The sequence below is a fragment of the Zosterops lateralis genome (assembly GCF_965231275.1).
Source record: "Zosterops lateralis genome assembly, chromosome: W".
In the NCBI taxonomy this organism is placed as follows: Eukaryota; Metazoa; Chordata; class Aves; order Passeriformes; family Zosteropidae; genus Zosterops; species Zosterops lateralis.
Window position 1 is genome coordinate 6272555 of NC_139801.1, and position 59236 is coordinate 6331790.

The window sequence follows — 59236 nt, forward strand, 5'->3', positions numbered from 1 at the left end:
AACACCCTATGAGATAATGTTTAAATTATGAAATAAAGAGAAATTAATGTTAAAAGGGTATTGTTACCCCGTGTCTTTAGAGGGGCAACACGTTGTGACGTGGGAGTGGAGCCTCACAGAGGACAGCAGGCAGCAGCTTGGTGAAACATGGAAAGCTCTTTATTATCTGACTCCAATAGGCTTATATACATTTTGTACAGAGGGCCAAGATTGGCCCAAGGAGGTTACAACCTCCTGACTCCATTGGTCAATATGACCATCAGTCAAGTTCTCCCTCAGAGAACAAGAATGCAAAACATACAGATAATTTCTAAGAATACTTATTGTTTACATGAAGCAGCGTGAGAAAGCTGCTGCAAAGACTCAAACACTTGAAAGCAAGAAATTCAGGGACGACATCTCACCCTTTTTACCTTAAAAAAAAGAAAAAAGGAAAAAAGAAAATGAACTACAGTTCAATTTCTGTTCCCATGGGAGGACCAGTGGTTCCTCCTCTGTTGACCTTCATTCGGTCACGGTTTCTTGCTTTTCACATTGCAGGGTTAGTGAAATTCTGTGGCACCTGTAAGGTGCTCCATGGCATGCAAAGCCTTTGCCAGTTGAATTTGCGGGGTTTCACCCTGCGTTCCCTGTTTTTGTTTTTGAAGAACCAGGCCTTTGTGGCACAACAAAAGGTGCCTCAGCAAATGGAACAAGCAACATTGCTGACTCCCTTTAAATTGAACAACCCATCTGTGTGCCATGTCGACCACAGAAGTTAAATCCGTGACTAAATGAAAAAGTTTCTGGGAAAACTGTGGAAATGCCATGACAGCAGCCCCAAACAACCAAATGGGCTGCCCATCCTCAGGGGCTTCCAAAACTTGCCCTCAAAATCATCCTTCCAAGGAACACTGGCCTACTTCATCCTCCCAAATCGTCTGTAAAGACAGTGGGCCCTTGCACTAAATTTCTGAATATTTTTGGGCCGCAAAAAGAAATCCAAAGGATTCTTGCCACTTGCAACAGCTCATGACTCCAGAGCATTTGGCAGAAAAACACTGCTTGCAAAGCTCCAATCAAATTCCTCCCATAATACTGAGAGTATGAATTTTACAAAAATCTGCACCCATCAAATTCACAAGCATTGTTGCCTGCATTATCAATCGAGCAATGAGCTCATACAAAAATGATTGATTGCCATTTTTGCGGCTGAAATCGAGCAATAGTTAGCTCAAACAAAAAAAAAAATTGATTGTTTGTTTGTTTTTTCAAACGATATTTTGCCACCTTGTGGCAGATGGGGCAAAAGTGACCCATTCCAGAACGTGCAAGGAATTGGACATTCATCAGCCAGTGATACCTGCAGGATACAAATGAATCACAGAAAACAATCATTCAGATTCAGAATTGAGGATTGGCTTTTTTGGAGGACTTATAAAAACCTCCAGTCCTCAGAGTTCTGTTTCGATGCAGAACACAGGAACGTCCCAGGACTGGTTGAAATTTCCAGATGATCCTGGTCCATCAGCTCCCAAACAAGTCACGAAGGGCGATGAATGGATCTTGAAAGACAGTCCATTCCAGCTGCCAAACAACAAAGGAAAAAATCGCAATGTCCGTTCCAAATTGTTCCAGGACGGTCTCTGATCAGAGCAACAGTCCAGTGAAATCCAGGCAGCTCAATACTTCAGAGCAACTGCCTTCTCACCACCGACTCTTTGTCCTGTGAACAGAAAACTCAAACACAAATTAAACAATTTTGGTCCCTTCAGGGACACTGACAGGGAGAGGTGGGTATGGGATTAAACCTTCCCATCAGACCTCCATCGGCTGTGGGGACTGGGAAGACTCTTCTGTCCGAGCACACTTCCTCTTTGCACCCCACTGCCCTTTTGACAGAGGTTGGCCTTTCACATGGCTTGCCTTGCAAACATCTGCCATGTAATTCAGCCGTCCACACCTTCCACAAAGAAACAAAGGAGTGATTCCTCTTTTTTACACTCTCTTTCTTTGTTCCTTGTTGGCCTTAGCATTAGTCTTGCCGGCCTGAGCATTAGATGAGGCATCATCCACCTCTGATTCCTGTCCTGTGTGCTTCACAGGGACAGGGGTGAGAGCTTTTCTCACCGCACCTGCAAAGCTGGGGAATCCATCCCTGCCCTGCAGGGGGCGCCGTGCTGACCCACGGCCGCCCACAGCATCAGCCTCGGCTGGGACGTGATCCGAGACTGAGGGAGATGCGGCATCCCGGGACCCTCTGCAACGGGGAAACATCCGCTTGTGGCCGCGCTGTTCCTTTAAAATTGACAGATCGGCTGCAGCTGCCTCCGCCGCGCTGCTCCTGCTCGGCGCGGGGGGAGACCGCAGCACTGGGAGGGGCATGTCCCTCGGCGCCGCTTTGGGACTGGCGGCCGCTGCCCGCCCCGCGCGGCCGTGACCCGGCACGGGAGGAGATCGCAGCGTTGGGAGGGGCGTGTCCCGCCTGCCAAGCGCTGCCCCCACAGGCGCGGGGGGAGTGCCCCGATCGGCACGGGGAGGAGGGGGGGGGCTGGGAGGGTGTCCCGGCCCTGCTTTCCCAAGCGGAGCCGCGGCTGTGGCTCCGATGCTGGCCGGCTTCGCTGCCGCTCGGCGCGGGGCTGGCCCGCCCTTTCTCAGGGGCAGCGCCGGCCCCTGCGGAGGGGTTTCTTCTCGCTCCGGGGCCGCTCCCCCCCGCGGAGGTTGGGCAGGCACTGTTGCCCGCTCCGGGCCGGCCCCGCCACTTCTCTGGGGCCGCCCCGTCCCCCGTGGGCTCGGCAGGCCCCCCCGCACAGACCGGGCGGGCTTTACAGCCTGCCGCGGGCTGGCCCCTTCACTCCTTGGGGCCGCTCCGCCCTGCATGGAATACCTTATTGACATTCCACAGTGCGGACAGTCCGCAAAAACCACCCCTCCCCCCCGATCCAAGAGCGCTCTCGGCGCTTCCAAGGCCAGGAAGGCACGGAGGGGGAGGGAAGTGGGGGAGGCCCTCCGCCGCCGCTTTTTCAGCTGCGGCTCTGGACTGGGAGGGGGGGCCGATCCCGAGGGGCTTTCACAAGCCCCGAGTTTTTCCACACTCCATCGCCGATGAGGCGTGGGTGCGAAAGGGGTCTGCTCTGCAGAAGACCCCGTGCCCGCCTCAGCTGGTGCGCTGAGTGCAGGCAGGCTTCCCGCCATGCTGCTGCGTTTCCGAGGAAGGGGGGTCGGCTGTCCCGCCCGTCTCCGAGGGGCAGGGACAGGAGGAATGACTCCATCGTCTTCCCTGGAACCCAGCCTGATGGGGCTGGAGCTGTCCTCAGAGCTGGAAGGCTGCAATTTCGGCAGCACCTTCTCCAGCCTGCTCCAGGTGGCTATCAGTTTCAAAAGTTTCACACTGCGATTTGCAAAGAAAACCTGGAGCAGATAGTCGCCCAAAGACTTCCACTCTGCTGTAGAAAAAACTTCTTCAAGGCTGCAAAAAAACCCATGAGTTCTAGCATAACAATTTCTGGAGAGCATCTCCAGGAAAGGAGACTTCTTCTCTCCTCAGGACCTCAAGGCAAAGGTCCACCATGAGGGTTTCCTCATCTGAGGAGGGTTTAGAGATCATTATCTCTTACCACGATTGCCTCAGGCAGAGCAGCTCAGTCTCTCACTGGGCAGACAGGTCCACCGACGTGCAGTTCTCTCGCAGTTGGAGGTCACCGGTGTGACCTGTTCTCCCACGTCAGGAGTCCGTTCAGACACGGACAGTGTCCAGATGTGCCGTTCAGACACAAAGGGTCAGCAGATGCGACAGGAGACCCTCTTCCCACACGTTCGGGGTCACCAGATGTTACCCCGTGTCTTTAGAGGGGCAACACGTTGTGACGTGGGAGGGGAGCCTCACAGAGGACAGCAGGCAGCAGCTTGGTGAAACATGGAAAGCTCTTTATTATCTGACTCCAATAGGCTTATATACATTTTGTACAGAGGGCCAAGATTGGCCCAAGGAGGTTACAACCTCCTGACTCCATTGGTCAATATGACCATCAGTCAAGTTCTCTCTCAGAGAACAAGAATGCAAAACATACAGATAATTTCTAAGAATACTTATTGTTTACATGAAGCAGCGTGAGAAAGCTGCTGCAAAGACTCAAACACTTGAAAGCAAGAAATTCAGGGACGACAGGGTATAGCTTTACAATTGCAAAAATGGGAGAGGAAGTTCTTTAACCCCGCAGTGGGAAGATGCTTTTTCAGGTATTGCAGGCAACTGAAGCTGCGGTATGGCTGAAAAACTAAAGCTGCAAGTTTTGAATCAACGCCAGCAAAATCAAGAGACCGGTGTGAGAACCCAAGAATGAACTGTAGCATCTAAACCAGGTGATACAAAGTTGAATTTTAAACAGAGCTGAGTGGTCATGAACTGGAAAAGAATCAAGTAAATTTGGAAGTTATGGACAAAGGACTTTCTCTGTTTTACTTCTCTGCATAACACCTAAAAATCAGTCCGGTCTGTCAAATGCTACCTCTGTTTCTTCACAGCTACAAAGGAAATGGACTTTCAAGTAATTCTAGTGTGGGGAATTGAAATTGAAATACGTAATATTGTTTTTTGAAAGTGTTTATGTCACTCCACTGTATAATATTGCAGGTACATGAAAATCACAAGAAGAAGACGGGCTCCATATCCCTAACATTTTGGCTAATTTATTTTAGGTTTTATATCTTACAGAACAAACAATATGTTTTTTGCCTCTTTTATTTTCCCTATTTTTTGTGTGTGTTTAAGGTACTTCTTTCATACTAACTTAAAGACATTTTATTACTTATTAATCTGTTTTGTTTAAAGAAGGAGGGCAGAGAAGAGCGCCTATGTAAAATACCAAGAGGATATGTTAGTGCTCACAAAATATAGGGTGAACTACTACCCGGCAGAGTGGGAATTAAGGAAAGAGTTTTCAACTAAACTGGTACTGTGTCAAAGTTAATACAGTAGCTGTGATTCCTTTGTGTACACACACAAACATGCAGATATTTGTAACCAATGCAGGACATTCTTCAGTTATGCTGGCAGTGTTGTCCCCACAACAAGGTACAGATAATTACTGATAGAAATCTAGTTCTGTCAGGTTTATTCTCAAGAACAAATTTTTCTTCTACTATTTAGAAGTCATGAGAAGGGATATAAAGATTTGCTCTTCAAGTGGGTGGATCAAAAATAATTTAAGGTACTAATTATATAACTTTATAAGGTGGAAAAACTTTGTCATTTGCCTCTTAGACAGAGGTTGAGATGTAGGTATTGGTTGAGAGAGGTTTTTTTGGGTTTTTGTTTTTTTTTCCTTTTTGGGCAGTTCTTTGTGTGTCTTTGTTAAGAGACTTTTGAAGATGTTTTTGTTTTCTTTTTTATATAAGAAGATGTCAGATTTTCTTGTGGAGTATAAAGAGAGATAGTATGAATGACAAGATACTTGCTGCTTGGAAATACGGAAATACTATTGTGGTATATGCAAAAATTTTCTAGTAGTTTCATTTATTTCCCTGCTTGATAAGTTATTATAAATTTTGCAGAAACTGTTTTGGAAGTTTTTACTTAGTTTTCCATCTGGTTGCAGATGAGACCTATCTCACAAAACTGGTGGTGTTAATTGTCAAAGGGGGTTCTCATCAAAGTTTCTAAGGAGTATCTAATCTCTCAAATCAATGCATGTCAAATTGAGTGAGTGTTTTTGCCTTAGATAGAAATAAATCCTATAGTGTATGTATCTTTCTGAGTTCTCCTAAATAGTGAAGGAAAATCTTCTAGAATAGCAAGAATTCATTGTCTTCTTGCCCTAAGAATAGGCTGAGCAGAGGATCTGCCCACCAGAAACCTTCAATATGATAAAACTCTAACATCGGAATATATATTAAGTTAACGAGTTAAGACTAGTCCATAAATTCTTTAATAGAAAAGAAAGACGTATAGGGATAAATGCAGTTTCTGAGGTTTTTTTCACTATGTAGTTTAAGTTATTTTGTTGTTGAGTAATTTTTTTCTTTTTCTTTAAATTTCCTTTTAATCCTGGTTACAGTTAAATAGGTGGAAGCTTTCAAAAATTAAATGGTATCAGAAGTGATTCCCTAGAGAGGAAGATGACACCCTAATTTCAGTAAAATGATCATGTAGAAGAATCGCAGTACATTGAATAGCTGAAGATGCAGTTATTTTAGTTTTACTCAAAGTGCAGCTCTGGCCAGCACAATTAATTGTCAGTTCTAAAAAGGCTTTGCAGCTGGCCTTTGGATTAAAAGACTTTACTGCCTTTTTAGTGATGCATGTATACATATATTCTGGTAAATGGAGATTACCAGTGCCTGTTGAGTGGAAGAAAAAACCTGAGGAACGGTGGGAAAATTACAGTTAAGAAGTGTCAAAGACAATTTGTCTGGAAACTAACAAAAAAGAAAGTGACAAGGAAATAGAGGGCAAGACTGGGTTGGCGGCTGTACTTGCCACCAAGAAGATCATATACTCCTGCTGTGGATAGCAACCCCATAGGCATGGAGGGTGGAGGTATAAGCCATACCAGACCTCTGTTATTCCTTTTTCTGTCACTTCACTCATTCTTTGTCTTTTCCCTTATGGGATATCGGCAAAATCATGCTACAGATACTATGGAAAATTGCATATGTAAAAAAAACCAACAACAACAACAACAAAAACCCAAAAAACCAAACAAACACCGAGGTTCCTTTATTATACATACCCATATCAACAGTCACTGTTATAATCCATCCAAATTAGATAATTGTATTCATAATGGGAAAAAAAAATTAGATTGCAGAAAACTTGAGGACCAGCGGTGACAGGTTGGAAAGTAAATGTCCATAAGAGGAAATAATGGAGGTTAGAAAACAAGGAATATGGCTCAAAGCCAAATAAATTATAAAAGGAGTGGGGAAATCTTATAAATGTGTATTATAAAATTGGCTTTTCGCAAGATGTGTGCTATATGATTAATAACGTGGTAAAGATATGAGATATAAGTTTTTTATTTCTGCTATTAGTAAAAGAAGACTACATAGTGGTAGTAGTTGATGTAAGTATGCTTAAACTGTCTGTTTGGTCGGGATAACATCCAGTGAACATATAAAGAAGACTCTGCTACTGATATACCAACTATCAGCATCTACCACCTGAAGAAAGCACAGACCAAGGCCCAAGCTGGAGGTGATAATGAAGACACAGCCACGAAACATGCATGCTCTAAAAAGGCGGACCCAAGGAGGAGCCATGCAAAACAGTTCCTGGAATATGGAAACTAGTTTATGGAATTATATGAATATTCATAAATTGATGTGACAGAAAGGGTATTTAAAGAATGTCTCTGAGACAGCAAGGTGTGGACTTGGCTGAATGCCAAGTCACCCAGCCAGCCGTACTTGGCTTTTTTTATCTCCTAATTGTCTTAAATTTTTTTATTAAATATATTTCTTAAAATTTACCAAAATGTGAACCTCATTTTTCACACAAGCAATACTTTTGCCAAGCTGTTGGCCACGTCCCAGCTTGCCCATGGCTTGTAAATATCTTATCTGTGGGTCCTGGCTCCAACAGGTGCCCATGGCTGGCAGGTTTTCATGACTTTGAGCGCAAACACGCAGGGGTGATCCTGCAGTGCAGCTGCTGTAGATCTATGCCTGGAGCCGGCACAGCAGCCTCGAGGAGCCGTGGCAGGTTTGGGCAAGCATGGCTCTGACCCAGCCCGGAGTGGCTGAACCCCGCAGCAGCATTTGCATTAAAATGCGGGGAGGTAATGAACCCATCCAGATCACAGCCCTGCCCTGAGTTGAAAGCAAGGTCAGCACCTTCTCCCACCAGCCTGCTTTTGGAGACCTGCCCGGATTCAAGGGGAATGAAGGATGGCTTCCATGTCTCAAGTGACTCTTGCCCAGGCACAGGTACAGAGAGATTTGTGTTCCTGAATTCTGGACAAACAAGTTTTCACCTCTTAGGCAAAAAACAAACTCTTGCAACCTGGGGAGATGCTTTTCCCTGGAACTCAGTGTAATTAAAAAAGTAACAACACAGGAATTTCTTCAAAGACTGAACACTTGCTCACATGCCAAGAAAAACAAACTGGTTGAGCTCTTAAATACTGCTGCCTGCTATCATCTGTGGCAGCACAGAGAATGTGCACTTGAACTCAGAGATGTTGCAGAAGTGTGGGAACAGTCCCAGCATTCCAAGATTACAGTTTTTCTTTGGTCATGTTCATGCAGGTGGAAAAAGATGAGTTTCTGTAAATGCCAGCACAAGGAGACAGCATCCAGTGTGACAGCAGTGATGTACATGTAATGGGAAAATGGATGCTGGGTTCTAAGTTGGAACAGCCAAAACTGCCTCTCTTTAACTCGAGTGATGATGGGAAAATGGAAATTTGAAACATTTCCAGATATTAAGTGCTTTTGCATTTATTTTTGGCCAATGAGACATTCAGCTTGCCTGTGGGGGTTGTGTTCTGCAACTCTTCCAGGAAAATAAGCATGATGAGAAGGTCCAGGATCCTGACAGAGAGAAGAATGAGCCTAATGCAGACATGGGGAACAAAACCTGGGCAGACCTGGCTGGGGAGATGAAGATATTCTTGTGGAACCCGGAGGAGAGAACATGCTTGGGGAGAACAGCCAAGAGCTGGGGTAGGTCCTTGCTCAAGCCCCACTTTCGGGGCCTTTTCTGCTTCACAATGGATTCACTTGCCTAGAATGTCCTTGATAGCTTGGACTGACCACCTCTGCCCATTTCTTTAGTGTTAATGTTTCTAACTAGTGCAGTAAATAACTAGTCAGGAGGACAAGCAGAAAACCATGTAAAAGTTACCCTTGGTCTGGAGGTTAATGTTGACGGAGAATGTGAAAGCAAAGATTTCAGGCTGCCCAGACCATGTCCCAGAAAGAAGTTTAGAGCCTGAGCAAGCATGGGAGCTGCAGGTCTGCTGCAGCTGTGCACCCCTGCTGCCACCAGCACTCCTGCCCCTGCCTGTTTAAGTCAGGGACCCCTGGGACAGTGGCATTGGCATCATCAGGTTGGTGGGGGAAGAGTGCCCAGGCTGTGGGGCAGGTGTTTTGTGGAGGGTGTACACCATGGGGCAGAGCAGCCCTCCCTGCCTGAATGAGCCTTGGCTCAAAAAAGGGAAGGGAAGGGAAGGGAAGGGAAGGGAAGGGAAGGGAAGGGAAGGGAAGGGAAGGGAAGGGAAGGGAAGGGAAGGGAAGGGAAGGGAAGGGAAGGGAAGGGAAGGGAAGGGAAGGGAAGGGAAAGGCTGGTCAGCACTGTCACCCCACAGCTTCCCAGGTAGTGACAGGGTGCCCACAGCAGGACCCATAGTGCTGTCAGAGCCGGTGGACTGGGATGTGCCAGCTCTGATGGTTCTGAGTGCCCTGTCTACTTTATGCACATCCATGTGGCCTTCAAAAATTATTGCTAAGTCTGGAGGTGCCCTGGGTGGTTAAGAGCAGCCTGTGAGGTGAGCACTGCTGCAGATTTGGTCCAAACCCAAGGTGCCACAAGCACATGCGGTGCCACCCACCTTTGCAGCTCTGTTCTGCCAGCACACAGCCCCCTTGGCAGAGTGAAAATTCCAGCCTGACCCAGAGCCACCTGCACATCCATCAGCATAAGGCTGTGAACTACCAGGGGCTGGTGCTTGGTGTTTGCAGCCCTTGGCTGCCACTGGCAATGCACAAGCCCCATAGCCCTCCCATGCCCCTGCCAAGAGCTCTGGGTCTCCTGCAAAGCCTGTGGTGACAGCTGGGAGAAACAGAGGAAGCTGCTCACCAGCACCAGAGGAGTCTGACAATCTGCAAGTATGAGTCTGGGACAGACCCTGACATTCATGTTTGCACTCCTGTGCCCTTTGCTGGCCACAGAGGCAGACCAGTTTTTCTGCTTCTTTGCTGGATGGGAAGGCATGGACTGAAGTGTGGGAGCAGTAGGGTAACAGTCCTTAGTGATGTAGATTTGGTTTTCTTGAGGGTCTTCCAGGTCCTGAGAAGATCCTTGTGAGAGGATTTGCTCAGTTTGGTGTGGACGTGACCCTGGCAGGCTACTGCTGGCAGTGCTAGCAGCACTGGGGTGGGTGCAGCATCCTCCTGTCACGTGGGATCATTGTGCTCTGCTCTATGACCCTGCTGCCCATGAACATATGCGCCCTTGGTGCACACACATGTGCTCACATGTCTCTACATGGGGGCAGGAGAAGCTACTATGAAAATCAAAATTTATTTTAAAGTGAGAGCATTTGGAGGTGAGTGGAGCTGAATTTTCTCACTCTCATCTCATGTGGGGAGGAGGGAATTTGCCCAGCCTAGGGCTGCTCCCCTGTACTGTCTCTAAAGGTGTCCCCTGGGATGGGGGCCTCAGGGGACTTGCACTCACCAAATGCAGGGAGACAACTGGCCACAAGGTCATCACTGGAGGCCCCAGCCCCTGGGAAAGGCTGCACCCCCTCTCTGCCGAATCAGAATCAGAATCATTAGGTTGCAAGAGAACTCCAGGATCATCAAGTCCAACCCAACCCTAACCTCAACTAAACCATGGCACCAAGTGCCACATCCAGTCTTTTCTTAAACACATCCAGAGATGGTGAATCCACCACCTCCCCAGGTAGACCATTCCAATACTTTATTACCCTTTCTGTAAAAAACTTTTTCCTGATATCCAGCCTATATTTCCATTGATGCAGCTTGAGACCATGTCCTCTCATTCTCAGTTGCTGCCTGAAGAAAGAGACCAACCCCCACTATGTGTTATACCCACACTTCTGAGGGTCCAGCCTAGCAGAAACGTGGCTATAATAATGAGCGAGATGGCTGATTGAGAGTGCCTTGAAAAATCAAAAAGGTTTTAATAATGAAGGAAAATAATACAAAACCCAAAACAACAAAGCCAAGCACAGCACAAACTCCTTGCTTGCTACAGCACCTCGAAAAGTGTGGAGTTCCTTTGTTCTCTCTTTTTAGTACTTAATAGCTTAGGAGGGCTTTTTGGTCCTTGGCCCAATGAGAGTAACAACAGTCTTTGAGTTACATTCTCAGAGTCCAGTCCTCACTTCTGGGCTGGTTCTGAGCCAATTACAAGGGGAAATACACAGAACTTTCCAGCTAAACTTCTTAACATGTCAAAAGGTAAAGTGAGACTCTTTCCCTATTTGGAAGCACCTGCTAGAGGTGTAGGGATTGTATTACCACACCCCACCTGACTAAAACCACCTTTCAGGAAGTTGTCGAGAGTGAAAAGGTCACCTCTGAGTCTCCTTTCCTCCAAGCTAAACAACCCCAGCTCCCTCAGTCATTCCTCATAGGGCTTGTGTTCCAAGCCCCTCACCAACCTTGTTGCCCTCCTCTGGACGTGATCAAGCATCTCAACGTCCTTCCTAAACTGAGGGGCCCAGAACTGGACACAGTACTCAAGGTGCAGCCTTGAGTGCCGAGTACAAGGGAAGAATGACCTCCCTGCTCCTGCTGGACACACTATTCCTAATATTGGCCAGGATGCTGTTGGCCTTGGCCACCAGGGCACACTGCTGGCTCATGTTCAGTCGGTTATCGACCAGAACCGCCAGGTCCCTTTCTGCCTGGGCACTGTCCAGCCACACCATCCCTAGCCTATAATGTTGCAGGGGGTTATTGTGGCCAAAATGCAGGACTCAGTGCTTGGACTTATTAAACTTCATCCTATTGGATTCCGCCCATCCATCCAATCATTTCAGGTCTCTCTGCAGAGCCCTCCTACCTTCCAACAGATCAACACACACTTCCAGCTTAGTGTCATCTGCAAATTTACTAATGAAAGATTCAATACCCTCATCCATGTCATCAATAAAAATATCGAACAAAACTGGCCCAAATACAGACCCCTGAGGTACACCACTAGTGACTGGCCACCAGCTGGATATAGCACCATTCACCACCACTCTCTGGGCCTGGCCATTCAGCCACTTCTTAACCCAGCAAAGAGCTGCCAGCTTTTCCAGGAGTATGCTGTGGGAGACAGTGTCAAAGGCCTTGCTGAAGTCCAAACAGACAACATCCACAGCCCTTCCTGCATCCACCAGGAGGGTCACTTGGTCATAAAAGGAGACCAGGCAGGTCAAACATGACTTATCCTTCCTAAACCCATGCTGGCTGGGTCTAATACCCTGGCCATCTTGTAAGTGCTGCAGAATAGCTCTCAATATAAACTGCTCCATTATCTTACTTGGTACTGAGGTCAGGCTAACTGGCCTATAATTGCCAGGATCCTCCTTTCTACCCTTTTTATGAATGAGAGTCACATTGGCCAGTTTCCAATCATCCGGAACCTTACCAGTGAGTCAGGACTGTTGGTAAATGATGGAGAGTGGCTTCGCAAGCTCATCCGCCATCTCCCTCATCACCCTGGGCTGGATCCCATCTGGGCCCATAGATTTGTAGACATTCAAGCAGCTCAACATTTCTCTGACTGCCTCCTCCTGGATAACAGGAGGACCACTCTGTTCTCTGACACTGTCCACCAACCCAGTATGACAATTATCCTGAGGACAAGCCATCTTCCCACTAAAGACTGAAACACTTCTGCCTTCTCCTCATCTGCAGTTACTAAGTTCCCTCCTGCATCCAATAGATAACAAAGGTTGGTCTCATCCTTCCTTTTACCATTAACAAATTTGTAAAAAGATTTTTTATTATCCTTTACAGAAGTTGCCAAATTAAGTTAAAATTGAGCTTTGGCCTCCCTAATTTTCTTCCTACATGCCCTAGTAACTCCCCTAAATGCTTCCTGAGAAACCTGACCCTCCTTCCAGAGATGATACATCCTTTTTTTATTCCTAAGTTCTTTCAAAATCTCATTACCCATCCAGGCTGGACGTTTGCCTCGTCGACTCATCTTTTGGCACACAGGGACAGCTTGTTCCTGTGCCCTCAAGATCTCTGTTTTGAAGCACGCCCATCTTTCCTGAACTCCTTTGTTTTTAAAAGGTACTTCCCAAGGAACTCTCTGGACAAGCCTCCTGAATACATCAGAGTCTGCCCTTCGAAAGTCCAATATAAAAGTCTTATTGATACTCCTCCTAACTTTACCAAATATTGAGAACTCTACAATTTCATTATCACTATGCCCCAAGTGGCCTCCAACTACCATATCTCCTACCAGCCCATCTCTGTTTGTAAATAACAGGTCTAATGTAGCCCTACCCCTGGTGGGCTCATTCACCAGCTGCAACAAGAAGTTGTCCTCAATACATTCTAAGAACTTCCTGGACTGCCTCCTTTCTGCTATATTAAGTTCCCAGCAGATGTCTGGTAGGTTAAAGTCACCTACAGGAACAAGGGCTGGTGTTCCTGAAACATTCTCCAGCTGCTTATAGAATAGAGTTGTCTGTTGGAGAAGATGAATCAGGGAAACCTTATAAATATAATTGCTTAGCAAAAGATTCTGAAAATATGAAACCTATAATCAAAATAGAAATGGAAGCTTACTTTGAGTTGTAGGATACCGAGTCTTAGTTACTATATAACCTGAAGACAATAGCCTAGCCAGCTGAAGAAGAATCCCTTTTGATTGAACAATACCTTTCTGCTGGTTAAGGGATCCAAAGGTCAATGTAGCAAAACAGAAAAGTCTAAAGAGTAGTTTTTAGAGTTTAAAATATAACACAGTATGGTAATGTAGTAGTTCTTATAGGCTGTATGTAGATTCTATAGGATTTTGTGTCTTGTATTGGTTGGTCACTGTAAATTAGAATATTCATCACAAAAAGAGATATAATGTATTGTAACGAAGACCTTGCTCTCTTTTCCCCCTACTCTCTTAGCTCTCTAGCTCTCTTATCCCTGCTCTCTTACCTCTTTTCTCTTCCCCCTGCACTCTGACCCCTGCCACCTTGCTCTCTTGCTTGTCACCCCTCACTTAGAGAGGTCACACGTTGCGACGTGGGTGTGGACCCTCACAGAGGACAGCAGGCAAGCAGCAGGGCAGGACATGGAAAGCTTCTTTATTTTTCTGACTCCATCACTTATATACACTTTTTACAGAAGGCCAGGATTGGCCCAAGGAGGTTACAACCTCATGACTCCATTGGTCACTCTGACCATCAGTCAAGTTCTCCTCTCAGAGAACAACTATGCAAAACACATAGATAATTTCTAAAAATACATATAGTTTACATGAAGCAGCGTGAGAATCAGGCTGCAAAGATTCAAACACTTGAAAGCAAGAAAATCAGTGGCGACACTCGCTCCCCTCTTCTTAGCTCTTACCCTCTTGCTCTTTCTCCCTCTCTCTTTGGGACTTCCTTTCAGCCAAGGCTGGTGGCTGAAGGCAAGGCCCTTTTTACCCACAACCCTTGCAATAAAACCACATATTCTAGAATATCTCAGGTCAGCAGAGTTCCTTGTCCCTGCCATCCACGGATGCTCCTACAGTTGGCCACCTCTTCTTCCTGATTGGGTGGACGATAACAGACTCCCAATAGGATGTCAGCCTTGTTAGCCTTCCCCTTAATTCTTACCCATAAGCAGTCAACTTCATCATCACTAGTTATAATATCTATGGCATCAAAAGCCTTCTTAATGTAAAGGGCCACCCCTCCACCCCTTCTCCCTTTCCTGTCTCTTCTGAAGAGCTTGTAGCCATCCAGTGCAGCACTCCAGCTATGTGTATCGTCCCATCACGTCTGTGATAGTGACTACGTCATAGTTCTGCTGTTGCACAAAGGCTTCAAGCTCTTCCTGCTTATTACTCATGCTGTGTGCATTAGTATACATGCACCTCAGTTGGGTTAATGACTTCACCCCTAACTTAGGTTTATCACCCTTGGGCCTGCCCCCAGATAGTCCATCCCCTTCCCCCTTCAAACCTAGTTTAAAGCCCTCTTGATAGGTTCTGCCAGTTCGTAAGCTAAAAACCTACTACCCTTTTCAGAGAAATGAAATCCATCTGGTTCCAACAGGCCAGGCACTGAAAAAGTTGCCCCATAATCAAAGAACCCAAAATTCTGCTGATGACACCAACCCTTGAGCCTCTTGTTGATAGTGTGAGTTCTCCAATTCCTTTCATCATACTTTTCCGCCATGAAAGAGATTGAACAGAACACTACCTGTACTCCTGCCCTATCAACCACTCGACCCAATGCCCTAAAGTCCCTTTTTATTGCCTTAGCACTTCTCTTTTCAATCTCATCACTTCCAGCCTGGAGTATCAGCAGTGGGTAGTAATCAGAGGGCTGAATCAGCCCAGGAAGTCTCTCAGTAATGTCCCGTATCTGAGCCCCAGGGAGGCAGCAGACCTCCCTGTGAGTTGAGTCTGGTCGACATATGGGGCCCTCTGTTCCCCTCAGAAGGAAGTCACCCATGACAACTACTCTTCTTTTCTTTTTAATGTTAGAAGTAGTAATCTGTCTGACTGATGAGACATAACTGGGAGGCTCAGTGGGCAGATCAATTTCTTCTACATCATCTAACTGACCCTCTAGATCCAGGGCCTCATACCTATTCTGAAGTGGCACCTGGGTAAGTGATGGGGGTTGAGGGAAATTTCCATTACTTACCCCAAGTAGGAATCCATTCCTATCACTGTTCCCAGACTGCCTTCAGGCTTTCTGGGCTCGTTGTGATATCGTGAACTTTAGGCAGGTCCAGACCCCGGCAGAAGCGTGCATAAATCAGAGAAGGAGGGAACTCGCAATCGGTAGTAGAGAAGGTGTTTATTCAGGGCAGAAGCCCAAGTTGTTGAGGCTTGAGTGTGTGTCCCGAGAGTGAGAGATCCAAGAGAGCTATTTTCCGTCTGTCCCGCTCTTATGAATAGGGGTGTTACAGCATACAAATGAAGGGGAGTGACCCAGAGGAGAGGATGTGACATTACCATTTAAGGTTTAAAGGGGGTGGGATGTTACCTGAAGCCTCTCTGGCCAACTGGCCTGGCAGAGCTATTAAGATGCTTGGGAGTGTCCACAGATAAGATACAGAGTTAGACAATAACCTAGGCCAGGGCTATCAGAGACATAATAGGGAAGGCCATGCTTCATACAATAGGAAAGGCCAGGCTTATTGTGTTACTTAACGACTGTACTTAAGGGGTGTGGGGGTGCAGGAATGAAACCTTACAAAACCTTAATAAAAATTATAGCAAATTAAAAAACTTAATTCCACACCACTACACATTCCCACTCCCCTTCATCCACTAGGTGTCCTCTTATTACCTGACAGTGGGAGGCATGGGAGTCCTCTGACTCTTGGTGGGCCTCATCAGGACAGAAGGGCAGAGCTCCATCAATCTATTTCCCTTTCACTTTCCCTAATACTCCTTAGTCTATCAACTTCCTCCCTAAGCTCAGCCACCAACAAAAAGGGATCATTCACTTGTTCACACCGCATGCAGACTTCTGCAACTCCCCCTGATGCCACTGATAAGCTTAAACACTCCTCACAGGAATGGGTCTTGTGAAAACAGAGTTCACTTTCTTGGTAAATTTTAAGAAATAGGTTTAATAATAAAAAAAATAAGACAATTAGGAAACAAATTAAGCAAAAGGAAGTATGGCCGGCTGGGTGACTTGGCATTCAGCCAAGTCCACAACCTGCTATTTCAGAGGCTTTCTTTAAATACCCTTTCTATTGCATCAGTCTTGTTGAATATTCAAACTTTTCCACAAACTAGTTTCCATATTCCAGGAACTGTTTAGCATGGTCCCTCCTTGGGTCTGCCTTTTTAGAGCATGCGTGTTTCGTGGCTGTGTCTTCATTATCACCTCCAGTTTGGGCCTTGGTCCATACTTTCTGAAGATGGTAGATGCTGATAGTTGGTATATCAATAGCAGAGTCTTCTTTACATGTTCACTGGATGTTATCCCGGCCAAACAGATAGTTTAAGCATACTATATACAACATGACTTTCTAATATAACACATATAGTATTTATTTCAATATTTGCAAAAAGCCAATCATATAATATATTTATAACAGTCTGTACAGACACATCCTTCTTGGAGGATTCTACCTGGCTACATACACTTTCACTAACTGCAGTTTTGGATCGTGTACAAACCATCACTAAGAAAAAAAACCCAAAAAGTAACCAACAAAACTGCAAACTAAAAGAAAAAATCTTCAGCCCTGCCTGCACGAACTGCCTCGCAAACTGCCGTACCCTTATAGCCATGCCACGCCCCTGCACCCCCGCCAGCTGATGCTGGAGGGCAAAACCCCTTCCTGCGCCTGAGTGGCAGCTAATGAGCACAAGACACTCTGGTGCACACTGTGCTGGTGACAACACTGCCTGCTGCACTGCAGGAAACATAAAAATGGGAGCAGTAGTGGGAAGAAGTCCCAACAAGCATCAATTTAGTGCTCCAGCAGCAGCTCTAGCTCTGCCAGGCTGGGGCAGAGGCACCATCCAGCATCACTCTGGCAGGGCTGGACACTGTCCCTTCTGTGCGACCAGAAGCAGTGATGGTATCATCTGCCCTGGCTTAGCCCTCAGCAGGACATAGCCCCCACAGTGGTTCCCAGCACGGTGGCCCTAGCAGAAGCACAGCAGGAGCGTACATCTGTGTTCCCAGGGCTCCCTCCAAGCCGCCGGAACGTTTCTCCTGGGAAATATTTGGGTTAGGGCTTCGCTTTGCTTTCTGAGCTGCTGGGTTTTATTCATAGGCTGTGGCCTCTTGAGACATCCTCAGCCATCAGCCTGGTCCAGAGGAAAGACAAACCCATTCCCTGAATGTCTGGGCTATGAAACAGTCAGTGGTGCTGCAGCCCTGAGTGATGCTGCTTGCTCAGTCCCAGCACCAGGGTCCTTCCCATGCAGGGGACAGGAATCAGGGCAGGAGCATCTCCCCACAGCGCCATCAGGAGTTTGGCTGGAGCCACTGGGTACCTTTGCATGTTACCATCCCAGGAGGGGGTGGGAAGGGCAAGAGGGAATGTTGGGTCCATCTGTCAGAGAGAGCTGAGGCAGGTGGACACACACACCTGGTCCTGACCCAGCTCTGGGAAGGGCCATGCAGCAAAAGGGATACAGAACCAAACAGCAGCTACCCTGGCCCTGGAGCAGCTGACAGTCCTGCACCCAGAAACACCAGTCTGTGTGCAGGGCTAGGGGTGCAAGCTCTCACCTCCACCACAGGCTCAGAGCTGCAGACGCCATGCTGAGCCCATCTGTGCATCCCTGTGGGACACATCCCACAGGATGTGCTCTGGTTGCCTTAACAGCGACATGCCTGTCTCTTTTGCAGTCTTGATCTTACTGTTTTAGTTAATTTTCTACACATGCCTGGCGGGAATGTTTGCCTTTTGCCTGTATGTGATGCTACTCACACCGAGCCCCTACACGCCCAGGTTCCAGGACTATGTGTCTCTGCCAGGTACGTAACCCAGCCAGCTTGGCCTTGGGCACCTCTGCCCATCAGTGTCCTACCAAAATGGCATGGTTAGGACCTCAGGCAAAGCCCTCCTGGAGCTGTGCACTCCTACAGTCACCCAGCCTTCCCTAACACAGGGTGTTTTCACCTCAGGGCACTAACTTACAGCCAAGTTATTTCATAGGTGATGATAATGCATTTCAGCTGCTGGTCCTTTATACCTCATGCCTTCAAAATAAAATGCAAGTCAAGAGTAGCTTTTATGTATTATTATTTGGGGGAGTTCTGGCAAGAGAACATTCAAAAAATCCTTTCCTATGTCAGACACAGCATTTTCCCTGTGATTTTGTGTTGGTGGGGAACAGAAGGGCCCCTTGCTCTGCTCCTTGTCTGGAACTGCCCACACAGCTGTGAACATGGGGGACCTGCAGCCATTCTGTGCAACCCAAGCCCATCACTCACCCACAACACTACTGAGGGTCTCCATATCTCCCATGTTTCCTTGGATGTTTTGATGTGTATGGTGTTCTCCAGGGGTGAAATGAAGGTGAAGGATCAGTAGGTGGAGGAGAGAATTGACTTGGGAGCTGGTGCTACCTCTCATGCCTGTGCCTGGCCCAAGTCCAGTCGCAATGCACCAGCCCCTGCAACACACAGCCCAAGCCCATGGCTGGTCCACCTACATTTGCTTTATCAGGGTTTGTCTCCTTCTTCAGGAGTGATGATCAGACCATACTTGAATGGGTTCACCATTGCCTTCAGTGTCTCCCAGCCCAACACATGGCAGTCCTACATGGACAGCATGCACCACTTCCTAGCAGGTGAGCTCTTTGTCACCCTGGGAGTCATGATGTGGTTGTTTTTATCCATGGATACATGCATGTGGTGCAGGGGTCTCTTCCTGGGCACCTCACGAGCCACATCTGGAAAGGGAGGTTCACAAGGTCATGGGAGCTTTGGTGGGAGGGAGCTTTGCCTTTCCAGGTGACTTCCTAACGCCCTTGACATATGAATGTCCTCTGAGAGTTTGGGTCTGTGCAGGTCTCAGGTAATTTTAACAAGTCTCTTGGTCTCCACCAGCTTATGATGACAAAGTTCAGGAGGAAAAGAATATTGAGTGTGTCCCAGGACAGTACTTCATCCAAGGGGGAAATGACAGTGAGGAGAAGAAGGCCTGCCAGTTCAAGCGCTCGCTGCTGCAGAACTGCTCTGGCATCTGTTGCCATAAGGCCTCTGTTAGCAGTAGTTAGGCTAAGGAGTTGGTCCCTGTGTAGGCCCGTGAGAATGAAACCTGAGAAATGAGGCCTGAGAATCTGCTGATGCAAGGAACAACGTTTAAAGGACTTAGTAGAGCATATAGTACATAGGTATACAAATTACTTGTGAAATATGATTACATGGTTACCAATAAAATGTTTCTATGGTGGGAGTTAAGCTTAGAGAATTAACCTTTATTTTAGCTAGAGCAAGCGTGCAAAATTTATAGCCTTTAGAAAGGTTACCTGTAAGATGAATGTGAATGTTTAAAGTAAAATACGTAGGAAATTGCACGTAGGCTGATGAAGTAAGACTTGTAACAAAGGTATAAAAGATGAGCATCTTTTGTAACCAACTTGGGACCCTGACTTTGAGACGCTAGTCCTCAGGGTCCTCGGGGCCCCAAATAAAGCACCGCATAAACTGACACTCTGTTGGTTTGTGTTTTCTCTGGGGATCGGGCAGCACATCGAGGACCCAACATTTGGCTACTTGAAAGGCCAGCCCTGCATCCTGCTGAAGATGAACCGGGTACAGAGAAAGATGCTTGTTTTAATTCCTTCCTTTGAGGCATCCCAGTGTGATGAAGACTACACAGGGACTGAAACTCCTTTACTTCTCAGGCCCAGGGAAAAAGGGAACTAGAATCCCCAAACCTGCTGGCCATATCTGCTAGAAAACATAAAAAAACCCCACTATAAAACTTGCTCCATTTGATTTTCTGAGGCCTTAGTGCTTGGAGGGTCTTCTGCCAGGCCCTTCTTCATGAGGAACTGAGCTTTAGTGGAACAGCCCAGATCCCAGATGCTTTACAATGGGAGTTTTCTTAGAATTTAATTTAATTGAAGTCTAATAACACGGTGGTTCAATGCTCACTGCTGGGAAAATAAGCATAGGGGGGATGTGAACTGTGTGGGGAAGAGGCTGTGTTACTCCAGGGGGTCTGGACTCTCTGTGTTCTCTGCTTTGCTCCTGCTCTCATGCAGCAATCTGGCACTCAGCTATGTGTTGCGGTGCATTTTGGGTTTTCTAAAGTTCTGTATGGTTTTTGTTATTAAGTTTCTGTAATAGTTTATCCCTACCAACCCCCCTTTCCCAAATCCCTGTAGTTTCCCTTACAATAGGCCTCTCCCAGTTCTTTGTAATCCTTCCCTGATAAGACCCATTGGCACACCCTAGTGCTTGAGTGCTCTGGCAAAAGCTGGTGACTCAGCCAGGCTTCAGGTTCCCCACTACCCTTTTGCCCCAAAATGGCCATGCCAATGCCCCATGTTCCTAAGTCACTCCCCTTCATTCCTAAAGGTAACGCCCCCTGTACTTAAGGGCAGGTGAGCCCTAGAACAGGTCACTTGCACCTGGGCTTTGGCTTGAATAAAACCTTCCTGGTCACCAAGTGTAAGTCTGCTTCTTCTTCCAGCCAAGAACATGTCTCTGTCTGGGATCTGGACCCACAGGAATAACTCGTTTATATGGTTATCTGAAGAGCAGGGATGGCCAGAGATCAGCTCAGAAGAAACCATAGCCATGGGCAGGTTGCACTGTGTGGGGTGGCAGACCCTGCTGCAGGGACACACAGCTCCTGTCTTGAGCAATGTGTCTGGCACCCAGAAAGGTTTAAGCCCTGGAAAATGGAGGTAGCACATGCTTGGCACTGCATTTCATACAAGCATGGATGTTTTTTGCTTTTGCAGATCATAGGCTACTGCTCTGGTGCCAGAGTCCCTGTGAGTGTGGACTGCAAAGTGCAGGTACTGCTTTCCTCCATGCTCAGCAGCGTAGTGGGTATAAGGCCAAATGTCTCCTCCTAATGGACTTCAGCACAATTTGTCCTCATTTTAGCCCCAAACACTCACAAGACCCAGTGCTGCCCATGTCTCTGGGCACAATTGGAGGCCAGTCTGCTGAGAGTGAAAGAGGTCACCAGTCTCCTGCTTCCCATGTTACTCCTGCAGCCTCATGGGCACTACCATACTCAGCCTGGAGCTCAGCGGGAAGATGTAGGAACTGCTCATATCCATCTCCAGCTGCTCTGCATCATCCTCAGTCCTGGGGGCACCCTGCAAGCCAACAGCAATGGGATGAAGGAAGGGCTCCCACTGCCCAGGCAGCTGCTGGATCACACCCTTAGAGAGCAAAGGTGCAGCAGGGAATCAACAGACAGCAAACTGTAACCCTGTCCGTGCCTCCATAGCTCCACTCTTCCTTGGCTAGAAGCAGGGCAATGATTGGGTTCACAGCAAACACAGCACAGCTGTGCTCAGCCAGGTGCTGGCAAGGGACATTTGCTCTGAGACAAGCTCTAAAGAGAGATGTATTTTGTGTTCCATGTCCTATGTGTGTGTGTGTGCCTCTGTTTTTTTCCTGATCACAGAAAGGCAATGAGAGTCACCTCAGGTTGGTGGACTTCTACCCTGGGAACGAGATGTTTGACCTCATGTATGATCCCTACTACAGCAAGTTCACCCATGTGAGTAAGGGTCTGGCATCTCTGTTATGCTTCCTTGGGAATGGGAGGGCAGGAGCTGCTGCACAGGGTCCAGATGTGCTTTGAGGCTATTTTGGGCAGATGCGGGCAGGACGAAGGCCACAGGCACTGGAATTACAGCGCTCTGTTTCTGTGTCTGACAAACTGTGTGTGGAAGTGTGTGTAACTGTGTGTGTGTAAGTGTATAAGAGTGTGTGTGAGTGGGTGTATGTGAGTGTGTGTGGTTTTTAGGACAGCAGAAAGCATTTGAGAACCCCATGGTCTGGTGTTGTCCTTGGCAATGACCTCAAGAGGCAATGTGTAGTGATCCCATCTTGCTAAGGCACAGACAACAGAAAGGCTCAGCATGCTGAGGGACCCTGATGGACATCAGGCAGACACTCTCAAATGCCTGGAACCATGAACCATTTACAAATTATTTTATTGAACATAAAAGCCCTGCCTGCTTTTCTGCTCCCTCAAAAATTACACTTAAATCTCCCTTCTTTCCAGGTCAACTACACCTCCCCACTGGTGGCTATGCACTTTACAGATGTGCAGAAGAATTATTTGGTCCCCATTCAGTGCTGCCTGAATGGGAAAGGAATTATCAACAACTTGAACAGTGACCGCTTCCTGGGCCAAATCATCTTTACACTCGGCAGTGGGAAGTAGTCCCTGCCCACACCAGGCACTTAGATTAAGTCAATTAGAGGCTTTTTCCTTTTTAAAGCATCAAGCCAGCATTTTTTTTCTGCTAGGAAAAACAGGCACATGGAGATTATTGTTAATTTATTTTTGTTCATAGTTAGGAAACCAATGAGATACAATGGAGTGTGGATCCACACTTTTCATCTTCTGATGTAAGTAATTATTAGCAAAAATTAAAAGTTTTCCCCTCGTGAGAGAACCAGCAAAAGATTCCACTTTTGATTGAAAAAAACCCTCTGGTATCCAAATGCTATTTTCATAAGGTCTTTTATGAGTGATCCCTGTGGAATGCATCTTTCCTGGCTTTAAATTTTTTAGCATAGTTTTATGTGCATTTCTCAGGTAAAAGCTAAAAAGGAGGTAGTTTATTAGCACTATTCTTGTTAAAATAATAAACAGCAAAAATTTTGGATTCTGCCTGCAATAACAGTTGAAAGTGAAAATGGCAGCTCTCAAAATGCTCTCTAGGATCTCCAGCCCCAGAAGCATTTTAACTGCAGCATTTTACACAGCTTGTTCAGCACACCCAAGGTGTTGAGCAAGGGCCACAGAAAATAGTTTGCCCTTGAACCCTTCCAGCTGTTCCTTTCTAAAGTGGGAAGATTAATGCATTTCTCCCTGACTCCAGTACTTCTCTGCCCCAGGAATCCTCACCCAGTCTCTTGGACAGGGATGAGTGAGAGGAGCTCTTCTCTCCTGTCATGGTTCATAGGTTGGCAGTGCCTCCTGATCAGGCACAGAAGTGCCCAAAGCTTTCAGACCTGTTCTTTCCTGTTCCAGAGTGGTCACAGCTATAATGCTGCAGCAAAATGCAGGGAAATGCTGTCCTTTCACGGTTAAGGGGTCAGTGTTGGGGTGAGTGAAAGCATCAGTTTATCCCCCCCAAAGGCTGATGAAACACTGAGTGCGCTGCCCTGAGCAGCCCGAGCCTCCCTCAGATGTGACAGAGAACAGCTGCACTCTGCTTGTTGGGAGCTATGAGAACACAGCAGGACAGGACACCTTGAGATAATGTACTACTTGGAAAGCACACTTACTAAATATACTGACTGAACAGAGGCATTATGGTTTGTCCTATATCCATAGCCAAAGAACTTTATCTGCTGTCATTTCCTGATCTATATCAGTCTCTAAGAAGTGAATTTTTTGTATTTAAAATAAAGTGACTACAGTAAAATTAACTCTGTGGTGGCATTCTGAAACACTGCTGTTAAGAGATGCAGTTTGTGCTGCCAGTTAGGGACTGAATTTCCAAGCAGCATGTAACAACATCCTGGAATTCTGAGCATTTGACAAACTGCCCCAGGCCAAAGAGTTCAGGAGCCCAGTACAATAAGATTCACTCTTCACCAAGCATCACAACCAACCATCTGGCAAAAACTATTATTTATTAAGAACTGTTAAATACCTGAACTAGAGGTAGTTTAGGAACTAATTCTGCTCAATTGTCATTATCCAGATGGCACTGATAGAACCAGGGCAACATATTCATTCTGCCTGCACAAATTATCTGCAAGGGCATCATCTGACCAACAGAAACTGGCTTCTGCCAAGGAGGATGCTGCTGGGGAAGTGGCTCTTCTTTTGACATCAGAAGTAGGTTAAACCCACAAGCATTTCTCTGTCTGCCAATTGCTTTAGCTCTTTTTAAGTACTTGAATTTGTGGGGTCTTGAAAGGAAACCAAACTCATTGTGTTTCATGCTATCAAATTAACAGCCTTCACACTAGCAACAAGATAAAACTTTAATATCTATTCCCTATTGGAAGGATTCTGTTGGAAGAGGAGGTCCTTTAGCAGATGCTGGACCCATGCTTTGACCAAATCAACTCAAAAATCACCTGATTTGGATGTAAATCTGTGAATAGCTTAGAAGCAAAAGCTTGTTTCCCCACAAATATCGAGATCCAAGCACATTGACAATCCCACTGGAAAAGCTCTCAGAAATGGCATTCATGTCTACTTAGACAGAAAGAAAGCTTTATAAACACAATAATTAACTTTATTTTCCATACACATATTCTGATGTCACCATATTTGTACAGGCATTTTAAGATCTGGAAAATTGTACACACCACTCTTCATGCTGCAACAACCTTAAACTTATGGATCAATTTTTTTACTTCTGTTGAAGCTCAAAATAATACTTTCTATGTATATACAAAATTTTGATGTGTTTGCATCTAGGAAATGACCACATTTCACTAAGACAGCCTAGCAAAAGTGATATTAAATACTTCCATCTGCAATCTCAGCATGAAAACATAGCAGTGATCCATCTGCTGGCAGCAGAGAAGCACCACACTGACAAGTGGGTGTACTCATAAAATGCCACCTGAAATAATTCCATTTAACCCTGGCAGGGAAATCAAGTATTGCGAGAGCAAAGGTACAGTACAAGAGACCAAGAAAACCAAACCTAAAGCACACAGTCCACCTCAGCAGCATTTAATTATATTCCTAAAAAATAGACAACTTGGTCCAAGAGCCCATTTGTACTAAGCAGTCACTTTTGTCAGAATCAGGTAGAGTGTATCTTTGGTCACTGTGAGGACAAGAATAATTGAATGTACAGGTATTTCTAAAACATCAAAACTAACTTTGGAAAACTCCCCTCCCTGAATACACAGCTATTGTGAGTTGCTTAAACATCAGTGTTGACTGCCACCTTTGTGTATGTGAATTACTGAAGGTGCTTTCCCCACAACATGGATACAGGGTCAATGCACAAAGAGATTAAATATTGAAGTAGCTTTAGTAAACACTTGCTGCAGAGGACAGAACTTCGTGTCCCCTCAGGGTTTATTGGCTGCAAAAGGCTTTTGCCAAGATGGACCAAAAAGGTTTAAAGAGGAAGAGGTTTCTTTCATTCCATCAACATGAACCTGATGGGAATGAAGCAGAACACAACCACAAACTACTAAATTCGATTTTGGTACAGTTTAGATATGGAACATAGAATTGCAAAGGTATGGCACTAATAACAAAGAAAGCATCTTCAAAGAGGTACGATGTCTTATTCCTTTGGAAGTCACTTTCTTCACTACACATATATTCATTTCTGTTTTATGATCAGCATTCCTCATGCTAGAAATTTTGTGCTTACACCGAGACAGCAATAATGAGGAGGTTAAAAGCAGACTGATTCTATCAGACCTGAAAGGTTTTGTATCTCCACTTGCATTCAGAGATCACAGCTTTTCAGTGAACCTGTTAACCTATGAAAGCTGTCCAAAGGAACTGCAGGAATCTCTGAGCAATCTGTGTTCTTAGTCAGTCTGAGTGCTCTCAAAATACTTTTGAGCCTCACACGGACCAATGTTGTGTAGTTTCTTTTATGTTCAGAATCAAAGCTGAGAGAAACTGCAGCCAGTGAAATTCCAGCCTCCCACCCTCATTTCACAATTAAGCTCATAACAAAAGGAAAAATGCAGTTCAAGGAAATAGCAGAGGAGACATTTCCTTCATCAGACTGTTGCCTTTTCTGAGTAGCCAAAGCTCTCCAGACCTGAACCTTATCTTGACAAATTAGACACCATGGTAGTGCAAAGCTATTTAACTTACATTAGCAGTCAGCTTCTCCATATGATGTTAAACGAATTAATTTACTAGAAGAATCAGATGTTCTTCTCATATTATGTCAGGGTATTAGTGAGATCAGGTACTACTTTTACATTCAGAAGGAATAGGAAATTCAGGGTGATTCACAAAAACAGCCATATGCCAAGTTCCCAACAGAAGTCTGTTGAGAGCTGAGTGATCATTTTCCCACTGCATGTACAGTCCCTTTTGACACAGCATTCACACTTATATTTTTAGCTGTAACATTAACCAAGACAAGCTGTAGGCATCTAGAAATTTTCTTGTATAAAAAGATTAAATGACAGAAAGTTTTGTAGATGTCTTCTTTACTAAAAATAATCACATTTCCCACAGGGACACATCAACTCTGCTCAACTCTCTGGTCCTCAGAACACTTACTTTCTCCAAAGTCATACAGTAGCTTCTGCAACTCATCTTGAGACTCATGGCATGTTATTCTGTCATGAAGTGATTTTAACTTTTTTTAAATAAAGAAACCTTGAATTATTTTTTTTTTTTTTTAATGAGCAGGTCAGGAAGTCTGGGAAAGGGAAAAGAACAGGGAAGGTGGGCAACAGAGATGTAATTAAGAGATTATACAGACTGGTAGCCAGTACGACTTTTTCTTCTTCCAATGATGTAAGATATAAAGACAAGAATGATAAGGAATCCAAGTGCCACACCAACTGCGATGGGAATAAGAAAGTTCAGGTCAGAATCAGCAATGCATTCTTCAGCTGCAGAAAGAAGAAAAACAAAAAACAAACAAACAAAAAAAAAAGCAAGGGAGAATAAATTAGTAAGGGAAATCAAGCATTAGAAACCAAAGAAAGCAAGGAGCAAACAGGCATTTTTGAGAAATTACACTGTATTAGATACAATAACACATGTAAAGTAAAATCAGTGTTGAGTAAAGAATTGATGGAAAGATTGATTTTTTAAACACATTTACTACACACATCCTTTATATTGGTAATATACTTCTTCTGATTTGTACATTTAAGTTGTACATTTAATTTCAGCTTCCTCTAGCAAGCAGAGGACAGATTAGAAATGTGAGGATGAACCAGCAGTCTGAGCATGCATTAGCTGATCACACCTCAGAGTTAGCAGCAATAAAGCAACAAAAACCCCACACTGGTTTATTACTGCCTTGTGCAGGGGTTTTCTCAACCCTCGAGTCACCAGCACTCCTCTGGGGGTTCTAGACATGAAGACATAAGGGACAATCCAAGTAACAAAGTAGAAACTTACTAAGACCTACAAGAGACAGCCAAGATAAATGTACCTCCAGGCACTTCATGGAAAACACTGACAGACTTTTGCGGTGGTAACTATTTTTCAAGCAAAAGGGTTATTAGTTTCAGCTGAGAGACCTCATAGCTGAGACTACATAGACCTCACTGAAATCCACATCAGAGGGAAAAATAGAAGAGACATCTATAATGCTACAGTGGTTTTTAATATACAGGTTGTAAAACATGTGAGGAGCTCCTTGCTGGTAAAAACATTCATCAGTGATTAGTAAATCACACTGGGAACTGGTTCCAAACTCGGGGGCAGGGCTTTGCATTGAAATCTGTTTGTAACAAGAGCAGAGCTGCACCTGCCTGTGCCAGGAGAGGTTTGGTAAGGCAAGAGGCCATGCCTGGGTGCTCCAGCACTGGAAGAGTGCCTGACTTACATTGTTTCATAAAGCAGCACTCCTCGTAAAACTATTTTGCTCAAGTTTTTAATTAGGACAGAGCATCACACAGAGTCAATGCTTCCTCAAAAGTTGGCTACTGTTTTTCATCAAATCAGCATTAATTATGGGAAATGTATCATCTTGCTTTAGCTTATTACAGTCCAGCATGCACTTGCCATGGCCCCTTCCCAAAGTACTATACAAAGCCTTTGACTAAGAGCAAGGAGAACAACACGTGGAGGCTCAACAGCCGAAAATACTGAACTCAGATTATCTGAAGGTACCTACTGCCAAGTAGAGCAACACATGGAAGGAAAAAAAAAAAAAAAAAAAAAAGAGGAAAGGAACTATGCACCTTATACAGCTATTTCAAAATACTCTGACTGAGAAAATATTCAAACATCTTCAAGAGAGACATGCATTTGATGTTTAGTCATCTTTGTTCACTAAATACCAACACAGACAATTTGCTAGATGCTGGGTAATGGGTCACTAAACACCAACACTAAATATGAATGGATTTGCTAAGGATGAAGGTGCCCAGCAGGCAGTGACAGAAGTTCCCTCTCTTCTTCAAAGGAAGGAGATGGCTGCAGTACACATCACACTATGACACGATTACAGGGAATTCCCAGGGTGAAAAACAGATTAAGGCTTCATACCAGGAACACTCCATCCTTGCTGGCACACATCTATCCAGGTATGGCTACTGTACAGTGGTTAGAAGCTTCAGAGGTGTCTTCAAGTGCAGAATTGGTAGCTACAGCCCAACACACAGCAGGGCCAGCAGGAATAGCTTTTTTGACTGATGTGGCTGAATGTGTCTCCATTCAAAAAAGTCAGAAATTTTTGGCCCAAAACTTTTTTAGCCCCAGTATAAAAGCTGCCTTCCCTTTTAATTCCAATCATGAGATTCAACCAATAGGCCCAAAGTTTGTGTTTTATTAATATATGCTAAGGGATAGAGAACACTGTGGTAAATAAAAATTTAAAAAAACCCAGCCAAACAAAAAACCAAAACAAGGAACAAATGAACAAACAAAATGCCCCTTCCAAAATCCATAATTCACTGGCTAGAAATGCTTATTTTGAGGACTATTAGCATGACTTCTTTAACCTAAAATATCAGAAATCTTGACATTTTAGAATACAGTATTTAATAAACTGTATATAAGGTACTAAACCAACCACACTCTATAATAGGTTATACACATTAATATTCCACAACCACAGGTGTAAATACATCCACAATTTAAATGCTGTTTCCACAGACCAGAACAAAACCAACTATGTAACATAATCTCAGATACAGACTGATTAGAGTTCACCTTACTCATTGAGTTTATTTTTGTTAAAAAAAGACAATACAAGATGTCTGTTTTCAAATCAGTTAAAAATATGAACAAGTTTCCTTAAGAAATAGTACAATCTTTATTTTTTAGAGCACAGGTTAAACAGATTGACAGTTCCCTATGGAGCAATACATACAGAAAACTAGTGGTTTTATAACAACAGGAAGTCAGGCGAAACATGTTTTTTGAACCAGTTACCTGTACATCAGTCTAGGAGTACTTAAAACTCTGAGCCTACATACTTACAGGTTTTTGCAATGGTATTTCTAGTGTTGATATTAGGAAGCAGTTTGCATGAATCTTCTATATTATCACTTGGAAACTGTGCACAGTTCAAAAATTTGCAAGGTCAAAAGAATAGTGTGATAATTACTCCTTAACAGAAATGCATGTTTAACTGGTGCCACTGAACATCACTCACAAAAAAAAAAAAAAAAAAAAAAAAAAAAAAAAGGCACTAAAAAATCTATATGAACTTCTGCATTTGAGGATATATTAATATGAAAGTCATTAGATCCATTTTTTAAAATTAAAATGCTAAGTCTTGAAGCTTGTTTCATGATTAAACTTATAGCGGTTCCCCACTTTCATTAAAATGCATTTCAGTAACTGATGCAAAATTCAAGCTGTAGACTACAAGCCATAGTAAGCACTATCCACCCATACATGCTTCCTTGGCTAGTGTCAAGAGTAAACTGTCTTTACAAAAAAAACCAAAAAACAACTCAAACCATTACTGGAAGAAGTGTATTTTATGATTGGTATACAAACATGCCACAGACATCTCTACAACCCTAGAGAACACTAATAAAACACTAGAGCAGCTTTGATGCAGGCTAAACTCATTCTAAAGGGGGAGACAATGTTATGTTCATTAAATAACTAGTTTAGGCAGCTCGTGCTATGGCATGCAAAAAAGCCAGAATTATCTAAAAGTCTAAAAGACTTTTTTTCCATGCAGTAAGAATATGTATTACAGCACAAGGAGCCCAGAGAAAAGTTGTGCATCAAGGATTAGTCTCTACAGAGCTGCAGTTTAAGAACAGTCCAGTTGCACTGCACTTTTTTAACCTAGTTATTCTTTCCATACAGCAAGGAAAAACAGGTGTTGTGGGTCCATCTCAGACTTGTTTGGCTTTTGGATTCTTAACATTAATAAAAGCTACACCGCAAACAATCCAACACAAAGTATGTTAAACATTCAGAGTGCCAATGGCAGGCAGTTATAATGTGAACTTTGTCTGGCAGAGAACCATTCAAAATGAAGATTTAAAAACAGCTCAAGCTGCAACAACAGATACTGGCTCATTAAATGAAAGCATCTTTAAACATTGATCATTCAAAGCAACAAGACAGACCAGTTCTGTGCAGAGTATGGTATGAAGTTAAGTGCACTTTAAAGTTCTGGAATATTTAGAAAAGTTATTCCCTTTAAACTGATGTCAGCAAAAAAAAAAAAAAAAAAAGCTTGCATTAATTTAGCAGAAGTCTGCCTTAGGTGAGTATTTTAGACGACTGCCAAGGTATAATAAAGAATTCAGTGCCTAACAGGTTCTTTTTTGAAAGCATCTTGAAACGGCACTGAAGTCTTCCCATATATTCACCATTTGGCAAATTACTAATTTTGTTTGTACAGCCATGGCATAGGAATGATTCCTGAAATTACACCGAGGCAGGAGTAAATTACTCAAATCCTAACAAAGGCAAGTTAAGTTACTGCTGCCACTTCAAGAGATCACTTAATCACCAGCCTGAAGTTCAATCCTATGGAAAATGAAGTTGCTTTTGGGCATTAGACAATCCTTGTTAAATACTATAGAAGTCAACAGTGACTAATGCTGCCAGTTTAACCCACAATTATGACAACTAAGGAACACAGAGGAGAGAAGCAAGTACAAATTCTATGCTATTCTGGGAAATGCCCAATGCACATCAGTTCAGAATGTGTTCTTGTTTCAGGCTAGTATTTGTAAAAAGCAGAAATAAATCCTAAATGCTTTAGGATTTTTTCAAGATAAAATCCTTAGCCTAACAATTCATCAAGCATTTGGCATCTTCAAAACAGCTATGAAACCCACATCGTCTTCTTAGGGCAGGAAAACAAAGTATAGTTCTGCTTCATCTGAGATAAACATTCTCTCTTAGTTTCTCAACTCCAATTAGCTGTGGCTAATAATTACTCCTAAGTTTTGGATCTTTTTTGGACTTCAGAACTTGCACTTGCTTTGTTTAGAGTGAAATCATAACAGGAATCACACTTAGATTCACAAAGTTTGATATCCAGCATAGCTTTTTCTTCTGCCAATTATGTAAGCAACCACTATAATGGCAATCAAGACAGCAAGTGCAGCACCAACTACAATTGGGATTAGAATGCTGTCATCATCCAGCGAACACTCCTGGGCTGTAGGTGAGAAAAAGGTTGCAATAAGGAATAAATAAAGACAGAATACTTGCCAAGTGTGGTATAAAAATCTGTTTTCCTTAATACGAAGGTGTTAAAAAAAATCAAGTATTATTTAAACTAAGAGAGAAAGAACTGCAGTCTCATCAATACATTTAGCATATTTAAGCATTATAATTAATTTAGGCATTGATAACCTATAGCAAGTTAAGAGTGTACGAGTTTTCCTGTGCACAAGATCTGCACTAGGCAAGGGAGCAGCCATTCTTCTACATTCAAGAACCAGGCTTATCTATTTCATACTTAAGGCAAGTCTGGTTGGTGCTTTCACTCATTAAGGATAAAAAGTGACCTAGATTTGGTATCAAGAATCTATCCAGAACAAAGACATGTTACACAGATAAAATAACTATAATTAGAAGAAAGCTAGCTGCAACTTTAACTACAGAGTGAAATGGGTCCCTAACTCTTTCTAAAGACTGTTTACCCTATACACATATGGAGAGTTATCTTACTTTTGTCTAAAAACAACTTTTCAATCTGTGTCTACAGATCAGCCTAGTCCAATAAGACTGTGCCGCAAGTATTAGCATTAAGCACAAAGACCAGCTTACACTAAATATTAAGAGGTAATTTTAAGACATTTCAGTTTTCTTCAGACAAGATCAAGATAATGCAGCAAACAAACATTTCAGAATCTCTCTTTAGTTCTGGGAGGAAGCTCTGACAGTTCATTCTTCCCCAACACTCTTATTCCTCAGACTGACAGGTAAAAAGAAACAAAACACCTAACAGTATTCCCAAAGTCCACTTCTGCAAAATTTCTGTCCAATTTTCTTACATATCTGAGCTTCAAAAAGCTGTATGCCAAGATGTTGTCAGGAAACTTTCAACCTATTCTGCACAGCAATGTTTAAGTCCCCCTTCAGTGTCTCTAGTTCATTCAAGTTTTGTGAAGGAGAACCACACACTTAGCAGACATTTTTTAAGTGAGAACAAAGCTTTGCTTGAAGTTGAATGTCAGCATCAGAACTTCTCTTCATTCCATGTATATCTAAACATATTTTAAAAAATTGGAACAAGAGCTTCCAAGATAAAGTGCTTGTACCTAATGCTGGTGCTTTTTACTTTTTAGCAAGTAGGAATTGTGCAAGCATCATTAAAAACAAAAACGTAACTTACCTGTAGCAAACTTATTTGCCTCCACAAGGAATGGCTGAATCCATAGATTAAAAGTATGTACTTGAACATCTTCATTAATCTGAAGAGTTTGCTCTTTTTGGCACATGTAAGAGCTACCAAGGAAAGCATCCCACTTGCTGAAATTGCTGTTATCTGCACTTGAAATGACTAAACAAAGAAGGAAAAAAAAAAAAAAAAAGAAAGGGAATTTGCATGTTCACTTAAAATGCAAGACAGTTGCTAATACAGCGAGACTGAGTAGCTGAATCTAGAGGGGCCAACACTTCAACACTGACTAGTCTGAAAAACAAAGTAGTGCAAAGTGGGATTGATCTGCTTAACCAGAAATCAGACTGAAGTTATTACAGTACTTTGCAGTAACCTTTCTTTCATATGTACATGACATCAGGCTTTCCTTGTACCTCCACTTGTCTCAGTGCTGCAGAGTTGCAAGTGTTTTAGCTTTAATGCTCTTTAATTGCAGTAACTATGACAAACAATAAAGAAAAAAAAAAAAGAGAAAACTTGTTTGTTGGGGAAAAAAGTATGCTTTAGTTTTTGAAGGACTGGCCTATTTTTAGTGAGAGTTAAGTACAAGTGGTTGGAAGATACAGCAGCATCTTCGATCAAAGAAGACAACAGCTAGTTTAGGAAAAAAGCTTCAAAGTTGGTACAGTTGTATTTCACGCCACAAAAAAATACATTACTGAAAAGAGTTACAAAGAAGTCCTCTTAATTTACAGTGACTCCATTAGCAGAAGTTTCAGGAATCGTAGAGTGGTCCCACACTGCTGTTTAAGGTAACTCTTACAGCAATTTCTGCTTATTTTTGTTCATACCAACTTTTAGACATAAAGTAGGTGCTAACAGTAAGCATGAACACTGAAAAAAAAAAGTCAGAACTATTTGATGCAGACATTGAATAAAATATTACACTTGTTTAAGGCAGATACTGTTTCTTACCAGAACCATTCAGACGGTTGAGCAGAGTAACATTCACCTCCCTCAGATAGAATTTTTGTACACTTGGACTTGTATTTTTCTGTTCAAGAAGCAAGAACCAAGTGTAAGTGTGCAATTCTGCATTTGTAACTTTAAGAACATGTGCTTTACAAAAGCCAACACATTTACCAGTCCTACATTTTCTACTTTAACCCAGTTCTCCATTTGTCTTGAGGCACTCAGTGGGCCAGTTCCACTTCCCATAAGGGAACAGCCTACCACCAGTGAGCAACAGGAGGATTTTACTATAAGTGATCACCATGCATGCTGTTAAATGAAAACTTAGTTTTAAATAACAGAAGTTACTTACAACAGCAAATGTGAAACCAATCAGTGTGCTATTTCCATCATTCAATTTCAGAGTGGCTGTAGTGTTACCACAGGCACCATCTGCAATAGTTGTCTTTGGATTGATGTTGATCAGAAGAGGCTGAAATACAGACAAAGCACATCAAAGACATTCAGCTGCCTTTGGAATACATTGTCTCAGTCAGGAACAGTCTTGGGTTAGAAGAGCTTGTCAAAAATATGACAGCAGGAAGAGCTGAGCTTGGCTGCTATGGAACCAAGGCTGTTTGAGTTAAATTTACATGCTGGCAGTACTGAAACAAACAAATTGCTTGAGAAGTGTTACTTTGTTCCCTAACACAACAGGCTACCCTCTGAGGGGAAAGACAATATCTGCAGGGAACAACAGCCATAACAGCTAAGAAAGTTCCAGACTTTTAATCATGTTAGAAGCATTCCCAATAACAAATTCTGTTGACTTCATGTAAGGTTTTTGAAGACAGGTATTATGCGACAAAACTATGATGTCAGAGAGGTGCTACATACAATACTTAGAAGCAGTTCTGGACAGCCAGCAGTGTACAAAGCAAATATCCTGCATTCAGATTTCACACCAAATAGCTACAGCAACTTTTACTCTTGAAAAGAAAAAAGAAGCACCTTGTCTTGGGAAACATTCAGTTGCAGCCCCACAGTCGCCAGGAAGCAAGTTTTATTTCCACTTTTAAGAGAATAGTTTCCTGTGTCTGGATTCTCCACAGGTTTGGGAGCAGTTGTTGGAGCAGGAGACAAAGTAGTGGTAGATGCAGTAGTTACATTGGCTATAGTAGGTGAAACAGTAGGTGCAGAAGTAGGTGTATCAGCAGGACATCTAGACTCTGAAAAGATATTTTAATCACCATTTAATTGCTGAAATTTTACTGAAGTCTTATTACTCAGACAAAGTAAAGCTGCCATTTATTCTCAGAAATCCTGTAACATTCAGTTGTAAATCCACACTCAGTACCACTTGCCTCTGACACATGGAAGCAAAACACAAAGACAGTTAAGTTGTTATAAAAGTGTGACATGTATTTGCTGTAGATCAAGTAAATGACCCTATTATGCCATATGCAGCAGGATGATGTGCTAGTCTCTTTTCTGAGCTATGAGATGAGACAACAGGCTCTGGACTATTCAAATGCAACAGCAGAGGCCACCACTGGAAGTGGAAGGCAGTCAGCTAAAACCCCTCAAACTCAAACGATTTACTCACAACAGTAGTTCTGAAGTGCTTATTCTTAATACCCCAATTACTGGAATACACACTTGAGAAGAATCCCACCTTGGCATGCAAACAATCGACATTACAGCACACTACTAAATCTGTTCTCCTAATCTATTTTTCCAGGAACAAGGGAAGAAATACTAGAGGATATTTACATGAATATTATTAAACACAGCACATCTTAGAATTGGATTTTTTATTATGGGACTTTGCTCCCTGCACTAAGGTGCAATACAAAAAAGCTCTTTCACAAACTGAAATGCTCACCTTTTTTACTGACTGTGCCATTCTGAACAAAGGCCTCCACAGTAACATTCCAGAAAATCTGTGTTATATTTTCTGCTTCAATAAAGTAGGAATTATGACACACGAAGACAGTATTCAGTTGAACTGGATGCAAAGGATCCTTCACAAGAACAGTAACTGGTCCTACAAAGAAGCACAAATGTTTTAATGCCCTATGAACTACAAGAACTTAGAGGTAGTGTTATGTTTTATATAGTTTCATAAGACAGAGATAATTAAGTTTAACAATCTTAAGCTCTCTTGAATGTTTTCCCTGTGTCCTGACCTGAAGTGTAGGTAATGCAGGAGTAACCAAGTTTACAGAACTAGACAAGCCATTAGAAAGGTAAACTCTTTTACTTAAGTTTTTAAGGAGAAAAAAAATCTATTATTAGTAGGCATTAGTACACAGACAACCTAACATTGTATTGCTTGGCAAGGTAGAAGGTCAAGCAGTGCACACTAAAATTAATCTTTCATGTGCCTGCTGTCTACCAGCAGCTCACTGATCAAAGCTGTTTATCCTTTCCCTTCTTTTCCACTGACAGGAATTACACATTCAGTGAAGCCATTTGGCCTGCATTGTTACCCAGCAGGCAGGTACAAGGAACAGCAGTTGGCAGCACATAGTACAGAACTCATTACATTCATTACTAACTCCTATATTCCTCCTTACTTTGAAAAAGCCAAGCCAGGTCAGGTACACAAGGTCTGACACTTCTGGCTGAGATTGCTTTGCAAGTCAGATTCTGCACTGAACATTACCTTTTCTTTTAGCATCAGGAAATACAGCTGTGTCATTGGTGTTGTAGGTCAGTGTGATGAAGTCCCCCTGGTAAGTTTCATTGTTTTTTGTGATGTTAATACTCCAAGAATGACCTTCTCCAAACTGCACTGCCACAAGGGCAGCTTGTGTGTCATTGCCACAGACACTTCCATTGTGTGTCACACTCGATGACAAATTCAGGGTTGTGGTTTTCTAGAAGAAAAGGGTAATTTTAAATGCATTCACATGCAGCTCTTCCCCATGACAACATTATAAACTTGCTGGAGTTAGCTGAAACCTTGTACAAGATAAGTGAGATTATTTTAAGTTATTCTGGAAAATTATGATAAAGGCTTCCTGACATCTACCTGAGAAAGGAGCCATATCAGATTCAAGTACAAAAGTACAACTCTAACTTGGCTGTAAATCTTGATCATGTTGAGCTGCAATTACATTTACTGCTTGGGCGAAGAACATAACTACACTGATACTGGTTAGACTTGGTGAGTTTTGTGTACATCATTTAAGTAAGAGCAACAGGGTATTTCAGTCATTTGTATGACTGAGAACTTATTCTTTATTTTATAAGAACTATATAGGAATATTCTTCTCAACTGACTTGGTAAAAAAAAAAAAAAAAAAGTAGGAAATCAAATACCCTAGGTAAAAGAGCTTAAATTTTATCCAGGTCAAAATCCAGTTCTCAGCAAGAGTTACTCCCAAATACTTACATAATCACCATTGTTTGATTCATATGTTATCAAGAACCTCATCATCCAATCTCCATACAGGCATGTAGCATTAGAAGCATCCTTTATATCTACTTCAACTGCATAGGACTGGAAAAAACCTGTAAGATATGATTATTAGCTATTAAGACATTGTTTTTAGTTCATTTTCTAGAACCACTTAAGAGGACAGCTCATCACAAAGCAGTAAATTATGTCAGGACCAGATTCAATTTACCACAGTGAAAGAATACCTAGATTTCTAAAAAGTATCACAAATAGGAAGAACACCATGAAACTGTCAAAGCTGGCAAAAATTGAGAGAATGTTTATAGTCTGTTTACCTGACATAAACTAATAATCTCAAAGTGTTGACTGCCCAACACTGGACACTTTTATGATTTGGCTGGACAGGGTGTTGGGCCATCTTGTCTAGACTGTACCTTTGCCAAGAAAGGCTGGACCAGTTGATCCTTGAGGTCCCTTCCAACCTAGAATTCCGACTCTCTGAAATAAGCATCAGCTTTTTGGTGACATACTGGGTAAACCAAAGGGCACGAACATAGCACTTGAATAACGTGCTGCTTGTAGACCAGGGTCTATTATTTTATGGGTAGTATCAGTGATTACGACTCAAGCTGACCTTTAAGAAATGAGATCGGCATGCCTTCATTGTGTTTCGACGATTTCCAGCTCGAAAGACACGGGCCTTAAATTCCCTTGGCGTTTTAAGAGAACTTTTCCCAGCTGTCGTATTCCTGACCCGGTGAATCCCGGCACAGCCGTTGCCGTGCCCGCGGCCCCACGCCGAGAAGCGTTGACAGAACGGCCTGGCTGGGCTGCGCGGGTGGGCCCGCGGTCCCGGCTGCCGGGCCACCACCCTCGGCGGAAGCACCCCGAGGTTCCCGGCCTCCCCGGCACGGTGCCTCTCCGTCCGCCGGGCCCGCGCGGCGCGGAGCCTCGGCCCCGCCGCTGTCCCCTCCCCTCCCGTGAGTGGCAGCGCGGGGGGGCGGCAGCGGCGGCGCCTCGGCCCCGAGGCCGCCCTCTGAAGGCGCCGCGGGGCTGAGGCGACCTCGGGACGCCCCCCCCCCCGGGACCCGCGCGCCGCGTCACGTGCGTGACGGGGCGAGGAGCGGCACGAGCCCGTGGGAACACCTGACATCCATCCCCCTCCCCCAAACCCCGGCGCTGCCCCGCTCACCAGAGACGCCAAGTAGCAGCAGCGGCGGCAGGAGGAGGAGGCGGCGGCAGGAGGAGGCGGCGGAACGGCGCGAGCCCATGGCGGTGGTGCTGCTGCCGGCGACGGAGACGCCGGGGCACAGAGAGCGGGACCGACAAAAACCTCGCCAGCGGTCATGTGAGGGGCGGGGCGGGACTGGACCGCCCGCGCGCCGCCAATCGCCGCTCAGCGCCACCGCTCGATTCCGTGGATCGTGGACGAGCCGCTCGTAGCGCGCTGCCTCGGGCGGGTGAGCGAGTCTGGTCTGCTCCTGTCCCAGTGAAAGAAATAAAATTTGGAAAATTGAAACCTTTAATTGTCATGTAATAAGTGTATTAATATCTTAAATGTTTATTTTGTAATGTAACAGTAAAAAGCCACCTCCGTGCCCCCCCCCTTCCCCCGGGGAGGGGAGAGGGGCAGTGAAGGGGGAGTTGCCTGGTCGCTTAGAAACCGCCCGCAGGCCCCCTCTCCCAGACCCCAGAGTAAACTGCCTGTCGCCCTGAAAGAGAAAAAGTCTGCACCCCCCAGACCTCGGACCACCTTAAAAACAGAGCTCGAAAGCGAGAGCCCGTTCCCTTCAAAGAAGCTCGGCACCGCGGCTCCCCCCCACCCCCGCCGCCGCCGAGCAGCGGGCGCTGCCGCCGCCGGGACCGGGGAAGGGAAAGCCAGCCCCGGCCCCCCCAGCCGCTGCCGCCGCCGGGGCCCGGCGCTGCCAAGAAAGCCGAAAGATGAGCAGGGCCGCCCGGCCCGGACCCCCGCCGGTGCTGCCCACCGCAGGGACCCCGGCCGCCCGCGGCCGCCGCCGTCGAGATTCTGCCTCGGGCTTCCCAGCGCGGCGTGGCCGGCCCCGTCCTCGGCCCGAGCCCGGCGCAGGGGATCCCAGGGCCCGCGAAGCCACCCCAGCCCGGACCCCCGCCGACGCTGCCACCGCTGTGAGGCGGCGCGAGACCCCCCGAGACGCCATAACTGCTGCAAAACTGCCATGCGGTCGTTAGAGTCTCCAGCCCCTGCGCCCAGGAAGCGACCCTGTACATGCAAATTAAAAATCCGAGGTGCATCTCGGGACTCTTTTAACACCAGAAACCCCTTATAAAAATAAAACTAAGTAAAATTAAAACACACAAGAACCAATACTAAGCCATGTAAACCCTAAAGTATCAGGAGAACTGATTTTTCCAGTTTCTGTGACTCGCTGTAATTTAAAAGTGCCAAGCCAGAAGTGAGACCCCCGAGGAAAACAAAGGAAATTCAGAACTTTGGGATTATTCTCAGCGAGGGAAGAGTTCTCCAGCTCTGTTGAACTTCATGCGGCACAGCTGAAAGGACCCTCCTCCTCCACGGCACACGGGCTGCCAAAAACCCCTCGAGCAACCATTGTAAGAGCTGATTAATAAAGGCATTTTAAGGAGATTAATATTATCTCCGCCCTTTTATTTATAACACCAGTCTCCATCCGGCGGCGGCAGCGGCGACAGCAGCGGCCGCCGCACCGGGGCTGTACCGCGATGGCCTCTGCAGGGGCAGGGTAGCGGCGGCTTGTTCGTGCTCTCGGCAATGTTTGCGGTTCGCACTGAGGTTGCTCTAGTCTGGGAAGGGGTAGCTTACAATAGATGTACATCCAGAGAAATTTAATATAGAAGCTTTCACTGGGAAAAAAAAAAAATATCCCCCACGTTTGCAATACATACAAAGGGTTAGTGGGCTCTCAGTGCACCTCTCCTGACATGGCTGTCAGTGTCCCTGAGCCAGCTGTCGGTGCTGTCCATCCATCCTCTCACGAGGGACGGTCCCGGGCTCTCCGGGGCTCGGTGCCTCCGGTGATTGGGCAAAAACCCCCTCCAGGCACGGCCCCTGCGGCGGGGAGGGGATTGGCATCAGCACCCGGAGCTTTAATGCGGGTTTTGCTGGTGTTGAAAGGCAGAAAACGATGGGAGAAGACAGGAGTTTGGTTCAAATGAGGGAGAAAGCCTGCGGTGTGAAGCGAGAAGACGGCTGGACAAAAGACTTGGTGGAATTGAGTCTGAAAGGTGTTATGAAATGTGATGGATGCTGGATTGCACCCTGACACTATTGATTAGAGGGGAAAAAAGCCAAAAAAACCACACCCAAACAAAACAAGTCAGAAAGGCTGGCTTGGCAGAGAAAGGGGAAATGGAAGAAGACATTGATGCTGGGAGACAGCAAGTGTTAAAAATGGGCAGGAGACAATGTTTTCTCCTTAAAATGCCTTTATTGATCAGCTCTCAAGGGGGTAGCTCAAGGGATGGTCTGAGCCGTCGCTGCTCTTCCTGGTTCACTATTGAGGAGGAGGGGCAATTCGGCTTTGCAGCTTTGGTCACTGCAGAGCCGGGAGTCCGCCCTCGCAGGTGTTCCCGGAGCTCACAGGCCGGCCCGATCCAGGGGTATCCCCCCTTCTCGGGCACCCTTTAAGTTACATAGAGATGCAAGAAACTGTCTGCCAACACTGTAGGGCACAGCCAGTTCAGTACTGTCTTTTGTGGGTCCAGATCTTGCGTCGGTTTGTCTTGGCTGGGGACTTTTGGTGCCAATTTAGGTCTTAACTCACAGCGAGGCTTCATGGGTATTTCACTGATTTCCATAGGAGATGCCAGCAGGAAATGCTGACGGGGGGCACGCGAGCGGCCGTGCCGGCGGTGGTGGTGTCGGACCCCGCGCTGCCGCCGAGAAGGCGGACTTGTCACAGTGCTGAAGGGCGAAGAGCGAAGCGGCCGCGTCCCGGTCCCCTTCAGGGAGCGCGGGTGCGGAGAACAAGACCCCTCGACCCCCCTGAGGCGGCGGCAGTGACTCGAGCGGCGCCGCTGCCATTTCCCTCTTGCAGGGGGGGTGGCCAGCGGTGGCCACGAGGGGCGCGTGCGGCCAGCTCTCGTTCAAACTTCCCGCGACTGCCCCGAAGAGAAACCCCGCTCCTCCGCGGTGCCCAAAGAGCAAACATGCCCTTTGCCTCTGCAGGGAGACCACAGAGGTGGCTCCCCACTGCCACACCACAGCAGAGACTGACTCAGAGGGGAGGCAAGGGGCTTTGGAAACAGGGCTTACAATTACAAACCATTCGGAACATTGATACATTTGCTACACAACAATCAAGAGGATACAATTATTAGTTTTTAACACTTTAAACTTTCAACATGTAACCAGGAGTCTTTTTAACTTTATTCTCTTCACAAGGAAGATGGCCTGAGGAGACAGGCGCTCTGCACTCAGCAAGGAAGTGCCTTCTGGAATGGCATATTCCTGGTTCTGATGCTGTGGAAGAACTGAGGATTTTGAATGATCGGGCTCTAAGAGACATCCTATTGGGGGTTAGGTTTGTTCCTTTTTTACTTTAAAGAATTTTTTCCCCATAAATTCCCAAGGAGACCAAGTGTTGGATACTTAAGAGTACTTGACCAAAACAAAGAACTGGCCAAAGCTCAGTTGGGGAGATTTTTCTTGATCTGTTGTAACTGCAGAAGGGAGGGGGTAACTGCCTTCTCTGATAACAAGCCAGCTGTTAAAAACCGGGTGGAGTATTGTTTCTTATCTCTGCTCAGTCTTCCACTGCCTCCCAAGCCAGCTGTTAAAACCAGATGGAGTAGTGCTTCTTATCTCTGTTCACTCTTCCACTACCTCCATGGGAATATCTTCTGTTAATGGACCATTAAAGCTCACCAATGGCATGACACATTTCATCATCCTATTGTGAGATGCTCCATCCAGGGAAAAGGAGCCAAACCATTTCCACCTAGATAAAAAGGAGCCACAAGTGTCACCAGGCACTCCGGTGTTCCCATGGGACTCCCAAAGGAAGACCAGATCTACCTCTGGACCCTTGGCTCCACAGTGAGACATTAATTTTTAAGAATTAAGGACTTTAGTTAAACTAGATATTGCTGAGGTAAGATAGATAAACTTCCCTCTATTAACAGAAGCTGTATTTAAGGAACTGATAAATCATGAGGCCTGTTTATGTATTCTGACTAATCAATAGACTCTAAGAATACAATACAATCATAAATCAGACAGTCCTGGAAAAACAGGATTCAGTTGTCACACAACACTAAAAGGTTAAAAAGTCAAAGAGAGGAAGACCCCTCTTACTTCATAATTTTTGGGACCCTGCCCCATAAAAGGACCACTGACCCATTTCAAAGAACAAACTACGCATGCTTAATGGCTTTTTGGCTAATTACCATACAAAGCGGGGAATGGGATGTACCAGAGTTATGAATATGCATTTGTGTTTTGGGTATTTAATACTCCTGTACATAAAAAGACCCTGTGATCATCTGTAAATGGTGGTGTGTATTTGGGAGCGATCCCGCACGCTGCCTGGCGTCGTAATAAACATACACTTTCTAACTTTAAACTGTTAGAGAGTCTTTGTCCGTCATAGTTGGATTTCGGTATTAGACAAATATCCATATTTTTAAAAATAAATCAACAGGACCATCTCTGCTTTCAACTGGACCACATCTGCCACTCCAGGAGGGCTTACTTTTGGACCGTTTCCAACACTCTGACCAACAGGACGTCAGGTTGTATTTCTGACTCTGTCAGGGTTTTCTAGGATTTCTTGTTTGTTTGTTTGCTTATTCTTTCGTATTACAACATTTGTATTTTTAATATCCCTAGTAAAGAACTGCTATACCTATTCCCAAAATCTTTGCCTGACAGCCTTTTAATCGCAAATTCATAATAATTTGAAAAGGGGGAGGGGTGGGCTTACATTCCAAGGCAGACTCCAATCTTCCTTGGCAGATACCTGTCTATCCAAACCAAGACACATCCCCAGCCATGGGGGAAGAAAAGGAAGTCTGAAGAAGACAATAAAACACATTGACCTGATAACGAGACAGTTGGAGTGTAGATGGTGTTGATAGGAAAGCAGTTATGCAGTCTTTAGGAAGTGGAAATAATGCAATTTTTTATCAAAGGGCAGTTAATTTCTCTCAGTTGTGTCCTTGCAATCCTGTACTTTCCCATAGAGTGTCACAAACCTAAAGCTTGCATGTCAGGGCCACCACGGAAAACAGGGCATGGAACAAATGAGCATCCCACACACAAGGGCTTTTGTGGTCAGACAAGTTCACTGCTTCTTTGCATTTCTTTTTGTGCTTACTAACTACACCTGGAGCCCACTTACCACACGTTTTACATACCTGCACATGCACTCGGTTGCATGTGACTCAAATTCGCGTAATTTTAAAACACTTAGAGTATATTTATATTTATCCTTTGGGCTTAATTACCAAAATTTATTTGAAGAAATAAACTTTATATTTAATAACTGACTTGCTGTAGGCTATAGGGAAATGTCAGTAACAGCAGCACAGATGAAACCATGAATTCTGAAAGCAGCAAGTCTTTCTCTAGCTCCACCACAAAGAATGGGGCATTTCAGAGGCTAGGGAGAGTCCTGCTCTGGGGATTTTGTATTTCCTCAGGCTTCACTCCTTTAGTACAAAGTTCTGTTTTTAAAAAGTGATCTCACAAGGAGTTAGGAGTATATCAAATTAGGAGTATTTGACTGTTAGGAGACAGACATTGAATTAGCTTTAATTAATTGGAAGAGGAGAAAATTATTGGTCTGTTCAGGTAGTTTATGTGGTGAAATGGCACCTTTTGTATCTGCTGGAATATTTACTTCAGGACTTATGTATATACATTGATATGTTCCAACACTCCCTTGTTCTGTGTGAAGAATTCTGAATATTTGGATCTCTTGCTTGCACATAGGAAATGGGTTCTGAACCAAGTGGATGTTCTGCAGACATAATGGGAATGCTGATTAACTTGTTTCCTTTATGCCAATTTAGTGAAGCTTGAAATGAAATCTAATGGCAGCAATCATAACAAGCAAATCCTTTTCTGTTTAATAACACACACACACACACAAAAAAAAAAAAAGCAACTGGTGTGAGATTAAAAGAATGATATAGTTTATTTAATTTAGCAGAATGGAAAATATCTCGCTTTGCACCAGAAATATCATCATTAATACCAGAAAACAGATTATTTCTCAGTTTGTATCTGGTTACTTCACCCTCCCTGTACTCCATCCCTGTCATATAACAGCCTGCCACAGGCATGTGGTGGTGTGATGCCATTTAACACAATCTTGGTGGACTGAGATGGTGGTTTATTGTCATTGTCACACAGTCATGGAGGGACTGATGCACCTGCGGGTGCAGGAAGCAATGGGACAACCACAAAGGCTTCCCAAGGGGTTTCTGCCCTTGCATGGAATCCTTGAGGAGACCAAAGAATCAAATTCCACCTCCAAGGAGTTGGTACAAACTCCTCATGTTCATGTACAGGAAGAGGTTTGTCCAACAAAGCTAACGTGCTCCAGCCATTTGGATGTGATAAAAGGTTGTTAAAAGCAATGTACTCTTGCATATTCACAGTGATGTTCTCCTCTTGCCCAGCCAACTGACAGAAGCTTGATTTTGGCACTGTTCTCCCTAAACAGAGAATTTTCTTGGCAGTTCCCAAGGCCTATCTCCTCTTTGTAGCTCTGGAGGGAGCAAAATGAAGCTCTGTTCCTCTCATGTTTAACAAATCCTTCAGCTGTCCTTAGAAAAAAGTTTAGTAGTTAGGGTCAGATGTTGTCTGATTCCTCCATAAGTTATTATATTCAATGCTTGTAGGATTCAACCTCTAACAAATATCCACTGCATATTATTTATCATGAGTAATTTCTTTATTGATTGTGACAGTCTTAACAATAAAATTTACGTGATAGTTGGACTTCAGTAACATAAGCTCAAACTCACATTCTCAGCTGTTTTCCTTCAATGAGAGAGGAATGAATGATTGTTACCATAATGCAGAGAAAATGCCTTACCCTCTTGCTTAGTAGAGAGAAATGATTTTGCAGTTGGCATGATTTTGGGAGCCACTGATGGATGGCAAGCTGATCCTTGTTTTCTAAGACATTCACATTCCTTATGTTTATTGCTGGATGTGAGAAGGAAGACTGTAATGTTTCTGTACAGCATTACAGTTTTACTGCATGTTATACTGCCTGACATCAGTTGTTCTAAGAAGGTATTGACATGTACTGAGAGCCAATATGCAAAACCCTATAATTTCTTTTTAAAGCTTTAGTTCATTAGGGAATATAATTTCATTTGCATCATATGCTTAATTCTTCATGAATCCTTTAGCAGTTTCAGCAGTTTAGATACTATATCTGTAATCAAATTTTTCCTAGCCCCGGGACTTGCCAAAATTGATGGATGTGTGTGGTCAGAAGCAAAGTGTCCACTGTTTAATGAAGCGCTGAGTAACTTAATGTTTCTGATTCCTGGTGCAGAAGAGTAGAGGTTGTGATAAAAAGAAGAGAGATAATCCCTAGGACAATGTAGTAATCATTACTTTATTCTAATGTATTTTTATTTATTCTTTTAGATATCTCTAAACAAAAGGGCAATTACTGTATTTTTTTTCCAGGGAAAAGATTGTGGCAGAACCGATTATTCCTTCCCAGGATGCAGAGAAAGGATTTGGTTCCATTTCATGTGGAAGGAGTGGAAAGAGGAATATGTTAATGTTGGCCAGAGAGGTTCCAGATTCACTTGGCAGAGGGGGACGAGCCACAGGGACCTTCTTGGGACAGTGCCAGCAACTGAGAATTACAGCTATTCACGAGTTTTCCTTCTCACACAGCCCCAGTTTGTAGCCTGTGGACTGAGGTTTTGGGGTCCGGACACCGCAATGAAGACCATGGCCTGTCCAGCACAGGGTGACATCTGCAGTGCCTCAGCTGCGTGTGTGATTTTGCTCGGTGGCAGGGCAGGGACGGCTCCCGGCAACTCTGCGCTGATAGCTCCGAAAAAACACTTTTTATCTAATCCCTGCGCTGGTCCCGAGCAGATGGCGGCGTTTCTGAGCTGTCGGGTTTCTGGGGGAGGTGGTGGTAGGAAACCAAACCAATAAACGCGGCTGCCAGAAACTGCTGAGTCAAGACTGGGGAAATCACGTGAAAAGCCAAAAAAAGAAAGCTTGGTGGGGAGGGCGAAGAGATCAGAGAGCAGGTTGCAGCAGAGAGCTGCGAAACTTCCTGTAAAACCGCTCGTGTCGCGACGCAGCTGGAAAAACACATTCCCAGCGCAGGCTGGGAGCAGAGCACAGGCGTTTCGTCACAGCCTTTACACAAACACAGCTCGCACACAGCTTGGATTAATCGTGTGCTGGAGGCTCAGGGGTGAAAGCAAGGCAGGAGCTGGGCCTTGACATGGTGCTGGGGCAGCAGCTGCCCCTTTGCTGTCCCACTGCTGCCCCTCGGTGCTGCGCGGTGCAGGGTGAGGGGTGCCAGCGGTGTTGGGATGCCCCGTGGTGCTCAAAAGCATTTCCAGCTGCTGATGGATGTGATGTGTGCTGCAGCACTCAGCAGCTGGATTAACATGTGGCAGCAGATGAGATTTATACATTTTGTGCGTCAGATCAAGCTGCTTGTAGATGTAGGTCTGTTGAATGTGAAAAAAAGACCTTGTTTGACTGACATGTTCTTTGGGCTTGTTACAGCAAAGTAGAGGTGTGTCAATACTCTCGCTTTTGTGGTTTGATCGACGTACAGTGCTAACTTGCTGGAGATACATCTGTCAGCTTCAGAGCAGAAATTATTGTGTGAAAATGGCTCTGCACAGGAAGCACTTCCCACTTCCAGCTCTTATGAATGATGTGTTGACTGTAACATTTTCTGAGAGATTTCAGCAGGAAAATAAGTTACATCTAAAATACAAGGCTGGGAGGGAAATTGGATATTTTCATAACTGGACAGTCATTTTCATAACTGGATATTTTAACTGCAGGACTTCAGTGCTACAGGATCCCTTGTGACCTAGACTAACATTACATCCCTTTTACAGAGAACATAATGATATTTGTAGTTAGTCTAGTTTCCAGTTCTGACAGAGATCAGAAACCAGGTCTGGCAAACACCAGCCTGTTCACTGCGTTGTCCTGAAACAGAGCTCTTTGGGGAAATGATCTCTCTCCAGTTTGAGGTTATGTGTTTGCTTTGTGCTTTTGGAGCTAGGATTTGAAGCAGCAACTGCTGCTGCTGTAGGAATAAAAAGGGAGAAACTGAAGGCATGCACACAGTGCCAGTTCTGCAAGTGACAGAATCACAGCCCTGTGGTTGCAGAACCAGTTCTGACCTACTCCCCAGCCACATCCTAGAAACAAGCTTTACCTGTGCAATGACAAGGTTTCAACTCACCTCTGCAGAGGCTGGTTTGTAATATTTGTTCCCATCTCATGCTTGAAAGCTGCACCTTCTCCTCAAATGCACATGGCAGAACTTGGCCTGTGCAGTGCCCTGCCCAGCCTTCGCTGAAAATTAATAGAGCAGCTTTGCCTTGAGCCTCAAACTAGCACCAGCTGAAGGACTTTGTGGATGTAATTAAGGGCCTGCTTTTGATAAAGGTATCTGGTTTTGGCCATGATAATGAATTTTATTCAGCTATACCTCAAGCTTCAGAGACTACACAATGATAGAACAGGCACTGTGATAATTTCATAGGAAGTTCGGAAGGGGAAAATAAAGCAATATATTAAGTGAACATGTTGCTAATAATCCAGCACTGATATTTCACACCTAATTAAAACTACTTACTGCTCCAAATAGTAACAAGCAATCTATTCCATATCATTTCAGATGCAATTTACTTGCATGCTAGCTGCTCTCTGTAAAGTCATAGTGACTAAGCTTTGCAAAGAAGCATAGGAGCCCTTGAGCCCTGCAAAGGCCTGGGCAGTGACCCTCTGCATTCCTTAACTGCATAACACATCTAAATGTTGGATCTACTGGAAAGCAGTTACTGCAACTTCCTTGTTACTGCAAATATTATTAGATGGAATAGAATCTGTAGACTTACTTTTTTGAAAAGACAAAATTTCATAGCAAGTTATAATTACTCAGGCATTTTAACACAGAAGTACCTAGTGACATCCCTGTTTTCCTCCAGATCTAAAATACAGGTGTTGCAAGTGGACAAACAACTGATTGTTTTGAGGAGTAAGATAAAGAACTATCAACAGTTATAGAGAAAATTAGGTTATTTGTATTCTCCTGTAGCAATGTATCTGAATAACTTAGGCCATTCCCTATACCAGCCAAACTGTTTGTAGATAAGAAGACACCTGCAGTCTTGTTTTTCAGAATTCTCAGGGATTCCTCAAGGCTACGGGAACAACAACAGGTCTAAAAATAACGAGGAAGAGCCTGGGAAAGTGTCTACAAGAAATGCAAAACTTAGAAGACACACAGCGTGGTGATGGACACTTGACCAATTAGGTGCCCTGAAGGATGTGTGCCTGTCTGATGGACAAATGACTTAGCCAATTGAGAGACTCCTGTATGTGTGAACAGTAGTGCTAGAAACTATAACTGTGGCTTTATGTAAACAATAAATGGCTTCTGTTGGAATCATATTGATTCATTTATTTCAGTAGCCCATTTTCCCCCTGCATTCTCCTGTCTGAATAGTCTCCTTAGGCTGCAAGAGCTGACCAAACTTTTCATCTAACAAATGTAACAATTCTGGTAACAAAAGAACTCTTGGAATTCAGCAGATACAAGCAGAAGGGATATGATAAGGATCAAGGTGACAATTCCAAGAGAAAAAGCTACATGAGAAGGTGGCTAGCCCAGCAACAATGGAACCCAGCAAGAAATCAAGAGTCCACCGACCAGAATTGTGTTTGACTTGGATTGGGTAATGAGTGTCAGGGGTATAACTGAGAGGTGTGAATTAGGGTAGGGGTCCCTCTCCAGAGACACCAGTTCAAGCTGTAACCAAAGAACTAACAGAAGACTGATTGGAAACATTTACTTGGACTTGGCATTCTTAATGGGGTCCTAAGGTCAGACACAGTTACTGTAGCTGGTCTGTGTAAATCTCTGGCAACTGGTAAAAATTTAGTATTTGCTGGATGTGAACTCCTTTTCCTCAGCTTAAGAGGTTTGTTTGCAGTGCTGCAATGTGTTACCCCACGCCTTTAGAGGGGCAACATGTTGCGACGTGGGAGCAGACCTTCCCAGAGGATGGCAGGCAGCAGCTTGGTGAAACATGGAAAGCTCTTTTATTATCTGACTCCAATAGCTTATATACATTTTGTACAGAGGGCCAAGATTGGCCCAAAGAAGTTACAACCTCCTGACTCCATTGGTCAATATGACCATCAGTCAAGTTCTCTCTCAGAGAACAAGAATGCAAAACATACAGATAAATTCTAAGAATACAATATTGTTTACATGAAGCAGCATGAGAAGCTGCTGCAAAGACTCAAACACTTGAAAGCAAGAAATGCAGGGACGACATCTCACCCTTTTTACCTTTAAAAAAAGAAAAAAGGAAAAAAGAAAATGAACTACAGTTCAATTTCTGTTCCCATGGGAGGACCAGTGGTTCCTCCTCTGTTGACCTTCATTCGGTCACGGTTTCTTGCTTTTCACATTGCAGGGTTAGTGAAATTCTGTGGCACCTGTAAGGTGCTCCATGGCATGCAAAGCCTTTGCCAATTAAATTTGCGGGGTTTCACCCTGCGTTCCCCGTTTTTGTTTTTGAAGAACCAGGCCTCTGTGGCACAACAAAAGGTTCTTCAGCAAATGGAACAAACAACATTGCTGACTCCCTTTAAATTGAACAACCCATCTGTGTGCCATGTCGACCACAGAAATTAATTCTGTGACTAAATGAAAAAGTTTCTGGGAAAACTGTGGAAATGCCATGACAGCAGCCCCAATACAACCAAATGGGCTGCCCATTGTTGCTTCGCGTATCTGTCTCTCAGGTCAGCTCAGCGTCAGCTGGGCCCCCCTGCTAGCTGTGATACACCCAACAGTACCTTCGCGTGGGTTTTTGGTTCCGCAGTCCCTTTGCCTTAGCTGTCTCGGCCGTGGTTAGAAAGAGGGGACACTCCAGGCTCAGGGAGAAAAGGTTTTATTCGGGTAACTCAGGGAGCAGCCCCTGGTTCCAGGCCTGTGCCTCTGGGGAGTGACCCCGGGCCTCGGTTACAGGGGGTTTTTGTTCCCCCAAAATCTCAGGGGTGGATACAGGTTACAAGACCAATCACACAAAGCCAGGTGGGTAAGGTCAAAATGCAATACACAACATTAACAAATCAGGTGGATTTGGGATGTGGCCCTGGGAGGCTCACTTCTCCTGAAGGTCTGGGGTCTGGGGGGTGGTGGACATGTGGGGGAGAAGTACAATGGGATGGGGGAAAACACAATAGGACGATCGAAACCCAGGGCAGAGGATTAGAGTTGTCTTGGCAACTCTTATCAACCTCTGATAAGCACATTCCAAGACAGTAGCTTTACCTGGCTAGGGTTAAAGTCCAATTTACATCAAACCTACAACTAAGAAACTTATGATACTATTCCAGCACCCCCACACCTCCCCCTTTTTCTTTTATTTGTGTCACTGGTCTGGAGTGTATATATCTGATTCACACTCGCTGCTGGAGTCAGAGTCCGGTGGGAATTCGATGGCAGGTGTCACTGAATGCACTGAGGGGGCAGTAGTGGGGAAAATTGCATTCATGATCAGGCTTTTGACCAAACCAGAAGCAATGGCTACAATTAAGATGATGAACAGAAACAACAGTCCGGTTTTGATCCACGAGCTGGCGATGTTAGAGAGTCCAACACCTTTAAAGAGGTTGTCAAACCAGTCCCCTGTTTCTTGTTTGATGGACTCGACCATTCCTCGCAGCTGCTGGATTGATTTTTTGACGCTTTCAGCCTTAGATGACAGGTTGAAGCAACACAGTCCTTCAAACTCCTCACATGAATGTTGGTTCAGTAGAAGTAAATAATCAATCGCGGCGCGGTTCTGAAGGGTTGCCTGCCTGGTAATCTGTTCGTCTGATAGGAGGTCACTTATAGCTTGAGTTGTTAAATTTGCCTGTTTGGCCACCCAACATTCCAAACGGCCTAATTCTCCCATGGATTTTGCTATCGAGACCCAGGGTAAAAAAACTGTCAGGGCTGTGGCCTTTGCCCTGGACCAGTGGATGATTTCCGAATTACAATCTGGGTCGAGACTTGTTAGGTCTCTTTTCTGGATTGGTACATGGAGAGAGGAATTTTTTCTGTGCCAATTGAGGATTTGAGTCATGTTTGGAGTAAACAGGCTCAGCTTGCCTAAGGTGCATGGGCCTCCGATCAGCCGAGCAGGAATGCCTGTAAAAGCTCTGTCACCACAAATAAGGAAAAGACCTTTGGGTAGGGAACGGGGAAAGGGACTGTGAGCATCAGTGGAAGGAGTGGTAACATGTGCAATTTTTGTGCACCAGTTTTTTGCTATATAAGAATCCTTAATTTGCAACAAATGATAAAATGACCTGGTGTGTTCGTCTTGGGGGGTGTAACGAAAGTGAACACAAAAAGGAGCTTTTGAGGACCCAAGAAGGTCTAATTCTTGGGGCTCTTGGGGGGCACGCGGGAGTGTCTGCAACCACTCTTTCCAAAAAGCAAGGGGATTTATAACAAAGGCAGAAGGGGCATCACCAATTTCTGTAAAGTGGTTAGCTTCAACAGGTTTTCGGTTGTATTTTTGTTGTATCTGGAGGAGTGAGAATGGAAACTCCTTCTCTTTCACAGGGATTCCTACCAGGCAGGATGACATGGGATCTTGGGCTGCTGCTGAGGCCCAATGTGATGGCCACATCCTTTCTGGGACGACCGTCACATCAGCAGCTGTGTCCCAAGCTCCTTTAAGGAGTTTGGATTCCCCACTCATAGAAAGCTTACAGAAATCTTTTGGCCTGTTTGGGCCTATCTTTTTTACCACAGCGACAGTGGTGTCTTTGTCGCTTTCTCCTTTGCCACTCTCTGTGGCACTTTCCTCTGGACTAGTCTTTACTACAAGTCCTTGCACTGCAGGGATGGCCTGGGCAATAATTTGCCCTTTTGGTAGGAAGGTGGGTGGGTTTTCACTGCGGAGCCACACAACAAATCGCTCTGGGTCAGTTGTGATTGTCCCAGGGGCGATCTGTATGTCTGAGGGGGTGAACTTACAGTCCCCAATGACCACAAATTTTGTCTCCACCATGTGCCACGTGCCGGGTTCCTTTGAGACCATGGCTGTTTGCCACTGACTGTCCCGCAGGTGAAGAGGCTCAGCCAACTGGAGCCTAAATGGCCCATACCTGTCCGCTGTTGTCAAGGATCCTGATGGCTCAGGCAATACTATGTGCCTCGGTTTCCCTTGTTTTGTCAGGTCCTGTGAAGAGAGAGACAAATCTGATTTAGGTGACCTTTTTTCTTTTTGGGTTGTTTGGGCTGCCCGATTGGGATCGTCACGCTGGGCAGTTCCGCGCTCTCGAATCAGTTTTTTGACACCCTGGTGTTCTTTTTGTTCTCCCTCCCCTCATGTTCCCTTTCCTGTTTTAAGAAATTGTCAAATTGTCCCTTCAATGGACACTGATTGATCCAGTGACCGCTTTTTCCACACAGAAAACACTGGCTGTTAGCACGTGCAGGAGCGTTCTTCTTGTGTGGTTCTGGTGTTTTAGGTGTTTCCACAGCCGCAGCGGTGATTTTCTGGCGCGTTTTCCCCTCTTTAAGGGCTGGTTTCCTGCAGCGTGGGACGACGGCACTGACGGCTTGTAGCATCTCCTTGAGAGGAGGTGTCGAGCCTGGTTCTCTGGGTATCAGATTTATTGCAGCAGTGCACTCCTCGTTCGCATGAGAGAAAGCCAACTGCTGAATCACTTGTTTCTGTGCCTCCTCTCCATTAAATTGCTGTTCCACAGCTGAAGCAAGTCGCTCCACAAATTTGACATAGGGTTCTTGTGGTTCCTGAAAAATGTCTAAGTAATATTGTGAGGGGCCATCGGGCCGCATTTTCAGAAAGGCTTTGCATGCTTGATTAGCTACAAACTCAAGGACATTTTGGGGAATGTTGGTAGCCTGGTCTGCGGCTGCTTTCCAATCCCCTTCCCCTAACAGGTGGTTTAGGGTAATAGGATTGCCTGCATTATCAGTTGCTGTGGTTGGGTCCTCTAGCAAACCTGGCAATGCAGCTTTCAGCAGTTTTCTCCAAGTGACCTCCCATAGCTCAAATTCCATTTTGCTTGAGAGGCACTTGAAAATCTGCTTCAAATCAAAAGGTACAACTGTGATTCCACCAAAAGAAGTAAATAACAAGCCTTCGAAATAAGGACTATGTCGCCCATATTCCTTTAATGCCTTCATGAGGTCTTTAACAAGCGTCTGTGACAACGCTTTCCAGGTGGCTACCGTGGTTCCCTGCCCCCTGCTCCTTCGGTATGTCACCGGAGTAACTGTGGGTACCCCATCTGCATTGGCATCCCCGAGCTCCTGCTTCTCTCTCTCTCGGACTCCAGCCACTGCCTCAGGTTCCCAGTTGTAAGCTGGGGGTTGCTCCCAGCCTGCCTGTGGCACGGGCGGCTGTGGCCGTTGAAAGCTTGGAAAGGCATTTCCCGAAAAAGGTGCAGTCGGGGACACCGTGTTCCCGAGTGGGGGGTAGGGCGGGGGCGGTGCCGGTGGGGCTCCCCCTGTGGGAGGTGGCTGCGGGGGGGCGGGCTGGGGCAGGGGCGGCGCCTCGCTCGCGCCGTGGGGGGGCGGCAGGAACGCGGGCTGGGGCAGGGGCGGCGCCTCGCTCACGCCGTGGGGGGGAGGGAAGGGGCTCCACGGCGCTGTGGGGTGCTGCTGCGGCGGGGGGAGAAAGGGAGGGGGGGCCACGGAGTCCGGTCTTTTCAGCCACTGTCCCGGGAACCCGGCAAAAGCGGCTGCAGCGCCGGCATTCGGTGGGGGGAGGGGAGCGGGCGGCTGCGTTTCCGGGAAGGGCGCCGGCAGCCCCGGCGGCAGCGGTTCCGGGGGGGGGGGGGAGGCAGCAGCCCAGGCAGTCCCAGCACTGGGCGGTCCCAGCACTGGGGGAGGCGCCGGCAGCCCGGGCAGGGGAGGGGCAGTCGGCAGCCCCGGCGGGGGAGGAGGGGCCGGCAGTGCCGGCGGGGGAGGGGCAGCCGACAGCCCCGGGGGCAGCGGCGAGCCCCACGCTGTTGGGGTTTTGCCCTGATCCCCTCCCGGTCCCAGGAGCAGGGGTGGGGAAGGTGGGGGGTGCGGGGTTTCCCCGGGCCCACATGGCTCGGCAAAGCTCGGATCCGGGAAACTTGTGTGGGGAAAAAGGGGGTGGGGTGGATAAGGAGTCTTCCCGGAGGAAGGAACCGCCCGCTCCGGGGGCGGGGCGGGCAGGGGGAAGGTTCTGGGCGGAGTTGGGGCGGTGCCCTCACAGTAGGAGTTGGGTAAACCCCACCCCTGGCTCTGCGGGGGCGTGGGAAGGGGCGTGGGGAGGGGCGGGAGAAGGGGCGGGGGAAAGCCTTGTGAGGGAAAAGGGGGCGGGTACAGGGAGGGGCCAGTAAGAGGGGGCTGAAAGGCATTCTGGGAACAAGAAGAAGGGGGAAGGGCACCAAGAGGCTGCACCTCGTGGCTGCCGCCATTATGGAGGCCTTTTCCTTTGTTCTCTGGGGAGGGGGGGGTCTCTGTGTCTCCCTTCGGGGGTTTCTCACAGTCGTTTTCGCTGCCGGACCCACCCGGGGTATTTGGGGACTGGCGGTTTTCCTCGGCGAATGAGAAACGGACTCTGGGTTTGTTGGCTGGGGAAATCGGGGGGGTAGTGGGGGGGGTTTGGGCGTTCTGGCCAGCCAGACTGCCCCGGGAGCCCCGAACAGCCCGGCCGTGGCTGCGGGGCGCGGGGGACCCAGGAATTCTCAAAATGCTTGGCGAGGGGGAACCGTGGGGGGCCGGAGCATTTTTTAAAATACCTGGGGGGGTTTTGGGGGTTTTAGGGGACTTGGGGGGCTTGGGCGATTTCGGGGAGGGGAAAAGGGGAGACCTGGGGGGTTTGGGAGATTTCGGGGAGGCCGGGGAATGGGACCGGGGGGGTTGGGGGGACTTGGGAGAGGCAGGGGGAGGGGTATGGGGGGAAGGGACTGAGTGAATGCTCTGAGAGAATGCAACTTTGTTATCTTGCATTCCTGTGATCTCTTCTAAGGCAGCTTTTATTTGCCACGGCCAGAATGCAAATTTTGCAGCCAGGACGTCTCCTGACTTCCCTAATTTTTCCAACTTTTTAGAAGCATTTTCCCAGAACCAAATGCTGTTCACTTGGTCCGAATTAACATTCGGAAAATGCAAAAACAAATACCTAATAAACTTTTTCAGTTCCTTTTTTGAGTATTTAATTTTGGCAACAATTAAAACTCCAATTAAACTTTTAAAAACCTCTTTCTGGGTGGTGTTTAGTCCGTTTCCCATTCCGACTAGCTGTTATCCTTTTCCACCACCCCTTCCCAGCAAAACCACCCCCCAAATCCCTGTGGGCGTCCTTTCCTAGGGGTAAGGGCTTCCTTCGGGTGGACCCCCGGTCCCCCCCTGTCCCGTCCCTCCTAGGGTTCCCTGAGGCTTCCCAAGCCTCTGTGGTGGGTATCCTTCCCTCCCTTAGAGGAAATATACTCACCAAGCCCTCGGGACACTGGAGACGTTGCTGGGGCAACCACGAGCCTGAAGGGACTCCTCTGGGCAGGAGCTGTTCCCTTCTTCCACCAGGGGTGCTTTTTTAGCAACCCCAGTGGCTCCGTGAAATGCTGAAGACCTCGGGACACGACAAGGCGACGTCCTCTCAGAAGGTCTCTGGGTCACAGGGTCCGAGTCTTCCTCAGGCCTCCGTGTCAGCTCCCACGGCACAGCGGGTCAAAAGGCGTCTGCAGGCCCCACAGTTGGCGCGCCAATCTGTTGCTTCGCGTATCTGTCTCTCAGGTCAGCTCAGCGTCAGCTGGGCCCCCCTGCTAGCTGTGATACACCCAACAGTACCTTCGCGTGGGTTTTTGGTTCCGCAGTCCCTTTGCCTTAGCTGTCTCGGCCGTGGTTAGAAAGAGGGGACACTCCAGGCTCAGGGAGAAAAGGTTTTATTCGGGTAACTCAGGGAGCAGCCCCTGGTTCCAGGCCTGTGCCTCTGGGGAGTGACCCCGGGCCTCGGTTACAGGGGGTTTTTGTTCCCCCAAAATCTCAGGGGTGGATACAGGTTACAAGACCAATCACACAAAGCCAGGTGGGTAAGGTCAAAATGCAATACACAACATTAACAAATCAGGTGGATTTGGGATGTGGCCCTGGGAGGCTCACTTCTCCTGAAGGTCTGGGGTCTGGGGGGTGGTGGACATGTGGGGGAGAAGTACAATGGGATGGGGGAAAACACAATAGGACGATCGAAACCCAGGGCAGAGGATTAGAGTTGTCTTGGCAACTCTTATCAACCTCTGATAAGCACATTCCAAGACAGTAGCTTTACCTGGCTAGGGTTAAAGTCCAATTTACATCAAACCTACAACTAAGAAACTTATGATACTATTCCAGCACCCCCACAGCCCATCCTCAGGGGTTTCCAAAACTTTGCCCTCAAAATCATCCTTCCAAGCAACATTGGCCTACCTCATCCTCCCAAATCATCTGTAAAGACAGTGGCCCCTTGCACTAAATTTCTGAATATTTTTGGGCCGCAAAAAAAAATCCAAAGGATTCTTGCCACTTGCAACAGCTCATGGCTCCAGAGCATTTGGCAGAAAAACACTGCTTGCAAAGCTCCAATCAAATTCCTCCCATAATACTGAGAGTATGAATTTTACAAAAATCTGCACCCATCAAATTCGCAAGCATTGTTGCCTGCATTTATCAATCAAGCAATGAGCTCATACAAAAATGATTGATTGCCATTTTTGCGGCTGAAATCGAGCAATAATTAGCTCAAAAAAAAAAAAAAAAAGATTGTTTATTTTTTCAAACAATATTTTGCCGCCTTGTGGCAGATGGGGCAAAAGTGACCCATTCCAGAACGTGCAAGGAATTGGACATTCATCAGCCAGTGATACCTGCAGGATACAAATGAATCACAGAAAACAATCATTCAGATTCACAATTGAGGATTGGCTTTTTGGAGGACTTATAAAAACCTCCAGTCCTCAGAGTTCTGTTTCGATGCAGAACACAGGAACGTCCCAGGACTGGTTGAAATTTCCAGCTGATCCTGTTCCAAGAGCTCCCAAACCAAGTCACAAAGGGTGACAAAGGGATCTTGAAAGACAGTCCATTCCAGCTGCCAAACAGCAAAGGAAAAAATCGCAATGTCCGTTCCAAATTGTTCCAGGACAGTCTCTGATCAGAGCAACAGTCCAGTGAAATCCAGGCAGCTCAGTACTTCAGAGCAACTGCCTTCTCACCACCGACACTTTGTCCTGTGAACAGAAACTCAAACACAAATTAAACAATTTTGGTCCCTTCAGGGACACTGACAGGGAGAGGTGGGTATGGGACTAAACCTTCCCAACAAACCTCCATCGGCTGTGGGGACTGGGAAGACTCTTCTGTCCGAGCACACTTCCTCTTTGCACCCCACTGCCTGTTTGACAGAGGTTGGCCTTTCACATGGCTTGCCTTGCAAACATCTGCCATGTGATTTGGCTGTCCACACCTCCCACAAAGAAACAAGGGAGTGATTCCTCTTTTTTGCACTCTCTTTCTTTGTTTCTTGTTGGCCTCAGCATTAGTCTTGCCGGCCTGAGCATTAGATGAGGCATGATGGGCCTCTGAATCCTGTCCCGTGTGCTCCACAGGGACAGAGGTGAGAACTTGTCTCACTGCACCTGCAGAACGAGGGAATCCATCCCTGCCCTGCAGGGGGCACCGTGCTGACCCACGGCTGCCCACAGCATCAGCCTCGGTTGAGACATGGTCCGAGACTGAGGGGGATCCGGGACCCCTTGCAGCGGGGGAACACCTGCTTGTGACTGCGCTGTCCCTTTAAAATGAATAGATCGGCCGCAGCTGCCTCCCTCGCGCTGCTCCTGCTCGGCGCGGGGGGGGATCGCAGCGCTGGGAGGGGCGTGTCCCTTGGCGCCGCTTTCGGACCGGCGGCCGCTGCCCACTCCGCGCGGCCCTGACCCGGCACGGGGGGAGATGGCAGCGCTGCAGGAGGCATGTCCCGCTTGCCAAGCGCTGCCCCCACAGGCGCGGGGGGAGTGCCCCGATCGGCACGGGGAGGAGCGGGAGGGCTGGGAGGGTGTCCCGGCCCTGCATTTCCAAGCGGAGCCGCGGCTGCCGCGCTGCCCGGCCCGCCCTTTCTCAAGGACGGCACCGGCCGCTGCGGGGGGGTTTCTTCTTGCTCCGAGGCCGTGTGGGGTGGCCCTGGGCTGGCCCCTTCACTCCTTGGGGCCGCCCCCCCCCACGGGGGCTGGGCAGGCTGCATTGCCCGCCCCGGGCCAGCCCCGCTGCTTCTCGGAGCCGTCCCGCCCCTCACGGGCTGGGCAGGTCTCCACCCCCGCTTTGGCAGGGCACTTGGCTTGTTGCCAAACTGCACGGACCTGTGTGCCCCGTGCAAGTCCCCACCGCAGGGGCGCACGGCTGCCATGCCCAGCGCCCCGGGATGGTGCAGTCCCGCGCCGCCCCGCCGCACGGAACATTCCACCGATGCCCCACAGTGCGGACAGTCCACGAAAAACACCCTGCCCCCCCGATCCAAGAGCGCTCCCAGCGCTTCCAAGGCCAGGAAAGCATGGGAGGGGAGGGAAGTGGGGGAGGCGATCTTTCGCCTCCGCCGCCGTTTTTTCGGCACGGGACTCGGGAGGGCTGATCTCCCCGGACCCACGGGGCTTTCATAAGCCCCGAGGT

General features: G+C 46.0%; 1 protein-coding gene and 1 pseudogene across 2 annotated transcripts; one reads left to right on the forward strand and one right to left on the reverse strand.

Moving 5' to 3' along the window:
• The first annotated feature begins 8486 nt into the window (after nucleotides 1-8486).
• LOC310922187 (protein ATP1B4-like) lies at nucleotides 8487-22734 on the forward strand (annotated as a pseudogene). Its single transcript has 8 exons — nucleotides 8487-8643; nucleotides 18213-18341; nucleotides 19055-19159; nucleotides 19419-19552; nucleotides 20064-20126; nucleotides 21287-21343; nucleotides 21967-22062; nucleotides 22573-22734. The product of its transcript is annotated as a protein ATP1B4-like (transcript).
• A 2061-nt stretch (nucleotides 22735-24795) lies between these two features.
• LOC310922313 (lysosome-associated membrane glycoprotein 2-like) lies at nucleotides 24796-38670 on the reverse strand (the record flags this gene model as incomplete). The annotated part of the gene is given in 10 exon segments (XM_083882779.1): nucleotides 24796-27089; nucleotides 32978-33145; nucleotides 33941-34019; nucleotides 34290-34409; nucleotides 34928-35145; nucleotides 35802-35963; nucleotides 36585-36798; nucleotides 37317-37435; nucleotides 38515-38634; nucleotides 38637-38670. Coding segments are annotated over 10 exon segments (1377 nt in total). The 3' UTR covers nucleotides 24796-26946.
• Nucleotides 38671-59236: the final 20566 nt, after the last annotated feature.